Source organism: Melospiza georgiana, chromosome 5 (assembly GCF_028018845.1).
Source record: "Melospiza georgiana isolate bMelGeo1 chromosome 5, bMelGeo1.pri, whole genome shotgun sequence".
Lineage (NCBI taxonomy): Eukaryota > Metazoa > Chordata > Aves > Passeriformes > Passerellidae > Melospiza > Melospiza georgiana.
Genome location: NC_080434.1, coordinates 63,561,341 through 63,615,830, shown reverse-complemented (window position 1 = coordinate 63,615,830; position 54,490 = coordinate 63,561,341). Strand labels below are relative to the sequence as shown.

Here is a 54,490-nt window from a genome sequence, read left to right as displayed (position 1 = left end):
ACAGAGTATTATGCTGGAACTAAATGAGTAACTGAGGGGAACATGAAAACAACACCACTTCAGTAAAAACATTTAAAAATAGATTTAAAAAATATATAAAAATCTAACAGTATAGTTGAAGCTTAAGGTGAGGATCTAGTTCAGTTTTTAATCTCATCCTAATCTCATTTTAAGGCACTTACACTCACTATTCCTGTATACAAGAAGGTGTGTGAGCACCCTCAGGAGCTCCAGGGCACAAGGTTCCTTTCCAGGCATCAGGAGAGGCACTGGTGCAGGTCAGGCACAGTTTAAGTGCCCCCGTGGGGAAGATGGAGGGGATGCAAGGCAGATGGGAGATAAAGAGAGACCATATTCTGTTAGTCACAGAACTGCTTGTTCAAACAAGAATCCAACAGTCTCTATCTCTGCCTACTTATAGCATTTCCAAATTTATTGAAAATGAAAGAGAAGATAGTGCTCAAAAATCCTAATCTGGCAAAAGTTAAGGTACTGTTCAGATTCTGCACTGTGTATGAGCACAAAGCAAAGGGAATTAGAGGGTCAGCAGGCCTGTAGGGAATCTCCCTTGCTATTTACTAAATACTTTTAATTCTTTATAACGCCATGGTAACCTTGTAATGACCTTATTGAGCCACAATCCTTGTGACTGCTTAGTATCGTTATAATTTTTAAACTTCTACCCAATTTACGGATTTTATAAACTGCAAAATGCTGCATTTTTAGATGTAGATCTGAAGATGAAATAAGATCTTGTGGTTTATACACAAACTGAGTATCCAGAAATGCAAAGAGAAATTCAAGAGAGGAGAGAGTGCTCACCTCCTTTAGGAATCTACTCTGTAATCTTTAGCAAATCACTTAATCTTTCTAAGCCTTCATTTCCCATATATAAAACAGGGTAATACTTACTGTAAAGGATAAAAGCTATCACATCTTTTTAAAAACCAAGTGTCAAAGAAAAACCTCTGGTTAAACAGTTTCAACAACTTCCTGCAAATATTAAGGAAAACGTCAGTTTTCTGTTATCCACAGCAAAATTTTCCCAAATATTCTCACACATTATATCTGCTAAGCAGTTTTATTCTTTATATAGGAAGTGATACCACCAAATCCACAACTTAATCTCTTTTTAAATTAGCCTTATAAATTTACTAGTTCAGTAAGTTTCTACTAAATTATCATGACAGAGACAAGAAGATTCACAGACAAAGAGCTCATACCCCTACCTGGGACAACAGCTCAGATCACTTGTCAAATTTTGAGCAAGGTATGAAGGATTCATGTTTCACTGACTTACATTCAGTATGGCAAATAATGGCAACTACATGTACATAAGCATGTACATGTTCATAAACCAGACAAAGACAAAAGTCCTATTGCAAATGTAGCAACTACATAATCCATTATAAGACAAAAGTCCTATTGCAAATGCAGCAACTACATAATCCATCATCATGTTTTGGCTTAGAGCCTTTTTCAGGTGTTGAGACACACTCAATCAAATCAGATTATTGATTCCAACTTTGGTATTAAACAAATCAAATTTTGTGAGGAAGACCTCACAAAAAGGTATGAGAGCTAGCAGATGATGCCAGCCTGACTGTAGTGACAATCCATCACACATCAGTATGGGCAGGGCTCTTGCACTGAAGCCTGAGCTGTTGAATCACAGAGGCTGGAAAACTGTCAAAGGCCCTCCCAGAGAGGGTGTGGGGCACAGCAAAAGGACTCTTGGCATCATTCTCAGGACAATATTTTGTCTCATGCAAAGACTGGCTCCAACAAGTTCTGAAGGAAGCTGTGCTCAGGCCTTCTCTGCAGGGGAACACATTTTGTGCCTTTGATCTGGGGAGGAGTTCAGCAGATGCCTGAGATAGCTCTATACCTAATCAAAGATGAATGAGCAACGTGTCACTACATCTCTGTGTATGAAAAGAATAAACAGGAGCAGTTAACATGAGAAAGAACATGGAGAAAATTTCTGTGAAAAGAATAAATAGGATAGGGATAGCAAAATTGATGTATGATCCCATCTTTTCCTCAGAAAACAAGAAAAAATAATCTTGCAAGTAGAAGTATCTTTATTTTCTCACTTGACAATATTGGAGATGATACCCTCTAAGCTGTGAGCCTGAAAAAGTAATTTCATATTAAAAGAATAAGAGCTTTTACAACTCCGACAATAACATCACAAAACTCAGATCACTAATTACATTTACTTTATTTAATTTAGTATTACATGCATTTTAGACAGTGATTCATATTATTTACTTGCACAAGTAGTCATCCTCAATGTACAAGTAATAACCATTGCTTTTACAGTGGGATTCATTAGCATGCACTTCACACAATTGTGTGCAAAGTTATTTTTAGAAAATACGAAGGTAATTATTTCTAAACTGATTTTATACATGAGTTTCATTTTGGTTTTATGCAGACATTGCATAGTTGATGCTTAGCTTCTCCAGAAAGACTGGGATGTGGTACCACTATTGTTAAAACAGATCAAGTGACAGTAGCAAACAAGAAGATTTGAAGAAGAGGCATAACTTTCAGGGTTGAAAGGTCAGCAAGTACAGCCTAGGATGAAAATCAAAAAAGCTTGTTAAATTTGACATTTGAATCAAATTTCCTTAAAGCAAGTTAAGAAGTCAGGAAAATATTCAAATACTGACTACAATACTGCCAATAATCAGATGTGGACATGGGTAGAAACAAATTATACTGGTTTATGTCAGTACCATATGGCATAATTTTTCATTCTAACATTTCAAAGAAAAAACAGGTTTACCCAATGTATAGTACCCAAGTAACTTTATTTTAGCCTTTAGCCTTACTTCAAATATACACTGCATCATGGGTGAATAAGGAGTCTAACATTTCAACTTGTTTCTAAAAATAATTGGGAATTAAGAATCCTTATCCTGTGGCTTGGCTAGTACTTGTGAACTAAGTCCAATGTAATGCCTCAAATAATCAATGTCTTCTCATGAAAGTATGTTTTTAAAAAAGCCAAATAAAGTGATCACAAACTCTCAAAATCTGGAAAAAAATCATCACTGTATTTTTGAAAAAAAAAAGAAAAAAATTACCAGGTGCCTATATATAGTAATAATATTCATGCCAATAACTTCATTTTCTTCATTTCCTATGTCAGTACACACAGTGAAACTGCAGATCCACAGTGACAAAGGAATCTTGTAAAATTTTTGTAATTTGTAGAACAGAAGCAACTAAAATGCACTGAGGAAAAGGGTACAAACCTCTGCAATATTTCAAAAACAATATATCCCACTAACACAGATTATATATTTAAAAACGTAACTGTAAAAAATAATTTTATAACACTGCATTTTTATAGCAAATATGCTTTATTTCCTTTTACTCCAGAAAAACAGCATTATGTACTGCATGCTCACAATTTCCTTATTTTTTATCTAAGGTAAGAATTTAGGCAGAAAGATTTGCACTATGCATCATGTGCCATGTGAAGCTTAAGTTACTCTTACTGGCAAAACATCAGAAACTATTTCAATCTCCTCTAAGTGAAACTTATCCTTACTTCAGCTGCAGCCAGTGATGTCACCTCCATCAGGTTGACTGCTCGAAAAGCAAACACAGCAGCTGCCAGGACTGAAAGAAAATGTCCAATATTTAGGTTTCTGACCTGATAAGTAGTGGTTAGAATTAATCTTGATATAAAATGCCAGTTTTCACTTAGTTTAATTATTTTGATTCTGAAGAATTATATAAAACAGATGGCCATGTTTGAGTTTCTTCAACCACTCTTTTAAACAGACAGGAAAAACACAACATTCTTTCAGGAAAGTGTGAGTTAAAATGCCTGAGTTTAAGATGAATAGTTTTTAATTAAAAGGGACAAGCTGTCTTACATGTACAAATGAAATCAAAACATTTTCTCTTCTCACCAACTTTGTATTAAAAACTGACTCAACTGAAGATACATGTTTTCTTTAAAACATCCATCTTAAACCTTCCTAAACATGAGGGCATTATTTAGCTACAAAACTTTCAAAGTGTCTTAAAAGATGCCACTTTGAAGGAAGAAATCCAGCAAAATTGGGGGAATCTCAATTGCTTTAATTACTGTAGAGGTAGTTGCCATAAATAACATGAATCTTGTACTTTGTGAAAGGTGATGAATTCATTTACCACTACCACTGAAGCTGGGAGAACATCCTGTGTTCTGTTCAGAGAGCACTTAGCATTTTTTGAGTATTGCCATTAAAAAAATTACCAGAAATATTTTTTATTAAAGATGCAGTACTCATTCAATTCTATTTTTCTAGATAACATATGCTTTGACATGTATGTAACCTGCTGTCTGCAGGTTGTCAAAGAGCAACTATTTTCTTGTCATCACAAAATACATTGAAGCTAATGAGTATTTGCCTTATATTCACACATACTTCACATATTTTGTACAAATAATTCTATTACCAGCAAGAATTTCTAGAGAATTGTATCCCAGGATTCTGTCCCACAGAAGCAAGAGCTGGTCTGTAGCTAAATAACCAGAAAATGCTCGTACCATCCATTTAAATGAAATTCGTAGCCTGCAAACAAGTGACAAGCAATGGTTATTATATTGATAATATAATATAATCATGCCATAATGACCAGATTGTCTATAAATTGAAAATATTTCATTATCTTTCTGCATTTCTCTTCCAGGAAGAATAAGCATTTTCTCTTGCTGCAGTAATAATCAATATTTTAATTTGCAACAGCCATCATAAAATTATTTAGCGTCTCATTTGATAAAGTACTAATATCATTCTCATAACCATTCTGATCAAACAATCACATTAGAGTGATCTTCAGCCATTATCACCCTTGATGTTTCATCCTTTCTGCTATTATGCTATTAAGATGGATACCAATTAAGACAAAACGGTTTTCAGGTTCTGTTGTGCCTGGCGCCATGAATTCATTATTGAATGACTCTTGCTCTCTTGCCTCTTCCAGTACCTTCTGCTGCAACTAACACATCTCTGTGTCTTCTGTCCCCTAGGAAATACATCACTTAGTTCCATCAGATACAACATGAATTACTGAAATTTAGCTGAATAATGCAGCATAGAGCATTTCTCACAGAGCAATTCTCTCTCTTTCACAGAGTATACAGAAGAAATGCACAAAGCACAGATATGCAAGTTAGACAAAGCACTCTATCTGACTCTTAAGGAAAAAAGGAGCATTGATGGTTACACTTTTGTGTAATTTCCTACAGATCTTCAATTAAAACACTACAGAACAGCATTTTCAGAATATTTGTAACAAGTCAGAAAGAAGTTCTTACGGCTGAGCTCCAATTTCTCGGAGGTGATAGAAGAGCTGGGGCAGATGAGTTTGTAGAAGAGTCTCAAAAAGCAAACACAATGATACAATGCCCTAAAGAAACAAGATCATATCATGAATACTAACACTCATCCTATTAAATCTGGGAAAACAGTAGCAGCATGTAAGTGTGCATGAACTTTTAATTCGAGCAATAAAATATTATTAATGATACAGTATTCAACTCAGGTGAGAAAGGCACAAGCAATTATAATACCTTGTCACTAAAGCCTTGCTCCTGAAATTCCATGTATGTATTAGCAACATAATGTGTTCTGATAGTCCTTTGCAAGTCTGAGTTACTTACAGTGTTTGTATGTCAGGTTTCAAGTATTCAATGGGTTATTATAATGTAACTACTTGAAATATTTCCACTTTGGTGAAACAGACCTCAGTTACACTAAAAAATAAAGGATGTGAGAAAAAGTATCTCTCTGATAAGTAAAACGAAACAGCAATAGGGAAAATTACAGAAATAGTTAAACATAAACATATTTTTAAAGTTGTTTCAAAAACTACCATGGAAATTAATAGATTCTTGTTTGACCCCTTCCTCTGCTATTAAAGATGGAAAGCACAATACATAGCCTTGAAATGGTATACCAAGGATAGGATTTTCTTTTAACCAGGAAATATTTTCAAAAAGCAATGTAAATCTTTTTGAAGGAAAAAAGAAATATCTACTCTGTTTTATTCTTCACAAATAGAAGACAAGCCAATATTTACAACTCTTGTACATTCAAGACAGCTGATCCTGGTCACAAACAGACAAATTATTTAAACTCATCTGGTAGTACTAAAAAGCACGTGCTGTCATACCAAGATTCTTCAGTTAAAGAAACAGACACTAAATTGGTATAACAGAAACAATATCTCTCTACATATATTTTAGTCCCTTTACCCCAGACAATATTTCAGAGTCCATTTACATATCTTTAATGAAGGTGAATTTGTGTGACTCTTTGAACTGAGAAATCTATTGGATTAAAAATCTTGACTCTTATAAAAGACCCATACCATCATCAAATGAGAACTTACTATTTCAATAAGGTACATGATAGCAAAGACTAACATTGACATAGAAAACAACAATATCCAGACCTGAATTACCTAATAATTTTTCCAAGCTTGCCTGAAATATTTTAGTATATTTAAAAGGATACTTTCAATCACACAGAAAACCATGCTATTTATTATTGCTCTGCAGCAAACAGGATATCAAGTGAGTGGATTTAATTCCTAATGAACTTACAGAGGGATGAGAAGAGATGGAATGGAGTCTGAAGAAAAAACGCACATACATCTCACGGAATATCTGATACAATTTGGAAGGTTCATGGTACAGAAAACAAAGTGGAGCAACTGAAAGGATAAAAGAATTATAATTGACTCAACACTGTAAACTGCAAAAAGAGTTCAATGATTAAGCGCATGAAGTATGAGGAGAAGCCAGGTAATTTATAGTACCACAATTTACAAAACCAGTACTAAACCAATTACTGAGAAAGAAGTATTCCATCACAGTCTATCATTTAATGTAAAAAGTCAAAAAAGGGAGTGTGATACATTCTACATATTATTCCTACATATTTCAAGAAGCTAAACCAATTAGAACCTGCTTACTACAGTGCTGGCTTCTGAATCATAAGAAATATGCTGTAAGGAGAGCACCCCTAAGGTGTAGGGCAATGTGAACAGTGCAAGTTTTTGATTAAACTGTCTCTAACTTTCAGTGTGCCATGGGGCCAGTGACCAGCTCCAAATTGATGCCCTATTTGTAAGACTGCTTGAAGACAGATATTGTGAAAATGAAAATATTACAAGAATAGCTTTTGGTTGCCACAATAACATCACTGAGTATGACAAACTCATGGAGCTATGTTTATTTCTTACAAGATCTGTAAACCATGGACATCTGGTAGTTTACTGTTTAGAAGTCTTCCAGCAGACCTGATTCAAAATAATTGATTACATTTGTAAAACAGCAGCTGTGAAACTTTGGTTGTTTTGTAAAAGTCTAGCATATAGATAAATCTGTTATATGTATGTGCTGCTCAAATATAACCATCATTTCTTGAGACTGACAGTCCATACACTCAGTGCATTCCCACAGACAGCTGTCATACCTTTTTGTGAACAGCCTTTTGATCTGTCCAGTCATCATGCTGACTGCTTCACTTTACAGACTTAATCATTTTAGCTGACAGTTTACATTATAACACACTCATAGTTTCTATCTGTACATTCACCTTCCCCTCCATTTTATAATAAGCTAGGGATATGGATATATTTATCTGTGTACGTATGTACACATACACACAGAGATATATGTACATTTCTTAATATATGTACAGATGTATGTGTGTGTGAATTTATTTTCTCATCTAAGTATTAGAGAATGTGGCTTAATAACAAAAATGGTGTCTGTGTATGAGAAGTGGGGTGCTAAGGTAGGGTGAGATGTTCACAGAAACACGTATTTCCATAGGGGCCAGAAAAGCAAAGGGTGTTACCCATGCTCATATTTTTAATGCTTGAAGATGGAAGTGGAAAACTTGTCAGTGTGCACATGTACATAAAGGCCTGAAGGGTCACAGAACAGCCTCTGACAGCTGGCACCCTGACAGTGAATGCATGCAAACAGGAAAAAGGGTATAGGATTTTCCTAAGGACCCCAACACTTCCTCACATAGCAGCACAGCATAGGATACAGCAGATGCTCTGCTTGGTCCCAGCCCCTGTAGCCACAGTCTTGAGCTACATTACCATCCTTCTGCTGCCTTGCTGTCCACCCTTCCCCCTTCTCACAGCCAGCATATTCTGAGCCTGTGCAAAGAGCAAGGACAGGAGGGAGGGAGGAAAACTCACACCTCTATTTGGGAGACTCTGTTCTCAAGGGCAGAGTCAAATCCAAACATTTTGAAAAGCAGTTCACACAGAACAAGTGAACGTCTCTAAGCAAGTCCCCAAGGAAGAGCTTGTGTCTTAAGTGCTCATTACTCCAAAGACTCTGGATTCCCTACTCAGGTTCAAATTTGCATTTCATATTTCAATTCCATTATTTTAATGACTGCATGTGATGATTAAATTTCATTATTAGCAAAATATAGCATTTTAAGTATAATCTTAAAATCTGCTTGCTCTGTGATGCTATGAACATCTTTGATAAACCAAAAGAAAAAACTGAAAAGCTGAAACATCTAATCTCACATCTGCAATAGCTGCAATATGTCTGTAACCCCAGATTTTTCTACTTTTTTTCCTAGAAATCTTGTTGATATTTGTGCTTTCCTCTATGAAGTAAATTAGCAAGCATTATGTTATGTAATGCTCTTTTAACATCTCTTGTAGGTAAATGTAGAGAGCAACAGGCCTTTCAGATTATTTATGTTTTTAAGAACTTTTTCCATGGGTAACTTGGTCTATCCAGAAGTGAAACACAAGGAAAGAGCATTTTCTTGGTAAACTTTATGCCTCTATTCATATAGATGAAGATGTGTAGCTTAGCTCAGCTATTAGCTCTCAAAGAAGAAATTCCCACATGGCAACAAGCTGTAATATGAGTAAATAAAACAGCCAGAAATTTTAAAAATTATATTCAATAATCTTCATACACAAAAAACCATAAAAGCACATACACAAGTTTAAAAGTTGCAGAAAAGTATATACAGCTTTAAACTTCAATATGAGGAAAAGTAATCCTGAGCTTTTAGCTTATGAGAATCACACTTACCATACATAGAAAAGCCATGGAAAGGAATTACACCTGCAAAACAAAAATATTTCTTTTCTTGTTCTTTAATAATCCTCTCTATGCATGCAATAAATATTATTCCCCCTCACATTATCAAATTGTATTCTGCCTACATCAGGAATAAATATTTCCTTGTTTATTGCACCTGCACAAATCTCCATCTTGCACATACCTAAGTACAGTATCAACTATGTCAGTACAACCAATGACATGCTTAAACACAAGCTACAGTTCCTAGACAGTCAAGTAAAGCTCAGTTTCCATGAAGCTGATACACAGAGGCTTTGCTGATAAGAGAACCTAATTTCAGATAAATGACAACCCATAAATGTCATGCACTGACAAGAATGGAGTAGGAAAAAAAGGAGGCCAAGACCTCAAGTAATTCATGTCGTACTCAGAACATTCACAGTACTTGGCAGTGGTAGCATGACAGCTTGCTCCTCCTTCCCAGCTGATCTTAGCTCCCATTCAGTGGATTTTATATAACACTGCTAACAGGTGGCTGCTTTGGCAAAAGATTGTAATAACAATGCTTCATGGCTACAAAGCTGCAGGATTTGCAGAGGCAAACACAGAGAAAAGCGAAACAAAAGTGTGTACTGCAAGTGACTACACTGAAATACATAAGACAAAAGACAAGGCCAGAGACACAGATTTAAGATTGGTGACATAAGGCCTTGAAAGCAAGAGGAAAAAGCTTGAAATACAAATGGAGGGAAACGATTCAATAAGGGATTAAAAAGGTCAAGATAAGAGCTGAAAAAACCAATTTTAATAACTGAAGTTATAACAACAGCAATGATATTAAAATTACATAGATCTGTTGTGTCAACACACATTTTGAAAGGAGAAGACTTTAGGGTGTGGTTTGTTAAGTACTGAAAAGCTGAGAGGTCAGCCAGTTTCATGATTTATCATTCAAACCCTCTAAGTGCTGATACAAGACTCAATACAAGCTGCTGTATCACAAGTTGTTTTCCTTCTCCTTCCCACACACAAAGACAAAATCTGTTGGTGATCACTGACACGAGGCTGAATGTGGGTTTGGAGTAGCTTCCATCCAGCTTACTCCTTTAAATTAATGAATTTCACAGAGTAATACCCAAACATAACTTGCAATAGAGAAAGAAAATATTATGTATTTGAGAAAAAAATCTTTCCAAACTACCACTAGAGGAGGCAAGAGTATCATTCATACCATTTGGAGGATAGAAAACAGCATATTCTTCCATTCCGAGTTTTCCTGTGAATCATCAAACCACAAATAAAATGTCATTAAGCTGTAAAAAGGTATAAAGATTTAAACAATTTAAATTAAAAAGTAGATTTTCAGCTACAATTACAAAAATCGTGACTAATTACATTACTGACCATCTGACATTGCTCAAAGTGTGGCAAGCAATGCAATGGGACAGGTACAATGTCAGATACAAAACTGAAATGCAGCACCAATAAAGAAGGATGACAAACAACAAAAAAGAAAAGCAAAATTTCAGCAAAATTTAAAAATTTTCAGTTCTATTGAGATTCTATCTGGGTGTGTCTTAGGAACTCTAAAGGTGTTTGCTGCAGACCTGGATGACAGGGAAGCTGTAGGAGGGAATAAGGGCAGACTGACCTAGGGACAGGAAAAGCCTTCAAACAGATACAACCACAGATAAAAAAATATTCAAGGCACTGTTAGGTCTGCAACAGAGGAAGATGGATGTTCTGATGTAACAAACAAATATTTAAGTCATCTGCTGGATTCAATAGAATTAAGTGAAGAAAATCACTGATCATATAACTTTTCTAACTTCCCTGCAAAATGAACACATTATTAAACCATATTTTAACTATAGAAATTATTAATCCAAAATCCATTAATAAAATTTAGCAATTTATTTAGAAATATAAAAGTGTGATTAAACATAATTACAACTAATTAAAACTTGCAATTATTTTAGTTCTAAAATGAGAACATTTAACTAAAAATTTAATTAATTACATGAAAATTTATAGAATATTCTGTGTACTCTATTTAGTATTTGCAATAGACTTCAGCACATGCAACTTTTGTCACGTTCAATGGAATCTGCACCTTGATATTTTCCTATAGCATAAACTGACTAAAATAAAATAAAAATTAACCTGCAAAATTCCTGCCTACTACCCCATGAAAACAAAATCCACTATTTTCCAATTATACAAATGAGTTGCTTCATTAAACTAAAAATTATTTTCTCCTTTTCCTTTCAACAGTTTGCTTGTTGTGCAAACAGGAATTATAATCTGGGAGGATGAGTATTTTTAGCATAAAGTACATCTCTTGGAAAATCAGCTAAAAATAGGACGTACAAGCCTTTAGGATTTGCACTGCACAGATTTAGGTATCAGCAACATCATTCCCAGGATTTGTCTAGGAATATGCAGGATGGTCTCCACTGCTGTGTTTCTGGGCTGCCACAGCTCTGTGTCTGAAGTGAGGCCTGGGATCCCACTGCTGTTTTGCCCTTTGCTGATTTCAGGGAGTAGGTAAAGAAAACTCCACCATTCAGTGAAAGACAGTAAAAAAAGCAATAAAAAAGAAATTTAAAAATTGAAAAAAAAACATTACTTATAGTGTTATAGTGACATAAGAGGCAGAAAGATGAAAACACTCAGCAGAGGTCCTGTGCAAAAAAAAGTACTTAGGGATCATACTTGGCTAAATACACAGGCACCAGGACCAAGGAAATCAATGGGAATGTAGAAGATGAAGGTGCATGGGAAAAAAAAGTGATTGGATTATTGAATGACTCAAGAAGGAAGGCAAAATTAGGAACCTCTAGGTAAAATCAAGGCAGGTGAGGTTCTAAGACACATGGAAACATCCAGAAGAATGGTATGAGAAGCTGGCAGAGAAGGCAAGTGCAGTGAAACAAGAAGTCTAAAGATTGTTAAGAAAAATAATGAGACCTCAAGTCAAAGAACATCCAAAAATAAGCTAACACTCTGGAAGATGCCATGCTTTTTTTAAAAAATCAGTGCTAAGTATGCTTGGTAAAGCTCTACTCTCCCACACTATTGAACAGTTCTTCAGCAACATGTTCTGCTCCTGTCTACAAATATTTGCAAAACTCACTGCTTTGCAAAGACAACATTCTATAACAACTTCCAGTTGCTAAATTTATTGGAGTTGCAGAGGACAATATTGTCTATTTAAACATGTAGCGCTGATAAAGACAGGCATTGTCATGATTTTACCATATTGTCATTGTTGTGTTTCATTTCTCCTGGTAAAACACTGCAGAACTATATACAGCAAAGTGGAGTAAAAGAACAACATTGCAATCTGTGATCAGCTTCTAAACTGTCAGAATCTATGCAGAAGTCAGCTGGATACATTTTTATTAACATTCTTTAAAGGGTAATCTACTCAGTGCAATAAACACAAAGCAAATTCACATACAGCATTACTGTATCAGTCAACAAAAATCTACATCATCTTTTTAGAAACAACTCTTTCTACCTTGTATGTAAGATTTAGGTGGGGTGGCACTACTGTAAGTAAAGTGCTCCAGTACAGATGTATCTCGAGAAAAACACAGCAACACCTGCAGAAAAGAAAGTCAGCTGATTAACTGGATCAAAGCAATGTCAAACAAATTTAATTTTATTAGCACCTATTAGATGCTATTTAAGAGAGCCAATAAGGTTGAGAGCTCTTCACCACCTTAGTTTGTTTTCCTGCTCGAATTTCCAGGCTCACTTTGAACTTGCTATAATTTTACATTCATGCTCATTTGTTATCATATTTATGTCCACATTCTTCCACCCTCCTCCTTCCTCCTTGGCAGGTGTTGATCCCCTTTTGCCACAACATTAGTGACTTTATGTGTACCTGGCTGCTTTTACAGCTTTTGGACTGTTTTTCAACTCAGTTACTATGACCTGGGGATGTCCTAGTAAGTGAATAAGCATACTAATCATTTACACTCTCAAATGTGTGCAGCTTTGGAAGAAATTACATTTGCTTTCATTACCAGGATCTTTACAAAATGCTTGCAAGCAATTCATCTCTTTCAAAAAACAGATTATAATGCCTGCCTTGTATCCTAAAGATCAAAAATGCACGTAGTATACTCTAAAGTATATTTGGGTTTTATTGTTTACATAAATGAAAACAACTGTATTCACAGCAACTGAGTATAAAATTAAGCCGTAAAAGCATTCATAGAAAAAAAAAACACAATAAAGAATCTCATCCCATCTGGAGTTGTAAAAATGGTAGTAATTAGTACTGTATTTAAAAATCTTCGTGTTTTCATGCAGTGAAAGGCTGCACTATGGAGAATGTACACGAGAGGGCAGACTTTGACTCCCTGCTGACTTTTGCACACCTGAATCCCTCTCTGTCGGGGTTTAAGCCCAGCTGGAAACCAAGCATCACTCTCAGCTCGCTCAACCCCTTCTCTCTCCCTCTCCACCCCGGTGGAATGGGGAGGAGAATCAAAGCAGAACTTGTAGGCTAAGAACAGTTTAGAAAGAGAATAATGGCAAATGATAATAATAATGATAATAGAAGACTAATGCCAGACCCTTCCCAAACCCAGACTGGCCACCCAATTCTGGGTAACTCCCCCCAGTTTCTATACCAGGCATGATGACATTCTTTGGTGTGGAATACCCTTTCATCAGTCCTGGCTATGCTCCCTCCCAGTTTCTTTTGTATACCTCCTGACTGCCAGAGCATGAGACAAGGAAAAAGTCCTTAGGATAAACACAACTTAGCAATACCCCAAAATATCAGCGTGTTATCAACACCATTCTCATTCCCAATCCAAAACAGAGCACTGCAACAGCTACTGAGAAGAAATAAACTCTACCCTAGCTGAACCCAGGACACTCTGCTCTTGAAGATCTTAAGAGTTTATTTTAACTGTAGTCAAGGTGTAAAAGGAGGAAATGTTTCACTATATAATTTATTGTGAATAAAAATGAATGCATTTTTCCTTCCACTAATTGGTGCAAACAACTTCCACATATCAGCATTTGTCAAAAGGAAACAAGCAAAATGACACACCTGACTATTATTGCTTTAAATTTTTTTTCATGGAAAGCAGGTCATATTTTGAGACTTTTTTTCTTTTTTGAACCTCAAAACTATTTCTCAAATACAAACATCTTTTAAAAATGAATAATACTTTCTTTATCTCAAACAGTTTAAACTAAATATTATTTTTCTGCAATACACAATCATGTTAATAGCTGCCAAAATATCACTGACAATAACAATGCACAGGCAAATGTAATTCTATGTGTATGTTAACTGAGGTGAACAAAAGAGAAACTAATCTGAACAGGACATAAACTATGTTTTCTCATAGGGGAAAGAATGTAACCTTCATTTGAGGCCCTCTTTGTTAGAATACACTGTCCAGTCCCATTATCTGGAAGTCTTTAAATGAAGACTCTGCATCTTTATAAGTGATAGACTCTAGCTCAAATCTAAGTTATGACTATGCCCAAAAACTCTGGGCAAGGTTCTTTGCACGTATTCATTCTGCAGGATATAAGACTAAATCGTTCAAATTGAACTTCTGGTCTGAAATAAAGAATTTACAAATCTATTAATCTATGTTATTTTCCTCATTAACAATATGATAGTGCTAAAGAAAACAATGGCCCTTTTCAAATACAGAAATATTAACCATAATATTGGAAATTTATAATGTAACTGAAAAGAGAACCACTGAATTAAAATTATTGAGGGAAAGAAAAAAAAACAACCAAAGTCAAAGCTTTTATCAACAAGAAATTGCTTTATTAAAAGTACCTGTATAGTTATGAAGAAGTAATAAAACTAAGTAAACTTTGGGAAAAAGAAAGGAAAGATATTAAAGGAAATAAATTCTGCCATTTCACAGTGTTTTTCCTGAAAACAGTTGTATGCTACTGAAGAGGTACCAATAACGCAACAAAATATCCTCATCATAATTTTAAACCCAGATTTTTTCATCTTGATGGACATTTCATCTGTTTCACAACACACAAAGGACACACTCTGCTCAATGGCTTGGAAAACTTAAGAGGCAGTAACTAGTCACGAAAAAAACCCATAAACCCAGTGCAAACCCGGAATTAATGTATCTGGTTTAAACTAACATTTTCATTATCTATCTTATTTAGCCAATATTTAATTCCATTCATCATATTAAATCAATAAATAATATCCCATATCTCAGTGACTCATTCAACAAAATTTTTCCAGTGGCTATAGAACAAAATAATTTGGCAGTAAAGCATTTGCAAATTAGGTTGGAAGAGGAAATTATCAAGGAAAATGGATAACTTTTTTCTAGAACAATGTCTGAGGAATACTACAAAATGGCAATCAAAACTAGAGCAACAAATAATTAGAAGTTTGAGATATTTGCTGCTTCAAAGCCCTGCAGTAAAACTAGCCACATAATTTTTCAGAGGTTTTTGGTGAGTCTTCTTCAAACTACTAAAGACAGTTTAGTCTTTTTAATGATTTTCATTCTGCAGCTATTTTTTTAGTCAGTAGAGATATAAAAAAGGAAAACATTCAACTGGGTTATATATTGAGAATGATGAGCAAAATCTATTTCTGATGGCCTTAAAACAAAATATTACATCATATACTACTTCCAAGTTCTTCATAGTTTGTAATCCCCTCCCTACTGCAAGTGTCAGTTAATGACTAATTAATGTCATGGTGGTCTACATAATGAATGAAAAAGAAATAGGAACCAGATTTTCACATCCCAAGATGAAAACACAGTATTAACAATAATGAAGATCATCTTTGACCATTAAATCAAGAAAAACTCTTACATGTAAATATTTATTGAACAAATATCAATGTTTGCATTGACATTATTCAGACAGTTTGAGAATTTCACAAAATCACAGACTAACTCGGTTGGAAGACATCTTCAAGATCATTAAGTCCAACCCAGCCCTAACACCTCAACTAAACCATGGCACTGAGTCCCACATCCAGTCTTTTTTAAAACACATCCAGCGATGGTGACTCCACTACCTCCTCAGACAGACCATTCCAGTACTTTATCACTCTTTCAATGAAAAGCTTTCTTCCTAATATCCAACCTAAACTTCCTTGGTGCAGCTTGAGACTGTGCCCTCTGTTTCTGTCAGCTGGCACCTGGAGAAAGAGACCAACCCCACCTGACTGCAAACACCTTTCAGGGAGCTGTAGAGAGTGGTAAGGTCACCCCTGAGTCTCCTTTTCTCCAGGCTGAGCACCCCCAGCTCCCTCAGGGGTTCCTCACAGGGTTTGTGTTCCCAGCCCCTCTCCAGCCTCGCTGCCTCCTCTGGATGTGCTCAAGTGTCCCAAGGTCCTTCCCAAACTGAGGGGCCAGAGCTGGACACAGCACTCGAGGTGTGGCCTCACCAGTGCTGGCACAGGGGCAGGATGAGCTCCCTGCTCCTGCTGGCCACACTGTTCCTGACACAGGCCAGGATGCCCTTGGCCTTCTTGGCCACCAGGGCTCCCTGCTGGCTCATGTTCAGCCGGCTGTCACCAGCAACCCCAGGGCCCTTTCTGCCTGGGCCCTGTCCAAACACACCGTCCCCAACCTGTAGTGCTGCAGGGGGTTTTGTGGCCAAAATGAAGGACTCAGCACTTGGACTTACTCAACTTCATCTTATTGGACTCTGCTTATCCATCCCATTGTTCCAGGTCTCTCTGCAGAACTCTCCTACCCTCCAACACATCAACACACACTCCCAGTTATCCGCAGATTTACTGATCAAAGACTGCATCCCCTCATCCATGTCGTCAATAAAAATATTGAACACAGACCCCTGAGGACACCACTGCTGAGCAGCCACCAGCTGGATGCAGCACCATTCACCACCACCCTCTGGGCCCGGCCATGCAGCCAGTTTCAGTAACCCAGTAGAGTGCTCCTGGCCAAGCCCTGGGCTGCAGCTTTTCCAGGAGGGTGCTGTGGGACACAGTGTCAAAGGCCTTGCTGAAGTCCAGGTACACAACACCCACAGCCGTTCCTGCATCCACCAGCCAGGTCACCTGGTCATAAAAGGATATCAGGCTGGTCAAACACAACCTACCCCTCCTAAATCCGTGCTGCTGGCTGGGTCTGATACCCTGGCCCTCCTGTGAGTGCTGTGTGATACCACTCAATATAAACCGTTCCATAACCATACCAGGTACTGAGGTCAGGCTGACTGGTCTATAATTACCAGGATCCTCCTTCCCAGCCTTTTTGTGAATGGGCGTCACATCAGCCAGCTTCCAGCCATCTGACCCCCACCAATCAGCCAGTTTTGTGATGGGAGCAATCCTACAAGTAACCATACTTGTCACTACCTTATTTAGAATCAATGTCTTTAATTTAAAAATATGTCAATATGCTTATTGCAATAGGTCACTGTAAAGCAAGGGGGTATTTTAAATGGAGCCCTGAATATACTTCTCATTACTTAGTTTTTCTGTACACAACAACTTTTAATTGTTGGGGGTTACTCACTGCAAAGCTGGAGAGAGGACAAATATGGCTGACTGTATTTTCCAGCTTAGTGCACTGGAAAGACATTGTGTATGGTCCTTCATAGCAGGAGTTGTAGAAGCTTGCCCTGCTTAATCTGTTGAAGTGCCCAAGATTGCTATGCAGAAGAGAAAGTATATGCAGTGAATAGATCTATCTGTCCCATTGTACTCTGCCTTACAAAGGCAGTTCTCCCTCCAGGATGATACAATCCTACAGAAATATACCTCCTAGGTTTTCTAACCAAAAAATAGTTACATACCTGATATAAATAATCCTCAAATACAAAATAGTAATCATCGTTGCTTGCTGTCAGCTTCACATCCTGTAATAAAAAAATACAAGACTTTGAAGCCAAAAGACCTTTCTTCAGACTCCCATGGAGGCTAAACTTAACATGGTGACAGAAGACACTGTTTCACTTTCATTCAAAGAACTACAGCTAAGCTTAGACTCCACATTTTAAAATTTAAAAAATGCTGTATTAATTTGATTATTAGGTATTCTATATTAAGAGTTGAAACCTGAAATGGAAGCAGTCATACCCTGTTGGTTCTTTCTCACAAACCCAGTTACTCATTCAAATGAAGATATCATTCCTTTATGACTTAATGGTTCAACCCAAACTCAACACAAGAGACAACACAGGCACAAGGAATAAGTTCACAATAATAAGTTCACACTAATGATTTTTGCACTCCTCAAAACCAAACCATCTAGTATTTTCTTTGTTACAAAAACCAACAAGAAGATACAAAGTGTGATAAGCACATGAACTCACTGTTTAGTGAATTACTTACTTTGTAAATCAGGCTGTCCACTAAAAGGTTGTGTTGAATCACATTTGACTTAAGCTGTTCATAATACAAGATGTCCTAAAATTAAGAATATTACCATCATTTGAGACATGACATGAATATTTAAAGTAAAAAAATTAATTTTGAGCAATTAAAAAAAAAGAAGCATGTGTTCAATGTGTTCAACTGAAAAAGCACTGCATATTTATGAAGCATCTATCATGGTTTGTGTCCAAAAATGTGTTTCATTTCTTACGTTATTTAAAATTTTTTCAGTTATAAAACAAAAATCTTACTATTTTCATCTGATTCAACATTTCTTCTTCGTCTGCTGAATTTTCATGTAACATTGATTTGTAAACTTTTTCTCTCTCAAAAATATGTTGCATTTTCATATAGACTGCAGCTTTTCTGAAAATTAGAGGTGGTATAAAAATACCATACCTCCAAATATACTTATCTTTCCAAACTGAAATTAAGTACATTTCAGGATTGCAGTGAGCAGCCTTCTGGACCTTACAGAGCCACATCCCAAAACATTCATATTGTATCCACTTGAGAGCATAAGAGAGCTCTGAAAGGACTGGCCTAGAGAGAACAGTATCTTTCAGCAGAACCCAGCAAAGCTACTTTTAACAGAATCTGGATATTCACCTTCTCTGAAAGAAAGGTTTGGATTACTCAGCAACCTCCGTGCCAGCACAGTCCACATGTGTCCTGTCATGAAATCCCTGGCACTAGAGCTACACTCACTGATGAACTGCTGGCAGGTCATGACCCATTTTTAGTCACCCTTACCATGTGATTGCACTTGCCTCTCAATCTAACAAGGACAAAACAAATACCTAATCAGATTACATAAAGAGAAAACAGAAGAGTTAAAGGAAGACCCTCCCAGTGAATTCTTGAAGAAGGCCCAAAGCTCATTCTCCTTTTGCCAGAGATCTGTGAAATCTACTTGTAAAGTACATCCTTCTGCAGCCAAAGATGATAACAGTCTGTTACTGTAACTGGGTTTTCTGCTGTTTGAATGGTACAGTGGGGACCTTTGGCTACTGATCCTAATCTCAAACACCTTCTGATAAGGCAGATTTACATAATGTCCCATTATGAACTTGCCGCCTCACATATTTATTAAGTTTTTAAACTTTGGAAACTACATTTAGTAATACCTATAGCAAAGTAAAGCACCACTGATTTTTCCATGCTGGAATTTTCAGCATTAAGATTTTCCACGTATTAACTCAAAAAATGGGGAAGAAAAAGCCTATCAGATAATGAACAAACTTCTTTCCTAAACACTGTTTCAGTAGCATGCAGAGACTAAACAATTCTGCAACACTATGAACAGAAGGGGAAAAAAAATTAAACAGATTCTCAGTAAGTGTGTGCCATCCATTTCATTCAATGAGACAGACATCCCACAGGAAATAACTGTGATTCTCTGATTCAAGATCATATGATTAAAATATATATACAGAAAATTGGACAGACAGTATTAACTGTGACACCGTTCACCTTCAAATGTTTGTCTTTGTAACCCTAAAAAGGCTCTTTTAACACAGTTCCTCTGAAGTGTACCATTACAAATGAAAACTGAGAAACAATTCATTGTCAGGCAATGTGTTTATACATTTCTAAATAATCCTGCATACAGAGCTCACAGTTTATCACTTTTATTATTACAATGCTTGATTGTTAGTATCATTCCTTGCTTGGCTGTGTATTAGCTTTATACAGAGGCTGAGCTTTACTGAATAAAATTGTCCAAACAACAATATCAGATGCTAGCACACACAATGTTGCCCATACCAAACCCTCATAATGTTTCACATCAAAGAAAGGAAATTCACATTTCATGTGATTTAGAGATTCATACAGCTAGAAATGTAACAGAACCTAAATTGCAAATCAGAAATATTACGGCAAGGAATGTCCGCAGACAACTCAACTCCAGCAGAGGAACTATTCACAAGAGGTAGAGAAAAGAAATATTAGATAAATCCATAAAGTCTACATGAAATTCAACAGATCATAAAACAGCTACATGTATATGGAAACTGCTTTGCTATACTTCACAAAAAAGAAAGCCATGTATTCATGCAAGAAGAACATCTCAGGGTGTTAGCATTTTGGCAGTAGTCACAGCTTACTTCTGTGTAAGAAACATTAGTTAATGCAGTGCTTAAACTGAACCATGGCTATTCAGCTTATAACATAGCTGTGGTAATCCACATGCTGTTCTACCTGATCCATGGGCAGCCTGCTAGGACTCATTCAGAAAATCAATCTTTTAAATGCATGTACTCAAAGTTCACAGAACAACTTTAACTTAGAACCCAGGACAAAAAATGCTATGCAAAAATAGTCTTGGAAGAGAAGACAGAAGATTGTGACAGCTGTTACATTAGAAGAGTTTCAGTTTTGCATGAAGAAAACTGAAAGTTTAAGGTGTTACCTCACAGCTTAAATTATTTTCTTCAACACAGTGTATCTTGTCCCAGCTTGATAACGTCTGTTTTCTATGGGGACTGAGAGTGCATTTTGTATTTCACTGTTTTTCAATCCTTTATTTTGACAATCTCAAAGTAGCAGACTATTTTCCCACTCTGCATCACTTTATCTGCCCTTACCACTTTTTCTCATTGTTATCATTACCATTTTCTAGCCACTTGCCCTCATCTTTCTGGAGTTCCTTCAGCATCATCACAAAGCACTGTCTCACCACTAATTCCTTGCACACAATCTACTCAGTTCAGTCTCAAGGCTCTGGATCTGGCAGAATGTCTCTTAAATGCAAACTTCTACTGCATTCAGCCTCAGAATAATGCACATGCTTAAAATAGTTTATTTTTCTTTTTCATCTATAGCTGACAAGTATAATTTGCTAAGTGTGTAAAAAAAAACAAGGTAAATTATTATGTACATATAAAAGCCTCACATCAACGTTTTCCCAATTTTGCAGACCTTAAAGAGGGATTTAACTTTCTAAGGTACATTAAATACAATAACTATGGCATGGCTTCAGATACTGAAAAATTTCATTGTTGAGGACTTATATCAAATATAAGGTACAATGAAAAACTGTTGCAGTACAAGTGAACATAGAAACAACCCACATCTTACCAGCTCCTCTCTTAAGTCTTTCTGATTATACCTATGCAGAGTATATGCCATAATATATAAAGCAACTTATAAGATATGTAACTGCATATGATGATAGGGTTAAACAACTGTGAAAAAGCTTTTTATAAAACTTAGCAAAGATATGAGCAGTTCAGTCTCCTTCCCAGGTATTTTTTCTTGTCCCTTCTAAAAAAAATCAGGATCATACAGGAAAATCTCAGGAGTCAGTCAGATCAACTGAATAATTTGTTCTACGGTATTTTGCTCACATATCTATTAAAAATTAGGAAGAGTGGCAAAAACTTCACCACAGTCCAGAGCTTTTTAAATCATAAAATGTTTATCAGTTTCTGTGACAACTCGGTAGAGCATTTCTATTTTGGAAAAAACATCACTAGAAAATATGTGCTTGCACTTTTGTGTTCTCACCTAGTCTTCACATTTTACTCTCCCTTCACTGCTTACCTCTGGCTGATTGGAAATGTTAAGAATGAGAGCCCACAGATCAGCTCGGAGGGCTGTTGGACATCCCTGACGAACATACTGCTGAGCTGCAGCACTATCTTGCTCTGCTAACACTGTAAGAAACAAACAGGTAAAGAGTTGATGTAGTGTAAGACTTCTATCAAATACCTTAATGTTTAACTTTAAAAACTGGCTTACCATGCTGTAAGTATCAGCTAATAGGCAAATACTGAAAAGATATCGTTTCCACTGCAATTTTTAAGTAATCCCTTGGGAAATAATGCAATTGGTATTAATCAGCAAAGCTATACTACATTTTGTCATAAAATAGGACTGAGTATGTACACATGACTATATCAAGGCTAGTTGCAGCTACTAAGCTGGCATCATGCAGAACAAGCAGCCATTTATAGCCACAAAATATTCCAGGCTTTACTATGAGTGGTATCTCAGTTGAAATAGGAGATTGCCACTCATTCTGGCTTTTTTTGTGTCTTCCTTCTTTCCATGTTAACTATATGAGTATCTTCACAGATAACTGTGGGGCAGAATTTTCCATTTCAGAGTGTACTGTCATGTTCTCTCATTATTGGTATATTTACTCTAGAGGATAAAGACATAAAAAGATATTGGTTTGCCTTCATATTGACATAAAACAAATACTCTACTGCTGACAGGTCTGCTTATTTGGGTCACAAGTTGTGAAGCTTCAGGCTACTCTGTCACAAGGGCCTCATGCTGAATACAGTACTGTATATACCACAGAAGAGATTACTTCGTTCCCTACTTCAATCTATAAACTTGAAAGACAAACATCTTCAGCTATTGTAATCTGGTAAAAATGTTCCTCACCAAGGGTGTGTGATTAACTGTACCCTGGTACTCAAAATGTCCTTCACAAAAGAGAGAGTTGGTGAGAAATTTCTTTGTTATTATCTAGACATTACATAGGTGTTTGACTGCTACTCAGAAGTTTCCAAATCCATTTCCTCTAATTTTTCTGAAGTGTCTAACAGCTTGCTTTTCTGTATCTCATTGAACTTGATATTCACAATATCCTCAGACTCGGAAATACATCTAATATAAAAGCAAAATCAATACCTCAGTGGCAAACAAAGTCATAACTAACACCTGTTAGAGCATGCAGCAGGACTCCCGCTGCATGAAAAGATATTTCAGTTTTTGGTCAAGGCACTCACATATTTACAAAATTTTTGATCTTTGAATATAGGAAAAGCTAAGGCATTCTCTACAATAGAGCCTCTCAGTATAGACAATATGACAAATATATATACATATATATATGTGTGTGTGTGCGTGTATATACATATATATATATATAAATATATATATATATATTTATATACACAACAAATATGAATGACAATGTGGAGTTGAATGAATGGCTCAAGAAGTCCAGAAAAAATAATTTATTGGAAGAATGGGAAAAGAACAGAGAGGTGGACAGTACCTAATTAGTTGCTCTTGGATTAGAAAATTGACAGTGTAAGGACAGAAAGATTCCAACAAAAGAAGAAAGAAAGAAAGAAAGAGAGAAAGATCCTTGTTTTGTTACTGCAACAAAAAAAATAGGATGAAGAACTTTTTGGACAGTATCCTGCCATTTTTTTCCTTTAATGTTAATGTTCAGGAATCAGAAGAGTAATGAGTAAACATTGGTGTATTTCAACCATTCCTTGTATGCTTCTTCTATAAGCAAACTTAAACTATTAAATTATTATTTCTTTTAACTTCCCCTTCCTTTTGTAAGTTATTTCTCAACCTACAAAAATAATCCTGGAACTTTTCAGAAAAGGCAGTATAAAGAGACAAGTAAGTGAATATTCCATAGTGGCTAATATGGAATACTAATTGCTAACACTGCAATATTCTGCAATTGCAACTGATTTTACTAAAAGGACTATTCTGACACAAAGGCATAGATCCCATTACAATGATGAGATCTTTGTGTGCAGAGAAGGGACTCCACAGAATTTTGATTTTAAACTGAAATTCAGTAGTGCAATAAGTTAAGTTGCCACCAAAAAGATGTCAATGTGCTTCCTATTTTGTTTTTATTGAAATACCTGTGGAGCTCTTTATCTAATAGCTGCTGGTAGACTGCAAATGTTTGCTTTTCTGTCCCTGTCTAAATGATAACAGTATTAGTGATTGTCTATCTAAATTACAAGTCTAAGTTCTCAAAATTCTAAGAGGTACATGCAAATACCAATTTACTAAATGCATTCTTAACTACTCCGTTTATTATAGATAAAAACAGATCCATACCTTTCTGCCCAACACGTACATGTTCATTTTCAAAGAACTCTAGAAAATAAAAACACAGAAAAGCATGACAAAAAATAAATGAAAAAGACCCCCCAGCTGATAATGTATTTAATATTTTTAACACACATCATTACATTCAGCTGCTATTTATTGCTAATATCACTAAAAGTTAACCTGCACCAGAGTCAAAGTTCTTTTTCAAAAACTAATTTTGTGTTTCAAAAACACAAATATCAAAGCAGCACTATACTACATGATTTTCAACTAGGCAAGTTTCCATTTAAAAAGAAAAATATTGTGATATTACAGTGATTTCCATTTTTATGTGGAAATACAATTTTAAAACCTCTTCCTACAGCAACAGATTCATACATGGAAAACCAACAGAGATTATATGCTATTTAAGTTACTGAATATTAATATATGGATATGTCCTGTAATATTTTGACAACAGCTATTTTAAGTGTTTGTATATATATATATGTATAAAAAATACACCTATCTGTTAGCTGGATTAACATTTACTGATAATTTCTGTATTTCTGGAAACAGGCAATGTGGTTCTCTAGATCTTGCAGTGTTCAAACATATTGAAATGAATGTATTCTCTACTTAAAGTGATGTCTTAAAAACTTCTCCAAATCTGACTCTTCATATATGCAATGTTTTCTATTATTAGCTATATTTTACTATAAAAATCCCTTCAATCATAGTTACAGAACAGATATTTATTCTTTACTGTGGGAAAAAGACACAATTTTTAAAATCATTTCAAAGGATTCTACTCATTAGTGTTCTGTTTGAATGACTGGAGCATGGCATTAGCTTACCAGGAGGCACTTGTGCTGAATCATCAATACCTAGCTGTCCTATATTTAAGCCTAGTTCACTAAAGTCTTCTTTCTGGAAAGGAACAGAACCATAAAATATAAACAAGTTTAATTCTCTAAATCATTTGAGATTTATTTTGGAAGGCTTACTGGGAATATTTTCTGAACCAAATTAAGTTCTTCTAAATGCACACATTTGAAATAGAATCTCACATCAATTCTTACTTTAGTTTTACACATAAGTCCCAGTTTGCATGTCAGGTGTGGATGTCACTACACCTGGATGTAGTGAAGGGGTAATGAAAGACTGGGCTAAGGATCTCTAATTCCCATCTCTTTTCCAACCCAGATGAAGGTTTTTCTACTAGCATATAATCTGCAAGAGCCTCATCAGTGAAGCATTGAGAAAAACTCTCCCATATAATACACTAGTACTCAAACACTTCCTTTCATTTACAACCTGACAATAAAGGGATTTAAAATTATATTGAGAACAAGGTCAGAAGCTAACTCATTGTCAGGCTACTGATCCTGTACAGAATCTGCAGAATTGAGATGTGCTACAAATTTGAAGTTTCTTGTACAGAAGAAAAATGATTAAGTGAATAACATGTACAGAAGTGTATTTCTGGCACAAATTAAACCTGTGTAGTATAAAATGAAAACTTCTCTCCTGGCAGAAATTTTACTGGTTATGTTTTATTTCTCATTAAAAATATTTTTTTCATAGAACTTTTTTATGCTCTGTATTTTAACTACATATTTAGATTGATTTTCATTTTAAAAAGGAAAAATTTATGATACTAATATTCATTTTTATTAGTTGGAATCATTTTCATTAGAAAGGAAAAAAAACTCCTACAGAAACCTCTTATAAGAAAAAAATATACTTACCAATTCTGGAATATCTTTAACTTTTAAGGGAACCTGAATTAGTCCCAGATGATTTCTGAAACTAGGCTGCTCTCCATTTTCATAATTTGGGTTTCGAAGATTCATCAGTACCTTAAAAATTGTAGCTCTGTCATTTCTTGCTTACATTCAGAACTCCTCTCAGCATCATCAGCATTACAAACAGTACATTCAGCACAAAATAATTTCCCACAACTTATATATATATACACAAATGATCAAATTATATCTCAACATTTTCAAAATCAAAAAGTATTGAAATTTTTAAGGAAGGTAACACAGTCTACTTTGAAAAGTCAGCTCAATAAAAAAGCAGAAATAATTTTTAATATACACAATTAAGTGCTGGCTACATAGCAATGTCTTGACTAAAATTTACTTCCTCATTTAAGCTATACCAACAACATATTTGAGATGCCTACAGTATCCAGGATATTTTTCAGCATTACTTTTCTCTGAAAGAATTTTTATCCATCTTTTTACACAGGCAATCTTACAGGGTTTCCAATAAAAATGCTACATAACTTGCTACTAAAATAATTCTTTACCAAATAATAATATATCAAAATATCTTCTTTCATTTAAGAAAAAGAAATTACAGAATTGAAAACTTAGAGCAAATATAATTTAAAGGACAACGAATCATCTGAAGGTAAGTACCTGCAATCTATAAAGGAATTTACAGTCTCTTATTCCATAGTATAGGTTTTTATTTCATGTTGAACTGTAAAGATTCTTTCTACCATGAATTTCCAGCTCCTATGAAATTCTCTCATAACTGTGTACCTCTACAGTTCTCACTCTTGTAAGTATTCTAATATCATATAATCTCACTGTCGGACTTGTTAATTTAAAGAAACTGCAAACTCTGGAAAGAAAATAGCATAAGAGAAAAAGAGAGTGATCATGAGGGTCACTGAATAAAGCTAAAAAAAAGATGGATTTATTTACAGATCCCAGATTAAAAACACACCATGGCTGTTAGTACAGTGATGGAAAACAAAATAAATAAAATATTTTCAACATTAATTTCATAACTGAACAAAAGGAGTAATATGTAATAAGTACTGTTTTACTATCAGGTTCTGTGCTTGAGTCATAGAAAATTATTAATAATACTGACATTTAAGGCTTTAAAGATTCCAGTCACCAATTTTTTAATGATTCAGTTTGATTACATACAAAAGCCTTGAAATTCCACAGTCCTGTTTCATGTTTGATTTTTTAAAACCTTCCTATATGACCTACAATTACAACTGCATACAAGTCTGCACCCAACTATCAAACAGTCTATTAGCTTTACATATTGTGATTTATGAGCTTAGTATATTGGAATTGAAAATGTAAAATGCTTTACAAAATCACTTGAGAATTGCTCTCCAAGGAAAAAAAGTTGGGCCCAGACTATGCTATAGAGAAGTTTATCACAGGTTCAATTTAAAACTGCAGTTAAAAGTAAAAAAGGGACAATAGCGTTTTGTTTCGTAAACCAAACATGGATTCATAAAAACCATGCCAAATTTCACTTGCTACACACAACAACTAGTATGGAATACACTTAGCAATTATTTTCCCCACTTCATATAAAAGATTTTAATGGATACAAGCCAATGGCTGAGTACTGTTTTTTAGAGGCTTACCTCAAGAAAATCTTTAGGTGCATAAACAGGCCGGAAAAGACTTAGATCTGAAGTAAGATTTCAATGACACTATGTTAAAACCCAAAGATCAAAAACACATGTGCCATATTTATAACACAATCTAGCAATTTAAACAACAGACTAGAGCAAAGATCAAAATAACATCTTCACAAATATGTGGCAACAACTACCGCATATTCTGTCATGATTATGCTACTGATAATTGCCTTATTTTTTTAAACCTCAGCTAAATGAAGAGGAGGGGGTTCTTCAAGGTCTCTTCCAGACCAAACCATTCTATGATTCTGTGAAGAGCACAGTAGTCACAGGAAGCTTTTACTTAATCCTCCTAAGTGTTTAGACTGAATCACTCTTAGATTTAGGAAAGATATGATTTTCAAAAGCAAGGTGTTTTTTTTACAGCTTAGATTATTGAATTACACACACTGCTGTCAAATGAAAACTGGGGAGCAGTACTAAAAAATCCATGCAAAGTGTTTGCCATCAGAGAGGTGATAGTGTGATACAAACCAGCACCTCTACAAAATCCTTTTCAAGGAACTTGGCTATGAACTAGCATAACAGTTAGCCTTATTTTCCCCAAGTATAATATCACTGATTATTCTGTGAAAGAGTTATTTTTATCTTTTGTCAAGAAAACATCTGAGCTTAATTATCCACAGTTCTGAATATTTTCTGTTAGCCTGAGTTTATAATAAGAGGAGCTGTCTCCTAGTTGAGTAAATCTCTAAAGCACTGGAATATGGAATAAGACACAATTGCCTCTCAGTAATGATTCAGTGTTAGTACAGTAACTTGAAACAAAATAATAAGGAAATAAGTATTTATTTAGGCATAATGGCACATTACCAATGAAAGAAAGATCAAAATCAATTTGCCTTGAAGAGATTAGATTAACCTTTGACTGGTAAGTAAGATGCATCCTTCCTTTCTATGTACAAAAATTTAATGCATGTAAATTTAGTTGACCTTACCTGGCTCATCAGTTCCCATTTCATTCCATTTATTAAGCAATTCTTTTTGTTCATTCGCAGGCCTCTGAAATACACAAAAAGTGTATCTTCTTTTTTTTAACAGAATGAATAAAAACATGCTTATTTCAAATATGTATTCATTTCAACTATACATTAATGCAGTGTTTTACAAAATAGCAATACAAACTTATTTGCTAACAAATGATAACTAGCCTGAAGGTACATTACACTGGGAAAGGTTAAGTTCAGTTCCTGGAAGGAAAGAAGCCTATTAAATAGTTTCGGGTATTTAGAAATGAATTTAGGATATTTAGTACTCAGTTTTGTGTTACTGAAGATTTACTGCCCATTCCATAGAGCTGTTGGACTCGATAAAACTCCTGTCCCTGGCAGCCATGAAAACCAAATACAGCAGCATCCTTTAGCTCATGATGAAACACAGAGGTTCTGCCACCTATCACAGAGGTCAAGCAGGGGAATGAACAAAACGTGCGAAAGTTACTCCCTAGTTCCATGACCTTTAAAATTAAAGCCTCTATATTAATTAAAAAGAAATAAAATTAAAAAAAAAACAGACCAGAATGAATGACAAACAAATCAGCAATGTACCAGTATGTCTCTCTCCTCATGTACCAGTTCAGCTACAGCCTTGTGCACACAAAGCACATTGGTGTCACACACAGGCTGCACAAGTTATACAGTTGAGTCTGCACACAAAATACTCTGTTATGAGACACGAACACAGTAATGAGCTTTCCCACATGCTGCTCCCTCAAGAGGATAACTACTGCAACAGCAAAGAGGAAAATCTACCTAGAGCATTCATCTTCTCCCAAGCTGAGCTGACACATTCATTGCCACCATCTCTGAAAATTATTCAGCATTACAATTATTTAGATACTGAACCTGCACCTCTTGATAACCATGTCTAAAATGAAAATTACATTACAAGTGTGCAAGATGAGGCTTAATTTCAGAGAAGATGTCAGTTTGAAAATAGAAAATTAACAATACATTACCTTCTGTGCTAGTGGGATATTGAGTTCTGTGCACATGCTATTCAGACTTTTCAGAATTCGCTTCTCCCAGCTTCCCTAAAATAAACACAAAAGATAAATTATAAGGAATTTCTTTTTCTTGAAAATTGAATTTACTATGCAATAACAAGCAGTTTTTCTGAAGTTAGATATTTATAAAAGGATAGCAAGAGTCACTGACTGACATCTGCAAACATATGAAGGGAATATTTATATGCTTCTTTACATGGAAACAATAGATCAAACAGATCTCATTCTTTACAATACAAAAAATAACCAGAAAATTTAGTTGTTCATATTTCATATCTTTGAAAAATCAGGTATTTCACAATTACTGCTTTTTATATATGTTTAATGATCAAGGTTCTTTATAGATCAACATTTAACAAATTTTTCAAACAATTATAAGAGGTCAATCAACTGTGCATAGCAAATACCTTCTCCACTTTGGGGCCTGAAGAGACTGGCAATCTTTCTCCACAAAAAGTATCTTAAATGTTGTCAGAAATTAAGGGAAGTTAGAAACCTGGGATTCTGTAATGCTTAAAAAATAGTTCCCCTACCACAGTGCTTAGGAAATAGTTGTCTAATCAGAGAAAACAGAGGTAGACAATACCTCAGTGGCCAGTGGACAGCTTAAAAAGCAACCAGATTCTTCTGACAATTGCATTAGGCTTCAGTAGAGCCTACTCCATGGCTAACTCCTCTGAAGCTAATGCCAATTAGTAATGACTTCCTTGTCAATGGACTTGGTACTGTGCTTCCGTGATTACAGCACCACTGGTGCGTTTTATACTTTAGTTTTCTGTGGACGGCAAGCCAGACCTCAATCACATGAATGCAAAGACTCCTCTTAATTTCATTTAGTTCTATTTATTGCTTGTAATTTGCTCTAGACACAAATTTTACAACAGTTAGTTACTGTTTAACCATGCTCCTCAAAGTTCTGTCCAAAAGAGGCTGCAGTTTATTAGACAGGAAGCAAATGAAGGGCACCTAAAAAAATAAATCAAAATCTTGTCTATAATTGTTTCATTTCAGCTTTCACTTATAAGATCATTTACAAGACTCTCTCATACCTTTTTCCATCAAAAACTTACTATTTTTCACCAGAACTTTTTCCTCACAATCAAGTCATCCCTTCACTTTCTTTTGTATAAACAAAACAGATCTGAGTTTTGAATGTAAGATATGTTTTCCAAATTGCATACTTTTTATCATACTCTATAAAATATTTTTCTTTAACTGTATTAGCATATTTAAATTCCTTTCAAATGCTGCAGTTACACAACACCATGTCACAAACTGATTCATCTCTCACAAAGTGGTAGTATCAAGCCTTTACTATTTTGCTAAGAACTGAGGTTTTGTTTCTAGAGAAATAAGAAGTGAGAGAACATGAAGATTACTAGGCCATATAGGATAAGAAAGTGGAAATGGAGAAAACACAGGTAGTAGCAGCAAAAACAAAGTTAAAGGCACAGTCTTTTTTGGTAAAACTATGGTCTAGATCAGATGGCCCATCCTCCTGTCCGGCCAAATCCTAAGTGTTCAATGTTGTCTCCCTAAGGAGATTATTCCAATGGCTAATTGTTCCTATGCAAAAAATTTTCTTCTTCTGTCCAATCAGAATCCCCCCAAAAGTAACTTGTACCCCTTACTTCTCATCTTTTCCATGTGACTCTTGTAAAAAAGTCTCCATTTTCTCTGTAGCCACCCTTTAAACACTGGAACAAGGTCTCCCCTAAGCCTCCAGTTCTCAAGGCTGAACAAACCCAGCTCTCTCAGCCTTTCCTCACATGTCAGGCTGCCCAGTTCTTTGAACATCTCTGTGGCCCTTCTCTGGACCCTCTCCAGTCTGTCCACATCCTTTACTGTACAGTGGGGACCAAACCTGAACACAGTACTCCAGATGTGACCTGACCAGTGTTAAGTAGAGTGGGACAATGAGTTCTTTATTTCTGCTAGTGATGCCCACATTGATGCAGCTCAGCATCCTTTCCTTGATGCAGCACCACACTGTCCACTCATATGCAGCTTGCTGTCCACCAGGTCCTCCAGGTTCATTTCCTTCAGACTGCTCCCCAGACAGGTAGATCCAAGCCTGTGCTGCACTCCTGGATGTTTTCCCACGTGCCAGACTATGCGTTTGTGTTTTTACATTATAAGTTTCTTGTTAGCCCACTCTTCCAGCATATCCAAGTTTTTCTGCACAGTGACTCTCCCTTCTAACATGGCCACTTCTCCACTTGGTTTGGTACCATTGGCACCATCACTTCATGATACCATCAAAATTAAGGGAGGATAGGTGGAAGAGGCATAGGGAGGGGAATAGCAGAGATATGCTTAAAGATATGACAGCTACAAAAGAAGAAGAGACAGATGGAAGCTTTGCAAGACCAAGAACTATCTAATTCCAAAGAGCAATGGAGGTCAACACATTTGGTGTGACTTACAATGGCCATACCAGACATTAATCCTCTCACTGCACTGGGGATGCAACATGTTTGTAATAAACCACTTATACTCAGTCATAAACTGTGACATAATTCATCTTTCAAGACCCAGTAAGGATATTAAAATAAATGCAAAAAAGACAAAACCAAAGTGAGGGTTATGCAGCCTTTCCAAGCAAGATACCATGCCCACTCTCCAGGGCAGCAGGTACCTGAAGTGAGCAGAACCAGAATGCACTGTTCCTGACTGAAATAAAAGGCAGAGGGAGAGGTCATAAAGTCCTTTTATTGATGGGAACAATACATTTAACAAGATGATTTCTCTAGTCTTACAAAGAAATTCAACACTAAGAAAACACACTATTAGGATTGCTATGGTTACAATTATCCAGTAAAATAGCTGAAACTGAGGAAGGTAGCACTGCAATTTGGAGACAATTTCATAGCATCACATGGTTTCCAACACCTAAAGACCACACCTGAAGGGAGAGAGGATTATTAACAAGGGCATGCAGCAATAGGACAAGGGGGAATGGATTTAAACTGAAAGGGTAGGTTTACATGAGATAGGAGGAAGAAATTCTTTATTGTGAGGGTGGTGAGACATTGAACAGGTTGCCCAGAGATATTGTGGATACCCAATGCCTGAAAGTGTTCAAGGACAGGTTGGATGGGGCTCTGAGCAACCTCATCTAGTGGGAGGTATCCTAGCAAGGGAAGGCTGAAACCATCTTTAAGATCTCTTTAAGATCTCTTTAAGAAATCTTTAAGATCTCTTCCAACCCCAACTATTCTATCATCCTATGACTTACAGCATTACTACTCATTGCCATTAATGCTCTATCCCTCTCTAGAAACCTGGTTTTCTTTTGAGGCAGGAAAAGAAAGCAATATAAAAACTTCAGTAACAATGTAAAAACTTCAGTGTGCTATCTATGAGAAAACAGAACCAATGTGAGGAGAAAAATGGTTAATTATGAACATTTTAACACCTACTCAAGAAAAGATATTAATATTGCTTTAATCACTGACTCAAAGTCATTCTAGTAACTACCAGAGATGGTTTGCTGGGAGTAGTACCCTTATTTACAGAATTCTGAAGTAGAGCAAAATTTGTTAAGATAGAAAAGGATAAAGAAATTGTCAACAAACTTATAACAATGGAAACAGCATCTTAAATGGTGACTGTATCTAATAAAAACAGAATATGACAAATATGGACATTTTTATATGGGGACAAATTTTGATGGTAGCACCAAAGTATTTTTTTTCCAACTGCTGTGATGCTAAATGAAAATAAAGTAAAAATAAAAAAAAAATCTACCTACAAATAAAAAACCTGAAGTCTTTACTGTTAAAACATTAATTAGATTTTCAATATCTATGAAAGTAAATTGTTTTCACTTTTATCTCTCTCCCAAAAGGTACTAGCAACCTGTACACTTGTATTTTAGCTATTTCCAAATATTTTAAACAAACCAAATCATTGAAACACTGGCTTTGTAAGCTTTTCACATTGTTTATTTAGTCAAAAAGAGTAACAAAACAAAACCTAGTTGCGATTCAATTGCTCTGATGATGCTTGTTTTCTTACAGGCCCATTATCTACAGTGATAAATGTGTGTCATCTTGAAAATCAAACACTTGCACGTTTTAGAAAATATCATGTTAGTTCTCTAACTGTGCATTTATTATTTTTTCACAACTACCCTAATTTACCAGTATTTCTCTATGGAAAGGGTTCACAAGTCTTTATCAAAGAGCTGTATTTCAATAAAGGGTTTGAAAGGGCATCATACAGGTTTGGCTGGGATAGAGTTATATTTCTTCACAGTAGTTGGTCTGGTGCTTTCTTTTGGATTTGTGACCAAAAGGGTGCTGATAAAACACAAATGCTTTAGCTATTGCTGAGAAGTTCAAGATCTTCTCTAATGCTTCCCCAATGGCACAGAGGCTGGGAGTGCACAAGAATTTGGGAGGAGACAGAGCTAGGACAGCTGACCCCCAGTGAAAAATGGGATATTCCAGACCATACAACATCATGTTCCAAATAAAGAAGCTGGGACTTCTTTAAAGTTCTCAGAAGTTGCCTGATGATGGAAAGTAATGAATGCATTCCTATTTTGCTTTGTTGACATGTGTAGCTTTTGCTTTGCCAATTAAACTGTCTTTGTAACCACCATTTCTCACTTTTGCCCTTTTGATTCTCTCCTGCTTCTCTGGGGAAAAGTGAGTGAGTGGCTGAGCTGCCTACCAGGGTTAACACACCTGGAGGACATGGATGACGAATACTCTTTGAAATAGGGAATCAAATTTTGAAACCAGCAGAGACAGGACTTCTCCTGCTCAGTTTTAAACTACTGGAATAACAGGCCTTTCTACATACAGCTAAAAACACTGCAAGTATTACATACACTTTTGTAAAGTAATAACCCATGAAACTGCTTCAGACAAACATGCACATAAATATATCTCTCTGGTTTTTGCATTAATAAATTAGTAAGAGTGATTTTTTCAGGCTGCAAATCGTGGCATTACATTTCACACCACATAAGAAAAATTGATTAAAGCAATCCTTAGCCCCAAATCCTAAAGACTGAAACCCAGGACAGAGAGATAAGACTTAGGGGAATAAACAACAATATGCTTGTAAAGGTAACACAATTTGTTGAGTATTCTGTAAAAGAATACTGCAATGTATTTCTAGGCACAGCAGAGTTAAACACACCTTTATACCTACCTCAGATGTTTTTGTTAGACCACATTCTTGAAACTTGGTTGTTTTTTTTACATTTTTATGTGGACTTTTTTTTGTTTATTTCAAATGGCATATACTGGCAAAAAGATAAACAAGCTAGAGTATTTTTTGCTGACACCAAAAATCCTTGTTTAATCTTTACAGTCCAGTCTTTCTTATTCTCCTTCAATATACCTTAAGCTCCTTAGCTCTATATTTTTCATCTTCCTTTCACATTTTTAAGTACTAAATATATCTCTTCTTTCTGAAGATCTCACTATCTCTGCAGCCTGTTATCTTTCATCATGAAACTGCCTGTGTCCTTTCAAAAAAATGTTTTTGTAACCCTAAGGAAATGACCTATAGCTACCCCTTTTTTCCTTCTCAATGAAACCAAATTCTCTTCTTTGACATATTCACATCAACTCTATTCTACATTTTTCACCTACCTGCCACTATATCCTACTTCCTTTGTGGCTGGAGAATTACTTGAGCATTTTCTGTATTTATGTAAAATGTCACATACACAATATTACTATTCACTTTGATGAAATTACAAATCTGTGTTTTTCCTAAGGTATAAAACCTAGAAACACAGTAACATTCTACAGAGTAAATCTCAAATAGTCTAATTAAAGCTCTAATATGAATGGTAAAATTGATAACCACCCACCTGTGCTTTCCTCATATAGGCTAAAGGTTCTTTAATATGTTCAGGTGGTGCTGCAGAATGACAGGGCCAAGGAAACCTTAAGAAGAAAATATGGCAAACTTTAAATATTCTGATGTTTTATTTTGCTTAATTAATCCCATATTTGTAAACTTAAATATAACTTCTATATATAGAGAGCACTAGCAAAAACACAAGTGTGTGTTGATCAAAACTGAGTATTATTTTTAAGTATTTTTTCCTCATCCATTCTATGGATACAAATAAGATAACAATATGCAAGAATTAGTAACATTTCAGCATGAGTTCTTCTTGTATTAAAAATAATGCTCCCTTATAATTTCACATACTTATAAAATAAAGTAAAATAATTACATTAACAAATGAGGTATTTTGAAAGTGAATTCTCTTCACATAGTGTCATCTTTATGATTGCCTGTAACTTTCCCTCTCCAAGTCATCACAATTTTTAAGAGACAATATTTTTTTGAGGTTCTCCTTTTAAAAATCAGTAGTGAACATGTACATGTCCAAAGTAATTAGAAGTTTAAGTGAGGTATTGACTTAGGCAAAGCTGAATATCCACTTATAAAAATTAAAAACTAAACCAAACCACCAATTTAGCTTTCAGTAGTGTAGGTTATTTCCAATGAGTTTTTGCCAAACATTACATTCAGCTTAATTTTAAGTGTCTCAAATGTCTTTCAGGAAACAAAATTTTCACATAGCTTCCCTAATAGTTAGCCTGAATTTTCATTTGTTTGAATGCATTCAATCAGTTCCTATCATATGTTTTTGGGAAACCCTCCCCAAATTTCTTCCCATTTTTATCAGGTAAGATCATTCCTGTACTGGCTGCAAATTTGTTATGGACTATTCTGCTCCAATGTGTAAAACAGAATTAATATCAACAGATTTCAGAAATGCTGTTTCTTGGCTTTTCCACAATACTCATGAAACCATGGTGTTCACAGTTAATTTCAATTTTCAAGGGCAAATTGCATTATTTTGCTGCTTATTTCCGTGCATTAGCCCTAGAGACAGGTAAATATTTTTTCCCTGGAAAGATACAATGAAGATGAATCCTTGCTAACAGACAGAACCATTTTGCAGAATTAAGTCCCTCATACTACTAAATATACATTGTGCTAAACTGGTAACTCTAACAAGCTTATTAGCACAAATAGATTTGCATGCACAATTCTTATTTTATAGTTGCATTCATGGCTGTATCTGTTATGAAATTCACCTTTCCACAGTGCCAGAATATAAAGAAAAATTATATTTCCCAGAAGTCTAACCCAAAGTTTGCTGAACAATAATAAAAAGGAAATTTGGCTGATTTGACTGCGTTTATAACCATATCCCAAGCATGATGAGCACTGACCAGAGAAACCTAGAGATCCAGTATCTTTGATTTTAAAAAATAATTAATACAAAAATACATGCAATGCTGCGACCAATACCTCAATTAAAACCCATTTGCAGCAATTATCTCATTTACATAGTTATATTATGACCCTTGGTACCTTTGGAAGTAAAGCCAAAAGGAAAATACTAAAGTACCTACAAAATGTGGTGATATTTATTTCATTTATTCTTTAAAATGCACTTGAGTCCCATATTTTCACTAGGATGAAAAAGAAATAATGGCACTTTAAAAACAGAAGCTAAGCAGGTACCATTGCTATGACAGATATTGCAGATTACAGTAACATACCATACACCTCTATAAACAAATGGATCAAAAGTAAATCATGTGAGCAGAACTCATTAAGTGAAAATACTTAATAAACTCACACATTGAGTTCACTATAAACAGCATTCTGAAGCTTCTTTTCCCAACCTGTTAAAATAAAAAAACAACCAGAAGACAACTTTAGGAATTAATACTGATGGAACATCAATCAGAGGTTGCTTTGCAGTCACTGGAGTTTTATGTCTGGTCTCAGTTCATGTCTACCTACCAGATAGACAAGGGGAGACAAAGAAACCTTAATCTAATTAAGATAGGAAATCTCCAAGTTTAAATCTCTATACAAACAGAACATCCTTTATTTCCACCTGCTGTTCAAATAATTACAATATAGTTTTGTTTAAAAACTTACATTCTATTTCTTAAAGCCATCATTTTATAAAACCAACAATTTATATTAAGAGAGACAATGTTCCTGATGATTAGAAATCTGACATCATTTATCACAAAATCCTCACATTATAGTAACATAGCCTACAACTTTCAATGCAAATTGGAAATTCAACTAGAGGTAAAATTTTCATTTCAAGAGTATCCCCATGGAATTTAATTTACATTTTCAAAAGTGACTCAACTCTCTATTCACCCAGAACTTTCAAAAAAATCACGAGTATCTTATAAAATGATAAAAGCACTTTGCATAGTATGTTTTTCAAAATGCAGATGGAATCCAACAACACTTTCCATTTTAAATTTTCTTTATCTGATTCAATAATCTGGAATCCCTGAATGTCTGCTTCTGGCTACTGTCAGTGACAAGACACCAAGCTCCACCAAGCACTGTCTTCATCACTTATATCACATATATTCTTACATACATCTATCCTATTCACAAATATATCAATGAAGTGTTACAAACCTGATGTCTTCAGAAAATCCTTAATATCCTCTTTTAGAGATTCCAGCTTAATTTCTGGTTTGTGTAGGCTAACCTAATATGAAAAATAAATAAATAAGCATCAAGAACTAAAGAGAAATTACATTATTCAAGTTATAAAGTAAGTAATGAACATGCTTAAAGCAAACTCCTTCCTTGAGCAACAGCAGTCAAAAACATCAGTTAACTTTTTTCTCATTCAATGTCTTTTCACCTTTTTCATCAATGCTAAAAGGTGTTGTGTGGGGAAGAAGAGAGAAAAAAGGAGTAGAACATGCAATGAACACATATGAACATACATGTTTAATAATCTGAGCAAACACCCCACATACTCAGCACAAATGCTAGACTGTACACATTAAGGAATTGGTCATAAGGCACACATGGAATAAACTAGAAGCCAATCCCTGTATTTCACTTGAAAGAATTAAAACTGAAAACATTCCATAATTTTTCACTTAGCCTTCCACAGTTCACCTCTTGCAGGTAAGAAATGCCATTTTCAATCCAAAAAACTGACTGTGCACCAAACACTCCCCACTGCAGCTGTGACTAGTGGGTATATACGGCCTCTTGCAATGAAATGCACTCAACACACTCAGCAGCCCTAACCAGCCCTAACCAGCACTAACCAGCACTAACCAGCTTTACAATCATACCATGACACAACCACACACATCTGCACATCTTTCAGCAATAGCAGGACCAGCTGCTAGAGCATCTCCTTCTGCAGCTAGACCAAGAGGAGAAAGCCAACACATCACAAAGGTCCCAAAGGACAACAAGCAGAAACTCTGAAGTTTCTGTGAAGGGCTTTCTAAGACATATTTTCCTATGCATGGTACATGGCAATAGCTGATTAACATCAGATAATAAAGCTAAAGGTATAGAGAAAAAAAACAATGCTGCATGCTAACTTGAAAATAACACCAGAAGATCTGTGTGTCCACAGCCATGAGAGCTCCAGGCATATGTTAGAAGCACATGGCCATGTCATCTACATAGAAATGTGAGGCCATGTCATCTACATAGAAATGTGAGACACCTCTTACCAAAAACTACTCAACAATGTGCTGTAGGCATATCAACTGCTAATTCTATTGCAGCAAGCTTTCCTGCTGCAATAGAATTTTCATTTTTATTTAATTAAAAATAATCTTTCACCAACTTGTGCTGTCTTCCAGCCCTAACAGCACTGCTAACAGCATGGCAGGCTTTAAGTCCACAGCACACAACTAAAACTCCCAAATCTTGTACTTTGCCTTACAGTTTATACATGGAAAAAGGTGTTTCTGCACTGGAAAAGCTCGTCTAGGTGAACTGACAATGCAGAATTTTAAGAAAACCTTTCCATTTTCCCCACATGAAAAGAGGAATGGACAATAATGGAGAGAATAATAACATCTGCATTTCAAGATCCCTTGCCATTACAGGTAAGGGAGGCATTTATACTTAGTTTATTAAGTGCAATAGCAAAGAGACTATTTCTCAGCATGCTTCTGAGAAAGAAAGGTCATCATAAGCACAGACTAGAAGGTGTGGAGAGTTGCATAACTCATGTCAAATGACAAACAAATATTCCATCCAGCACAATGGTAAAAGCTGGCAAAGGATGGTTACTAATATCTGGGAAACAAAGATTTTTATGTGTGTTCTTGGGCAGCTCACAAAATACCCTTTTAAACAAAAAACCCAAGGAAGATTTTATGAAGAATTCCTTTTGAAGCTACTTTGATGGGATGTCCTTTGTCCTTTTTGTACATTTGCCAGGCTGAGGGTTTTCTCTGCCGCAAGGCAGAGGTTTTGTGTGTTTACTGTAGAAACTTTAAATAAAGTAACACACATCAAGCAGGGCAGATTTTGCCATACTGTTCCTCAGAAGTTTTTGTGCACCCTTTTGTGAATGTTCAGCTTTGTCTTTGAGTTAAATATGGCTGATTCTAATCTCAAGGTCCATGGAGTGTCAGGTCTGGCATACTTTTTAGATATGAAAAAAAAATCCCCTTCACAAATAGAACTTATTACAGATGATAAATCACACAAAGAAAAGAAAGCTCCTGTACAATCTGCTATAAAATGGATTAATTATCTTGACACTGGAAACAGTACAAGAAATTATGTAAATGCAATCCAAACAGTGTTTTAATTCTCTGCTGTTCACACACCTGTGAGCTCTTGGCTTACTAAGGAGTATCTGATACTCCTATTGACAACAACAGGGGTATTTGTGGAGATTCCTGGAAATTCTGGAAATTGATACAGCATATCACATTAGAAGGTATTAAGAGTTCAGTCCACACACTACTTCCCATTTTCCCTGTCAGGCCACAAGAACAAGAGAGGTCTTTCTTGTAAACTGCTGTTGCCAAGAGAACCTGTCCCCCAGCTGCAGAACACCAAATCCAGAGACTCCTGTATGCAGCAGAAAGGCCGTCAAAAAGGAAACAGGGCAGCACGCTGGGGAAAAATCTTCCCCAAGGATCACATCATTGCATCAGCCTGCACTGGTTAACTTCACCTCTTCATGCCCATGTATTCAGCCAGATATTATTTCATTATTCCTAGCCCTGATGCAGCCAGTATTCTTAGGCTAATCTCTAACTTATCAAAATATCTATTTTTAGATGTTTCACACCCTTCCTGCCTGTGTCCTTTTTCTTCTCTTCACTGAAAAAAGCTGTACTGAGACAAATTTTCACACAAAAAATGTGAACACTTCCCACCCCCCCAAAATTTGGGGGCACTTTTGTCTCCACTTTTACCAATTCAGAGCTCAGTTGCAAAAGCCTCCTCCCATTTACACTTTCCCTCTTGTTTACTTGTGTACTACAATCAACACATTCCTAAGTGATAAGCAGAACAAGAAAGCCACAGAAACTGTTGGGTTTGCTGATCAGTTTTCAAATCAGAAATTAGATACTTGAGAATGTGGCAAACAGTTCAGCTGGCAGCTGCAGCCAGCTCTAACACAGACCATATTCCAACTCTGTATAACACAACAAGGGAAAATACTCATTTTGGTAAGTGAAAGGAACTCTCTTCAGAACTGTTTTGCTGCAACTTAACAGTATGGTACCTCTTTAGAATTCATATGGGTGTTTATAGGAAGTAAATTGAGGAATCAAGGGGACTTAGCAGAGCTGATATTCCAAAATTACTAGTCCAGGTGTCCATAGAATCTTGTTTTTCCTTTGGATTAACTGATCTAACTTATTTCTTTGTTGTACCATGTTGGAAAACACATTTAGGTATTTATATTTTGGTAGGGTTGGTTTGTTTCAAACTGCTTGGTACAGTTTAACACACTGACTAAGTCTCATTTGCATTTTTTTCCTGTGATTTTATTCCTTGTAGAATAAAAAAAATATGTTGACAAAATTTAATTTATATAAAAAAGCATTACCCCAACTTTACATAGCTAAAAATGCCTGCCTAAGATTTACTGGGAGAAAAACCCACATTGATGAGATTTGTACTCATGAACTGAATTAATTCCCTGCATGATCAATAAACAGCAAACACCCAGATAGAACTACCAATTTCAACACACACATCTTGATGAAAGGATGTCTTACTTCTATGAGAAAAATACTATCTGTTGCTATAAGGAGACTGTAACATGCAGGGTAATAGAGGGTGAGCAATATAGGGGAACAATCCATGAAAGCAAAGGGTGACAGTTAAAACAGGGAAAAAGCCAAATATTCAGAGGCTGAGTCAGGGCAATATAGAATCAGAGTCCTTAAAGTCAAACATTTCAGCAAGAAATAACAAATCATTTTTAATAAATGTTAATGCCTATCAGCTTTTCCCTGTAAAACCAGCATTGTGCATAATCTTATGGGTAGGGCACTGAGGTCCAGGTGTGGGATGTCTGTGGTCCTCTCCAGTCTTGGTCAGCTTCCTGTGGGTCAAGGCACATCTGTCCCTTCCACATTCCTTCATAAAACAAGCTGTCATTACAGCATTTCTTGGCACCCCCGATTCTTCAGCTGTACACACCCAGACTTGGGGGACTTCTAAAATTTTGCCAAATTTGCCAGTGCCTAAGGCACCACTAACAATCTTGTGTGTGCATCTTTGATTTTGGCAAGGTATCCTGCTGGGGTCTGTGCACTCACCATGGGAAGTGATACCCTAAAAGTACTCTCTCTGTACCTGGATGCCAAGATGGAAAAAGATCCAGACACTCAACACTGCTGTGGCTGAAAGGAAGCAAAAGGATAGCACAACAGTAAAATAATAAAATTGGTGGAAATAGGAAATTGATTCACAGAGGAACTGAACACAGAGCTCAACCTATTTACAAATTAGCATCTAAATTTGAAAGTGGCATTCAGTGATCATGACTGGAGCAGCACTGATCATGCAAGAGATGATCCATCAATGACAGCACTCAAAGAAGTACAGGAAAATAACTAGAGGGCCAGCAACAGACTACTAAGAGGAGGCTTGACAGAACAAAGTGTTCCAGCATAACTCCTGTGTTATACTGTTTCTTTTCTCAACAAGAATAAACACTGCAGAGAAGTGATCCAACTACACTGAAATGTGGAATCGCATCAGGTGAACACATATTTTTATCCTGTTGCAAACAGTTCTGCAAATGACTTTACACAATCCTAATATTTTTACAGGCTATCAACCATAATTTCTCTTCAAAGCCTTTTTTGTTTAGATAAACATGTGCCCTCTCAAAGCATTTATTACTGTTCAGTATGTTTCTGCACAAGTGCACAATGTTTTTCGGTTTTATTGCTATTATTTCCCAAATTACAATAAAACAGAATTCCCAAATATAACCCATCTTTAGAAGAAGTAAATTCAATGAAAGCTAATAAATATCCACCATTCCTTGTGAACTCCATTTTACCATAACTGGACTTTATAAGGACCAAGCTGACTTGGTAAAATCCACTTCAAGCACAACCACCACAATTTCAACATAAACACTCACTAAAAACTTAAACCCCTGCAACTTTAAGGGAAAGATTAGTTTTGGTTATACATTTCTGAAACAGAAAGAAGAATCATTCTGAGACTAACTAAACAAATTTTAGTAAGTGTGAAACCCTGATTACAATGACAATTTTCCAACGCTTCTACATTTCTACATGAACTATAATAAGGGAAAAAATATTGTGAACTTTCTTATACAAGTAAAAATAACCTTGCAGATACAGAGAGCTTCAATCAGCCTCATATGGAAGTAAACAGCTTCAAATGTTATGCTGTGGTACAAGAAATAAGGATATATTTTAATAATGTAATTTTAATGTTTAATAAATTTTCTAGGTTTTGAATATAAAATTAGGGCTGAAAATAAAATTAGTGCTGAAAACACAGGGCAAAAACCAGAATCCACATTACTAAAAAAGTTCTACTCAGCCAGTCAAGCTTGCTTTGCTTCTGAACTCCATCATCTGATCAACACATAGTCAACTGCATTCAATTTAAAATTCACTATAATGCAAATATTACTGCTGAGCCACTTAAACCAAAGGCACAAGCTCTATCAGCAAGCATAGTAAATCCTTTGCCAAATACAATGCATGAAAACGAACCATTACTTTTCCATGATGACTCATGAGCCTACGTTTCTTTGCTAATTTTTATTAAATAAATGTTACATTGCATAGAAACATTCTCCTTCTGAATGTGATCTTTTATACAAGTTGAGATTGTTATCAATTTCTTTTTTTTAACTGGCAAAAAATATCATGAAAACAATATGCTGGGACATTTTGCAAACCATAAATTCTAACAAATGATTCTAAGCTTATTTACCTCCACTTTCTTTAGAAGCAGAGTCAGGCACTACTCCAGCTCCAATGCTCCTAGCACTCCCAAATGAAGCCCCCTCCTCCTCTGCCCCACCTGAAGTCTTGTTGAGACCCTTACCTCTCTGTTTGATCAAACTGCCTTTAAAGCCTTCTGGCTCCACCACCCTGCTCAGAGAAGGGTGGCAGACCCCGCTCCTCTGGAGAGTGTTTCTGACCAGCACATCTCCTCTCCACCTCTCTGTACCTTCAGGCACCTCCACCAATGTGTTCTCACTCCCAAACTGAATGGCTGCAGTGGGGTGGGATGGGTGTCAGGCCTGATTTTTGTATTGACATTATCCCTTTTAGCCTACTGCAACAGCCCTTATCACGCTTTGTTATCAGCTCTCCTCAGGTTGTCCCACTCCAGCCACACCTACAAGAAACATCTGAGAACATTCATGCAGGAAATGCAGGAGGGGACTCCTTGCACTGTGAGTCTTTCTTGTTCCATTTAAAACGTAATTTAGAACCTTTATCTTTCATTTCGAACCTTTCATTTTATTGTCACCTCTTGTTTTAGAAAAGTTCTTTAGGAATAAACTACGGAAGCTTTTGTCTGTTGGTTGGTTTTTTTGGGTATTTTTTAAACTTTTTCATTTGCCCTGGTCACTAGAGGTTCTGGGCAACTCTGAGTTAGACTGATCTCGATTAGAGGTCTGCATGGGACAAAAATTAAGACTGATTAATCTCAACTGATTAATAAAGCCTAACTCAAAGGTTTTCAAAGATCATGAAAAATGAAGTTTCTGAATTGGCTGCAAATGAAAATGTGCTAAAAAGGTAGCACCTTTTCATGTTTCTGAACAGTTTCATTTTTATTGTCTGTTCACTGACACAGACCTTCCCTAGAGCAGAATTTTAGCAAGATTTCACGAAATAATTTGTTTTAAAACTGCATATTGTCCTTGAGATATCCACGTTTTAGTTTTTCTAAACACCTCTAATCTCTACCTTAAAAATATTTACAATTCAGAAAGGGAAGAGAAAAATTAAGACAAAAACAAGCAAATTTGATTATAAGCTTGCACAGTGAAGTTGTGCCCAGAAAATGAGGTCTCTCTGCTACCCCACTAACACCAGCAGCAATTCTACCTGTTGAAAAGTTATTACCCAATATTTTGGCTCTTTGTCACTGTTACTCTTTCCTTTCAAACATACTACAAAGTATGCTCAGAAGAAATTCCAAAGTGATAGGCACATTAGAACTCTGACCCACATTAACCTCTCTTCTTAACTGCAGTAACATATCAGTGTATCAAAAATCAACTTACAAAAATCAATCTAACATTTATTTATTTATTCATTCATCACTTACACAACACTACCTCTACTTCAGTCCTAGGGATAAAAATGTGATTATCTTGGTATCCCCAGAAGTCAAGCTCTGACAGCAAATCATTTGATGCCCATGCCAAAGTTATTTCAAAGAGATTGTGTATCACAGCCCTTGACACCAGCTCAGGCTCCCAGTGACAGCCATGCAAAGCACTGGTTTGATCAGTTCATAACCACAGGGCTACTCTCTCCCCACTCACAAATAATGTCAGGATACTGTGTTTTCCCCAAAATTCATTTCATCAATGAAACTGTTCATTCTGAGTTCTCCTTCTTAAAAAATAAAAGAAGAGACAAATATACGAAACATAGCTTTTGTAATAGCTAAAATACTGTATGTGAGACCACATGTTCTCTCAAAATTTCAGGGATTATTAAAATGGACCTTAAGATCCTTTCTGACTGTAGTGTTTTCAGACAGTAAATATTTTTGAGGCACAAATATCCACATCATTTTCTACTAAGAGATGAAGAATATTTGTGAAGTATAGCTGCAGTACAAATATCCAAACCAAAAGTTTCACTTTGATGCACTGATTCCAAAGACTTCCTAAAACACAGTGTGCATCTCCCAAAATAGTTTAAAATCCCCTAAAAAAGGGACCACCCTTCAAAATCACAACTTGTGCAGACCAAGCTTTGTTAACCAGCAGGCAAAGAACTCCATCACATCCTACCAATAACCTGGATTTCAGGAGTGATGCACAGCAACAGCTGAGATTTCCTATTTGACAGTGCAGCTCCAGCAATACCCCATGTGATCAAGCATCAGCTTAATACAGAGTGAAGCAAAATGCAGAAACTTTGAGAATTCTGTGCAGCTGCCCAGGGCAGAACAGGAGAGCAGCCTCTGACTGAGGGGCCCTTGCACGGTGCAGCACTAACATGACTGCCCAAACTTTATAAACAAAGCAAATCTTCTGCACGTGGAAGAGCATAAATGCATGCAGGGTCAATAAAAAAGGCTCCTGTACCAAGAACACCCAGATTCCTGGCAAACACAGGGTACATTTGGCCCTACTAATCTAAACTACAATCTCCTAGAGATAATTCATTCGATTGAGAAATCCCATTGTTGATGTATCTATAAACTTTCAGACCACTACACTAAACTACAGCTCTGATTTAACCTGCTGTTACAAACCCTTCACACGCAACTCTGAGAATCAGCTTGAATATTTGTGGCTGTGTTTCTTTCCTTTCCCCTTAGCATTTCATATGACTAGAATGATCATGACCTATACAAACACTTTTTCCTTATTCTCCAGGAAACCTGTGCCACAGCACTCTGCAAAGCCATCACAGCAGAGACATTCTCGTGTCCAGCAGGGATTCGGGCACCTCACTGCCCTTCCAGACTCCCAACCCCCCTGGGAGGGCACTGCTCACATTCTCACCTGCACAAAATCCCTCCACCAAACCAAAGCCACCCGCCCAGTTTGGCACCTTCTGAACACCCAGCCAAGCCCTGAGGGCACCAAGCTGCCTCCTGTCTCAGGAAACCCAGCAAAGAATGAAGGGACTGTGAAATGTGGCCCTGCCAGAGACAGGGATGAAGATCCTGTGGAAAGGAGTGCATTCAGGTTTGTTAGAAACAGGAACAGAGTGGTTAGAGCAGAGCCCTCTTTTGAGGACAAGATGTGACTCTGCACTCCTCATGTCGGTTTTTTTAGGATACTCAATTTCCCAACATTTAGCAGAACCCAGCCTCTACAATCCTTCATAATTCCAGCCCCCTTCAAGTCATGTACATTGGCTTATTCAAATATTTAGAAAGCCCTGTCAACAGAAGCAAGGCAGACACACATTAATAAAAGCATTTAGAGACCAAATCAGCACATTTAAATACAAAACAAACAAAAGACAGGCAGTGTGACAGTGATGTCACTTGCTACAGGGACATTCAAAGAGGAAAATCATGTTTCATTTAAAAATGCAACAAAACTATTGTACAAATAATGGACATGGTATCCTAAAAAAAACCCAAAAAACCCAACTCAACCCAAACCAAACCAAACCAAAAAAAAAAACCACCAACAAACAAAAAAACACAAAAAAAACCCCCAACCCCCCCCACCTGTATAATTTTAAGCAGTGTTTGAAAAAAAAGCCCAAATACAAAAGCACAAGATTTTAAAAAACCCAATCCAAAATATTTCAATAATGCACAATATGTTACAGCACCATGACTAGGTTATTATGATAATGAAAATTGATGCAACTTTAATCTGAGACATCCTAAATTAAATTTAGCTGAAATATGAAAATCTGTCTCCAAGTGCAGATAAGTTATTAAATATAAAAAAAAAAAGGGGGCAACTGTTATCCCAGCTACAAAATTTACTTCCATGCGGTTTTTTTTCTCATTTATTTTCACTTCCTTTCAGCAAATCCTCATTTTCTCAGGGACACTATGGGAGCGGGGGAGGGTGGGTGGACTTTAAAGCTCTCCAAATTAAAGATTAAAAAAGCAATTCGCTTCAGGACCTATCTTTGAAGCAGCGAGATTTCAGACGGATAGTCTTCATATTCCCTGCGAAATCCTTGTGTCCCAAGGGGAAACACAACAAACACGGCTCTAGAAGCCAAACACGCCGCTCCCCGGCCCCGCCGAGGAGGGAGAGGAGGGGACAAGGAGGAAAACAGGGAGGGGACGAGGGGAGCCGGGGCCCGGAGCCCCTGCCCGTGAGGAGAACACCGGGCCGGGGGCGGCGGCCGGGAACAAAGCGCCGGGAGGGGCAGCGCGGAAGGGAGGCGTGCATGAGGGCACAGCGGCAGGTCAGGGCTCACCCGGGCCTGTCGCTCCAGCTGGGAGTGCAGGCTGGAGCCCTGCAGGCGCTGCACGACCCTGGCGATGGTGAGGGACAGCCCGCGCTCCGGGTCCTGCATGGCGGGCCCTGCGCGGCCGGGCCGCCTTCGCCGCCGCACCGCCACGTTACCCGGCAACGGCGGCAGCGGCGCCCGCCTACCGCTGCGCCCGGCCGGGAACCGGCGCCGCGCGGAAAGGTTCCGCCCTGAGGGGGAAGGAAGGGCCCGGGGAAGGGAAGGGAAGGGAAGGGAAGGGAAGGGAAGGGAAGGGAAGGGAAGGGAAGGGAAGGGAAGGGAAGGGAAGGGAAGGGAAGGGAAGGGAAGGGAAGGGAAGGGAAGGGAAGGGAAGGGAAGGGAAGGGAAGGGAAGGGAAGGGAAGGGAAGGGAAGGGAAGGGAAGGGAAGGGAAGGGAAGGGAAGGGAAGGGAAGGGAAGGGAAGGGAAGGGAAGGGAAGGGAAGGGAAGGGAAGGGAAGGGAAGGAAGGAAGTGGCGGAAGGAAGGAAGTGGCGGAAGGAAGTGGCAGAAGTGGCGGAAGGAAGTGGCGGAAGGAAGTGGCGGAAGGAAGTGGTGGAAGGAAGGAAGGAAGGAAGGAAGGAAGTGGCGGAAGGAAGGAAGTGGCGGAAGGAAGTGGCGGAAGGAAGTGGCGGAAGGAAGGAAGGAAGTGGCGGAAGGAAGGAAGTGGCGGAAGGAAGGAAGGAAGGAAGGAAGGAAGGAAGGAAGGAAGGAAGGAAGGAAGGAAGGAAGGAAGGAAGGAAGGAAGGAAGGAAGGAAGGAAGGAAGGAAGTGGCGGAAGGAAGGAAGGAAGGAAGGAAGGAAGGAAGGAAGGAAGGAAGGAAGGAAGGAAGGAAGGAAGGAAGGAGTAAAAAATTCATATTTTATGATTGGCTTTTTGCAAATATTAAAATGAATATTATATGTGTTAGAAAGTCGTGCTGTATTAATTTTCTTAAGTAGTGTGTTACATATAGTTTCAGGTTATAAAAAAATGTTAAAATAGAAACTATGCTAAGTTAGGTATTTTTTTAATGAAAGGACTCGCAGCAAGATAGCAGCCACAGAACACCTAAATCTTTCAGAGACAGAGAATTTATTGCTCCGTTATCAGGAGAAATGAACTTCTTCCCACCTTGCTGAGCCATGACAATGCCGGTTCGGATTCAGAGGAAGAAGTTGACGATGACCAGCCAGAATCCTGTATTTGAATGGAATTTATGCATCATGTATGAGGTGTATGAATATGCAACAGGTTATTGTTTTTAAGGGTTACTCCTCTGTTAACAGGTGGGGAAATCATACATTAGGTGAGTTTCATGTGCAATGCACAAGACTTAGCAGGTCTGCAAAAACCACCCTGATCCCCGTAGGTCAAAAAAACAGGATAAAAAACAGAGGTCAGCTGCAGAGGAGTAATTTCCTGCCACTGACTACCTCTGCTCCAAGGTTGCCCTTTATAACCCTTTGTCTATGCACATCTGTCAGTCTTCATTCCCTGTTTTTTTAGACTGTTTCCAGCCTGGTTTCCCTCCACTACATTTCCCTTTGGTCAGTTACATCTCCAGTGTGGGTTGGAAAAGTTACTTCTTGTAATGCCAATCCAAGTTTAAAAGAAGGGTGATATGAAGAGATAATCTAGAGAATCTTACCAAGGGCTGTTAACAGCTTCTTGTGTATCCCTACCATATCTAGTTAAGAAATCTCATGCTTAAGTGTGTGCTCCTTTTTTGTTTCCTTAGAAGGAGTGGGCTGCATAGCAGCTTGAGAAATACAGGGTCTATATTAGAAAATATCACTTAAATAACAGGCATTGGCAGAAATCCCAATTTATGCTTTAGCCTATCCCCTGGTACCATTCAACTGGTTTAACTTGGTTCCTGTGATAAGTTTTTGACAATTACAGCTTTTTCATCATGATTTGCTTTTAAATTGCACATAAGCAACTGCAGTAGAGTCAGCACAGAGTGGTTTTATGATGTCCAGTACCACATACCAGAGGTAGCTTGTTGGTTTTATTAGGAGGTCTGGTGTAGATGTCATCATTTTTCTATTTTGGGTTGTTGGTCTTTACTTGTCAGTGTCTCAGTTGTACACACTTGAACACCAATTGTCTCCCCTTTGTATTCCTCCTCCATTCCACTGCAATGCTCTACAATGTTGTACCTTGATTTACTGTGTTCTGTGTCAAGTTACTTCACTTAACTTTATTGATACTGGTATCCCAAGTGTCCTTTATTAATCTGCCACAACAGGTCTGGAAAGCACTGAGAATCTGGAAACAGAAAGTAAAAATTACAGCCAGGCAGCTTGGCTTTTTCCATGTAATATGGTACTTGACCTAATACCAAACTAGCATGTCTGCAGGTATCACCAAAGAAGACAGGGGTGTTGAATGACAGATAATGGGTGAGGGAAGGCAAAAAAATTCCAGCAAGGTCAATAAAATCCCAACAGTCCCAATCACAAAATCCCAGCAGTAAACAAAATCCCAGCACTTCCAGTCAGCTGCTCCTAAGACACTGCCTAACCATTCACAACACCCACACTGCCCTGGTCCCATCTTCACCTTTCATTCTGTTGCTGTGAGAAACGACAATTGGATTTTTGGTGTAGTTGGTTAGTGTTTTATTTTCATCTAAAGAGCTCCTCCTGTCCAAAATTTCATTTTTTCTTTCTCCACTTGGAATCATTTTAATTCATGAGGGCTTAAAATCCATTACCCTAGTTCTCTATTTCAAGGCATTATCAGAACTTCATCTATAAACTGAAGTGTCAAGTTCCAAAAGATTTCTAATCCAAGCAGGTACTTTCAGAGAACATCATATTCAGTCTTTTGTTCAGTGTGCTCACTCTTTATATTAGACAAATGTATATTAAACTTTAATCTCTATTATGGGCCAATCCTGCAAGCTCCTCTTCATAATATCCACTGGTTTCCCTGTGCAGTCTGAATCATGATATATTGTTTGGAGCTGATAACAGATGTATGACAAAAGAAGATCTTTCAGTGACTCACCCTTCTGACTTTCAAACTTTATCCAAATGACCAAAAAGTGACAGTGTGTATTTTGACAAGTTTCAATATTTTCTTCAAAATAATCGGTTCCTGTGGAGTAATGAGATTTTTTTTTTCTTGTCCCAGTACCACTGATGCAATCTAAAGAATGTAGGAAGTTTAGATGGTGTATCTGCACTTATCAGAGCAGAAAACATCTCTTATTGCAGAATGTTGCCCATGAGAAGTAATATCTTTTCTCTAATATGTGGCTGAACTTGAGAGCTAGACTTTGACTACCAGTGATGTCAAGGATTATCAGTCTAGTCTTAGGAGTTTCATGTTGCTCCAGTTCTTGATTTTAGGTAATTTCCTACCAAACCTTGGCTTTAGATAGTGTAAGCCTCCCTAGAGGGGACCATGTATTTCAGGTGATAATATCTATTAGTGGTACTTTTTTGTAGCATTTCTGAGTAATAGCTGGAGCTGTGAGTTACTGGCTATGTTTCAAAACTAACATGCATACAGTCCCTAGTTTTTCTAGTGTTATTAGATTAACTCCATTTTTCATGTGTTGTATTATTAGTCAAGTGACATGGGGTTTAGCAGTAATATTCTGTATCTTCTGGTTGGTAAAATCCCATGTGTGCACTTGCCATGCCTGAAGATGTAATTATGCCAATGTAGGATTTCTTGGACTTAAGGCAGAAATGGAGTCCATCCTGGTGCACACTGAAGGGAAACACATGCTGAATCACAAATACAGTTGATACACTGAGTATTTATGCACTTCACACATGGCATGTATATTTTGTTTCTTTAAATTGTATATTCACTTGAGAGCAAGTCTGTTGGAAAATGTATACAACTATTGTGCTTAGCCAAACTTTTAAAAATACATGATTCAGCATTCATGAACAAGCATTTTCTCAGGTCACACATAGCAGCTTCCTTTAGCTATTTCTTTTAAGGTTTTTGTAAAATTTAACCAATTAGTCTATCAGGAAGAAAAGCAGTGAAAAGAACTGTCTCAGTGGATTCTTAGTTAACATCTCCATGTCAGAGTTTACTGGTGTGTGGTTGTGCTAGGGTGAGGTTCTATGTTCTCTTCAAACCCATTGACTCCAGCCAGTCTATGTGATGTAAATACAAGCAGGACTTGGGTCCTGTCTGTCACAAGAAGTATGCTCTTTTTGAAAATAGAAACAATCTGATCTAGTGGGTGGCATCCCTGCCCTTGGAGGGGGGGATTGCAACTAGATGATCTTTAAGGTTCCTTCCGACCCAAACCTTCCTATGACGCTATGAAAATATCTAAAAACATAGGCATGGTGATGTTTTAATGTCTACTTTTGAAAAATATCAAATCCTCTCATTCTCTGTTTATTTGTTACACAATATTGAGCATTACTCCACTGAAATAGCTTGTTGATGCTATATCCTACTTATTGCAGTAGGGGAATTTTGTCTTCTGTGGAAAATGTAATAAATGTTTTAAGGTAGTCTGTTATACGTCTGTTCACTGCCTGGAATATATACAATTTACTGCACAGTCATATCAGTGCCTGGTGCAAGTCTTCAACAGCCAGCAGACCACCTTGGATACATTATGTAGTGTCTAGATCATAGCTGCCTTCTCCTTAATCATTAAGAGGTAATCATAAACTTCAGCTGGCAGAACAAGGATCTCTTCTTGAGTGCATTTTATTCCTCCGATTAAGATTTGATAACAAAGTTGATTAACCCTTTATCTTTTCTCTCTTTTTGTTTTTTTATTGTGAAGGATTATTCCATTGTTTTATTTCCTTGTTTGATAATTTTTCAAACAGAAGAATCAAAAGTGAAGAACAAAGCAAAAGGAGATAGAAACTCTTGAAGGGTTTTTGTAATTGTTATGGTTCACCAGCTACTGTAACTGTTCAAAAAAACAATCTAGTTTCAGTCAGGGAGATTTTTACTTCCGTTACAAGGATTTTTCACACATTATTTACCTTGATTTCCACTTCTTTAACTTGATGTCTGCTCTGTTGGAAAGACAGCTGGAAGTGCAGCAAAAAGGAAATGCTGAATGAGCAGAAGATAGCAGGCAAACCTTCCTAAGTTCCTCATAGTTTTTTCTCCAGTGATGATGCTTTCCTTTCCCGGCATGGACAAATAAATGCTGTGTATCACCGAAAGGGAGCACCGGGCACTGATTAAATATCATCACCAACTATGGAAAAGAATCTTCTCTGACACATCCCGGGCCATCGTGGGGGCCTAAAGAATCCTATGGTGAAACAGTTGCAGTTGTCCTGTATTCGTTCAAAAGAGATTAAATCAAAATGTAAAACTGAGCCCTAATTTCTAAGTTTCTACTGTTTCTCTGTTTATATACAGGAATACATTATTGCAGAAAATTGTCTGAAACATCGATTACTAATACTGCCTGTTACAGGAATTGTTGTGCATGTATGAAGCACAACTAGATGATCAAACTTTTATGTGGAAATAAGTTCATTATAACAACATGCTCAAAAATTTACCCAAAAAAGAGTGGAACAGTGGGATGGAATAGCACACATATATGAAGCACAGCTCGAGGCTGGATTCAGAGCCATTGAGTGGCAGACTGCCCTGCTTTCATTAACCCAAACCATACAAATTAATATAGGGATCTGCTTAAAGGAAAAATGACACCAAAATATTATACACAGCTCTAGGGAGTGCAAACAAACCCAAATGATTTGATTTCAGATGAAGCTCTGCACATTGAAACCAAAAATTTTAAATATAAAACTGCAGTTACGTTTCCTGTTTTGCATCTCTGTTTAGAGGTCTGTAAAGAAATCTTTCAAATGCACAACAAATTTGCTAAATCAAAAAAAGGACAGAGGTAGTACCTAAAAAATTGTATTATTTTGTTAATTACAGGATACAGGCTTGAATCTTATAATCTATATTGCAGCATGTTTCCAGAAAGACCAGGAAGGAATATTAGAAAACATTCACAAAAGACAATGTGCTAAAGGGCTCAGGAAAGGTTGAAATAAAATTCATTTATTGCAAAAAAAAAAAAAAAAAAAAAAAAAAAAAGTAAAGAGACAAGGTATGAAACTGATAGACCAAAACCTGTACAGCCTATCTGAAACTATCAGTCATTAATATGAGTAAGCAGTCATATAGCAATACAATTTATCATTGATCACTTTTACTCTTCATAGGAAGAACCCCTGTACCCAACATTCCTACCCACTGTTAAGCAAAGGACACATTTTCCAGAGTAGATGGGATAAAATGTGCTCTGAGCTTAAATAAATACATGTATTT

At 36.7% G+C, this 54,490-nt stretch overlaps 1 protein-coding gene across 1 annotated transcript; it reads right to left on the bottom strand.

The window, feature by feature from the left end:
- Nucleotides 1-2,207: 2,207 nt before the first annotated feature.
- TBC1D19 (TBC1 domain family member 19) lies at nt 2,208-48,319 on the bottom strand. Its single transcript, XM_058024814.1, has 21 exons — nt 48,175-48,319; nt 38,207-38,279; nt 37,392-37,437; nt 35,595-35,670; nt 29,711-29,785; nt 28,692-28,755; nt 27,697-27,743; nt 26,039-26,149; nt 25,145-25,217; nt 24,315-24,353; nt 22,026-22,138; nt 18,438-18,512; nt 17,900-17,962; nt 12,612-12,696; nt 10,320-10,364; nt 9,098-9,130; nt 6,617-6,726; nt 5,327-5,418; nt 4,465-4,580; nt 3,566-3,636; nt 2,208-2,583 (listed from the first exon to the last, which is right to left on the bottom strand). The coding sequence occupies exons 1-21, from the start codon at nt 48,271-48,273 to the stop codon at nt 2,509-2,511; spliced, it is 1,581 nt and encodes a 526-aa protein (XP_057880797.1). The 5' UTR covers nt 48,274-48,319; the 3' UTR covers nt 2,208-2,508.
- Nucleotides 48,320-54,490: the final 6,171 nt, after the last annotated feature.

What these genes read in the sequence shown, in the direction of transcription:
- TBC1D19 (XM_058024814.1), bottom strand. Translation starts at nt 48,273, where the DNA reads ATGCAGGACCCGGAGCGCGGGCTGTCCCTCACCATCGCCAGGGTCGTG. An exon ending in CCATGGCTTTTCTATGTATG is followed by an intron (nt 6,727 to 9,097) that starts GTAAGTGTGATT and finishes TTATCCTTTCAG; the next exon opens with TTGCTCCACTTTGTTTTCTG. An exon ending in TTCTCTAGAAATTCTTGCTG is followed by an intron (nt 3,637 to 4,464) that starts GTAATAGAATTA and finishes ATTTTCTTTCAG; the next exon opens with TCCTGGCAGCTGCTGTGTTT.